Source organism: Halichoeres trimaculatus, unplaced genomic scaffold (genome assembly GCF_033239565.1).
Source record: "Halichoeres trimaculatus isolate MK-OKI-2021-1 unplaced genomic scaffold, fHalTri1.1 fHalTri1_scaffold_42, whole genome shotgun sequence".
NCBI classification, from domain to species: domain Eukaryota; kingdom Metazoa; phylum Chordata; class Actinopteri; order Labriformes; family Labridae; genus Halichoeres; species Halichoeres trimaculatus.
The window spans coordinates 224313-279703 of NW_027437220.1; the positions used below are offsets into that span (position 1 = coordinate 224313).

General features: G+C 40.4%; 1 long non-coding RNA gene across 2 annotated transcripts; it reads left to right on the forward strand.

Annotated features, from left to right (window-relative positions):
- The first annotated feature begins 3316 nt into the window (after positions 1-3316).
- Positions 3317-35065, forward strand: LOC141786548 (uncharacterized). 2 transcript variants are annotated; one of them, XR_012597831.1, is made up of 4 exons: positions 3317-3828; positions 24281-24386; positions 31012-31228; positions 31729-35065. It is a non-coding gene; the product is annotated as an uncharacterized LOC141786548 (long non-coding RNA). The 2 variants fall into 2 exon arrangements; XR_012597832.1 differs by lacking the exon at positions 3317-3828 and adding an exon at positions 23882-24171.
- Positions 35066-55391: the final 20326 nt, after the last annotated feature.

The window sequence follows — 55391 nt, forward strand, 5'->3', positions numbered from 1 at the left end:
CGGACGGTCCCTGAATGTATCACACCTGACGTCAGCAACATGCTTTGCACGGGGGGTTAGAGAGAGCACTGTTAATGGGACTGCCGTCCACATCTTGTTTATATACGTCCTATTTGAAAATCTACAGAAAATCAACCGTTTGGTCTAGCTCAATTCTGTAAAAAACAGGTCATTTTACACTTTTTACTGCACCAAACAAGCCCTGAATGATCGATAAATGTCATGTGTTTAAATCTAAAGAATTCTTTGAAAATTTCCTTCCATCTTCCTTGTGTCGTGTGTTAGCTTGGGGCTGCTCTGCACCAATGAGCAACAGTTTGTGTGTTCAGAGCATGTTAAACTGAGAATACTTCACTTTTCTTTGATCCAAGACTTGAAAAAAGTGTTTTGTATATAGTTCCTCACAGTTTTTAGCCTTTAGCCCTGGTTCTCCTGACCTCATAGAAGTATAGAAGTTCATATTGCAGTGAAAATTGAGTCCACATCGAGTAAAAATGTGAACAGAAGCAAAAAACGTCCTAAAAATCAAATCAGCTTACCTTAGGTGCAGGACTGTGTAGATTTTGTAAAGATAGAACCATACAACTTTTCATAATACGTTCCTTATGCCTCAGGGTACCTAAAAATGTGTTGTATATATTCCCACCTTATTTTTAAATGTCTTTTAATGTAATTTTAATGTCCTGGAATTCAAAGTCTTTATTTTGGGACCTTAAACTGATATGAGATTAAAATGGGATTAATTAGATTAATTAATAACAAATCCTGTAATTAATCAGATTAATATTTTTAATCGCCTGACAACACTTATATAGTATATATATATATATATATATATATATATATATATATATATATATATATATATATATATATATATATATATATTTTTTTTTTCAGTTGCTTTGGTACATTTCTCGAATCATCATTGCCAATTGCAAAACAATAAGAGCATTTTTCAGAACAGTTTGTACAAATAGCAAAACACCATCAATTACCTGCAAAAGCCATTATTGTTCGAAAAATCTTTAGTTCATCCCTCAAAAGTAAATTTCTGTGTCAATGAACATGCCTGTGCATCAGAATGATGAGTCCTTGTGTCTGTGTATTGATAGAGAAGTTAAAGTGCTTAGTCATGTTGTCAGTATAACAGAGTATTCTGGAAGGAAGTTCTGATGTATAACTATGCCTAAAGCTTTGATGACAGTTAATGGAAATTGTAAGTTACATCTAAGTGTATGTGGGAGATTGATGACAAGAGACTGGAAAATATTCATATTTTTACTTTCACTGTTTGTGCTGCACTCTGTTGACCTTCCCCATCATTGTGATGAACATATAAGGACAGTCTCTTTAGGGAACACTGTTCATGCAGTGCTGTGGGAATTACAGAGCAGTGCAGTCTTCCTACACCTCCTTGTGTTTCTGTATGTTGGGCCAGAAATTCTCATCCACATCACAACAAAGATCGTCTCTTTCCACAAAAAGTCTGAATGATTGAGGACACAGTTGTTCTCCCAGCTTTTGGCTGCATCTCTTAACCAACCTTAGCCATTGTAAGGAAGTCAAGATTAACCAGGGAGCAATTTACCAATCCTGACTTCGAAAAAAACAGATTCAGAAAAAAAGTCCAATGGAAAGATGTTTGACATATTACGATAAGTTGTTCAACACTTTTGAATGTAAACTCTTATGTGATGAACTAATGACTACATGTCATGGGAAGTAAGACAATTTATAATTATATATATATATATATATAAAAATGTCAGAGGCGAACCGTGGCCCCAGCCACTTGGCCTTCAGTAGGACCATGGGACCACATGTGGCAATAAACAATCAAAAAAAGAAATAAAAACAATAGCCAGAATCATGTGACATGGAAGTTTAGTATATTGATAGTTTTGTGGGATTAAATATTTATCATGTGCCTGAACACTGCAACACCTAACACAAATTCAAACAATTAAAAAAATTAAGATATAAAATTGAAAAAAAAAACAAAACAAAAAAAAACAAGTTTCAAGTAATCCAGCAACCACACAGTCTTCTCCATTACTTTCTGCCATTTCTCTTCACGTTCTGCCAACTAGATCTTCTCTTTTCTCCTCTCTCACTCACAGCTACAGTTTGGTGTTTATCCATGAAAGTGATACTCCAGGATGGAACAAGTTGGGTCCTATCACAAGGTTTAGGGCAGAAATTACCCCTACAGCAGTGTTTTTGTGCAGCAGAAGCCCAGAGCGCTCGCACCAAACACCCCCTCACTGCTCCTCTGTTGGTTTCCCCTGCACTCAGACGGAGCCATATTTTACTTGATTAAAAACACAAATAAACGGACTCCCACAGAAAAAATCTGATATCGGTCTGCATTCACGCTTTGTGTAGAGCACTTTCAGCGCGTTACTTTCACACAAAAAACACCGCTAAATAAGGCTTTAGTTCTCGCAGTGTCTCTTTGTCCTGACAGACTACCTGCGTTTATTTATATCTGGAACGCCACAGACTGATACACTAAGTGGCGAGAGCCTCGTAGCCAGCTGTGGCTCTGCAGCAGAGGTAGCGCCGTTTTACGACACCATGAGAACTATAGAGCCTTATTTAGCTGTGTTTTTGTGTGAAAGTAACGCGCTGAAAATTCTCTAAATAAAGCGTGAATGCAGACAGATATCAGATTTTTTTGGTGAGAGTCTGTTTATTTGTGTTTTTGGTCAAGTAAAATATTGCCCCGTCAGAGTGCAGAGGGGCAGGGAGGGGGTGTTTGGTAAGTACTCGCGATTCCCCGGAAGATGACAGGTATGAGCCCGCCCACAGTTTATCAAAATATGATTGGCTAAGACAACTGTCATTGTCAAATTGTGTCCACATTCGCTTGAGTTACACAGGCATTCGTTGCCCTACCTGCCAGAATGTGTCGCTGATTTACAAAGATACCATCAAAGGGAAAATTGTGATTGGTCCATTTTCCCTTTCGTTATATTAACCCCATTGTTTGCCAGGACAAGTTTATAAAAATAATATAAAACTCATTGCTATGATTTCATTGAGTAAAATAAATAAATAAAAACAAAAAAAAACAAAATAAAGAAATAAAATAATTATCTAAGAGTACAAATAAATATGGTTAAAATTGTATTTCATGTATGTGTTAAAAAGGTTTAAAATCTGTTCAAAGTAAACGAGTGATGAGTATCAGTTAAAAACGAGTGAAATACAAAATGTTTTCATGTATTATATTTTGTTTTTATTGTGAAAGAGCTAAAAGGAAGTGCTGTGTACACAACCCTTGCCGATCAGTTTCGTATTCGCTTTACTAAGAAACCGGAAGTGGGATACGCTAGCTTGACCTGGAGAGACGCAATTTGAATCTGCCATGTGGCTGCTATTTTTGAGTAATTAGAAGAGTTTTCTGGACTTTTAGCTCAATGGTCGTCAATGAACACTCGTCTATTGCTTGTGGATCAACTATGGATAATTTCTGCCCGAAGTCTGCCCTGCAGTAGGTTGTTTACAGAACTTTTGAAGCAGTTTAGCACCGTAGCATGTAGCATTCGCTAGTCTAGCAGATGTAGCGCCGCCAACGGACTAGTTTTGCTCAGTCAGCTTTCTATGGAGACTTCTTTCTCATCATTCCGGACTGGATATGAAGATTGGTCGTTCTCAAAGTGCTAATAGACTGCTGGAAAAGTTCAAAGTGTGGATTTTATCTTTGCTTTCCTGGACATCGCTTGCTAAAGGCTAACCCTGCATTCGCCAAAGTGGGAGGATGGAGCTGTCATCGTAGGACACTGTTTGGATTTCTCTTCACGTGAACTTGGACTGGAGGCTGTGAGTACTGACTGAACTACAAGCTCAGGGTTTATTTTGGTTTGCTCCTAGAGTGAAGCAGCAATTAAGTTTTGGGCCTCACCGCAGGCCTGCAACTATAGGGTTTTTCTAAACTTAATAACCAGGCAGGTGTGAGTGTGTGTGGCCCCTTACATAGGTTATTATTTTAAGTTAAGAAACATATTATTTCAAGTTAAGAAACTTATTATTTTAAGCCAAGAAACTGAGAAAATACAGATTTCAGGAGCAATTATGATTTATTGTTGGTTTACTTGTTATAATGTTGATTTTAAAAATGTTCAGTAAACTGGAAGTTTGCATTTAACTTAAAAGTTTGATCATTTAATCTGATCTTGGTTTCTCTGTATGAAAGATCGTAATAAGAGTGGGTATCGAATATTAAAGGCACACTTGGGATTTTTTACACAGTAACATAGATGAAGCAGTATCTCTTCATTAGCTCTCAATATAATATTTAAGAACCTAGAGGCCCTTTCCTAATATAGTGGGTAAAGGTGGGCTACAAATATGACTAAAGCACCTGATAATGTAGCAAACAAAAGAGAATTCTACATAATCATTTGCATGCATGTCCAAACAATTGAAATTGATTTACTGCACAAGTGACACAATGATGTGAAGATTGAACAAGTAGTTTTGAGAATTTCAATTCTGATCTGAGAAATGAACCAAAGCAACTGAGAAAAACTGCAATAGTTGCATACGAAAAGGGTCCTAAAACGTGGGACGGCTCGTCTCGGTTATTTGGGGATCTTTCCCGGGATAAGTCAGTGGAAACACCACAAAATCCATGCCTTACCCAGACGAACCGAACTGGTCTGCTTGGTGGAAATGTGGCTTTAGAACCACCCTCTCATATGAATATTATTTTCTGCTGTATTTCATGCTGGCAGTGTCTGCTACTTAAGATAAGACATAAGATAATTAACCGTGAGAGTAGAGGGCTTTTATTTACTTATTTATCAATATTTAATTCTATTTCCACATTTATGTGGGTGCTTGACGTGACGCTACATTTTGTGTCCTTTGTGACAAATATAAATAATAATTTATAATATTTAATTAAAACCCCTATTTTTTCCTTTACAGTATAAACTTCCAGAATAAATACATCTGTAGTTAATGAGCTTTAAAATTCAAATATGAAAATATTTTGTTTTAAACATGACATTTGTCCACCGGTGTGACTAGTGGTGCAGCGGATCATCATTGACCAGATCGACGTAATCGGTTCGGCACACACGTGACCCATGGATTGATTTCTGAAAAAAGCTGTGTTCTCGTCCGCACACATCTTTTGATGAGCGGAGACGGGACGTGTGCAGACGTGGCAAGCAGAGGAGAGGAGGAGCTTGAACGCCCTGCGACACACTGGCCATACACACTGTGCCGTGCCCAAAGCGATTCTCCAGGATGGAAGTTGGGTTCTATCACAAGGGTTAGGGCAGAAATTCCCCCTACAGCAGTGTTTTTTGTGCAGCAGAAGCTCAGGGCACACGCACCAAACACCCCCTCACTGCTCATGTGCCGGTTTCCTATGCACTCATATTTTACTCGACCCAAAACATAAATAAACAGACTCCCACCGAAAAAATCTGATATCTGTCTGCATTCACGCCTTTTTTAGAGAATTTTCAGCGCGTTACTTTCACACAAAAACACCGCTAAATAAGTCTCTTGCTCTCATCGTGTCATAAAACGGCGCTACCTCCGCTGCAGAGCCACAGCTAGCTACGAGGCGCTCGCCACTTAGTGTATCAGTCCGCACACACGGTGTGCCAGATATAAATAAACGCAGGTAGTCTGCCAGGACGAATCATGCAATAACAACGTGAAGATGAGTGATTATGAGAGCGAGGATGACCTGCCGTTCACTTTGCATTCCATTATTATTGTTTATATCTGTTTGTTTATATCTGGCGTGTCTTTTTGAAAAAAAAATCTGAAATTATAAGCTCAGGTTCTTTCATTCTCCTTATTTCAAGGAAGATGTCTTTTAATGTTTCTTTGAGTTCTATTTTATTAATGGTCGTTCAACCAATATTAAAAGGAGATATGCCTTTTTATGTTGCTGTTGCACTTTAAGTTGATTTTTGGTTCATTGTTAAATTTTAAAGGAAGGAGATATGCCTATATAGGATGCGCATCATTTTAATTATATTTGCCTTACCCCACATGGAGAGATAAAGTGGGGACCACTGTGTCACATCAGCTCGCAAGCTCTCTGTTAAAGGGTCAAAATTTCTTTTAATCAAATCAGCTAGCACAGGTGGAAATGTTATACCTAGATACTCAATGCCTTTCTTGGGCCAGGCAAAGTTACCAAATTGGAAGAGAGATTTAGGGCAGTATGGTGTAAGAGGAAGAGCCTCAGACTTTGACCAATTCACTTTAAAACCTGAAACGGAAGAAAACCTATCTTTAATTTTAAACAGGGAGAGGAGAGAGGATCTGAAACAAATAAGAGAATGTATATAGCATTAATTTATGGCGATGCTCTCCAACTAAAATGCCTGGAAATGTAGGCTCACTGCGGATAGCCACTGCTAATGGCTCCAGCGCAACAGCAAAGAGCCGGGGAGAAAGAGGATCCCCCTGTCTAGTGCCTCTACCTAGGTCAAATGGAGAGGATATGACACCATTAGTGAGAACAGAAGCTGTGGGATGAGTGTAAATAAGGCTGACCCAATCTATGAACCTCTGGCCAAAACCAAAAGACTCCAGGGCAGAGAGCAGGGGTGCTTCCCAATGTGCCAAAATGCAGTCTCCTATCTCCTCTCTCCTCCGCGACACCGGAAGTATGTTGTGATCAGCCATGCTGGAGGACATTTCAAAGCGCCAAATGTGCTCGGAGGAGAGAGGAGAGAGGAGACTGAGCTGGAGGAGGCATAATCGAGGAAACACAAGAGCAGGCTTCGCGGAAGTCTTTTCACTGACAGACACGTCCCCTTGTGACGTATCAGAGCCGGCTATAAAGCGTCAGCTGTCCACATGTGTGAAACGTGAGCTCCATGGAGCAAGATAAGCTGTCTAAGCATAAAGTCTGGCTCACACTACAGGATTCTTGCCCCGATTTAACCCAGATTCGGTCCTCCCGACAATCGGGGAAGAAATCTGGTCGTGGACTAAAATCGGCCGACGTTCAGGCAAGATTATCTTCTCGTGTGAGCGGTTGACAGATGAATCTTTAGCCCCACCATCGTCTCACAGACTCGTCGGAGCCGCCCCGAGAATTTTCATGTTTGATATTTATCTGGATGATTACAACATTCATTCTCACTGAGGATGACAACAGACAATTAGAAAGAGCCCCAGAGACCGGACAACAGACAACACATGCAGGCTGAAAGTGAAACTCAAAGGCTCCGGGTCAGCTGACTGCGCACTCCACTGGCCCACTCGAGCCAGTTCAATAATACCTTTAAAAATAACACATAACCACGCCATTTTCATACAGTAGCAAACTGTTGTTTTATCAGTGATGGGTGTGAGATCATGCCATTATTGGCTGATACAGCAACAGTTTCACCTCTGTCCCTCTGCGTGCGCGTAATGGATGAAAGGCACCGCTGCAGACAGCTCCACTTCTCTCTCCTCCTGTCCCACCAGTGCTTATAGCAGTGCTTATAGCAGAATAAACACATTATTTATGAACACAAAGTGGCCCCAATATAAGACTTAAAAACTATCAATCTGGGCCTAGGAAAACGTGACATTTTTCTTTTTCATTCATGAACATATTCATGTTAAACTGATCTGAAAGTGAATATGAATTTTCTGCGGTTGAGCGCCCTGTTGTTTACATTATTTTCCTTAGTTTAGTTTGTCTCGTGCGCTCAGACCGGTTTATCCAGCTGTGACGCCGTCATCACTAAAATACGTCGCTTCATGTGACGCTCCGGAGGAGAGGACATCTCAATGCTCATAAAATTAACCTCCTTCTCTTCTCTCTTTGTTTCCTCGCGTCTCTGGCATGCATCTCTGGTGGGCGGGACTAAGACGCAAGTGGAGGAGGCGAGGATGGAACTTTGGAGCTTTGAGAAGCACCCCAGAAACTGCCACTCAACCCTGTCAAAAGCCTTCTCGGCGTCCAAGGAGATGGCTGCCAGAGGGGAGGTGTATATGTAGATAATTTTGTTTCTGTATTATTCAGTCAAAAATAATAGATTTGAAACCAAAAAAAGAGATTTGTAATCAAAAGACAATAAGTAGGAAATGAAAAAAAAAAGTTGAGAATAAAACAAAGCAGGTTTCAATTGAAAAAAAAAAAAAGTTGAGATCAAAATACAACAGGTTGCATTTGAAAAAAAAAAAGTTGAGATCAAAACACAACAGGTTGCGGTTGAAAAATTAAACTGAGAACCTAGTTCTTTCCATTTTGCTTATAAATCAGCCCTCTTTGCTTTCAAGTTGAAAACCTTCTCTTGCAAATCATTCCTTTTTGTGTGCAAACTCCAAAGTTTTGCTTGCGAATTCTACTGCACTTACTGGGCGGGGCCTACGCTGGTGGATGACAGAATAGTTTCTATTGGTTGGTTTGACCTGGCTTTACCGAGTGCGAGCGCCAGCTACCACTTCCTTACACAACGCCTGGAGGTAAGTTGATAGCCTCTGGCTAGAGTCCGCTGTACACTCACAAAAACAACAACACAGTATAATGAATTATAATGCCCTACTGCTGCAAGCACGCTAATTAGCATGGTTGTCTCTGCTAGTCACGGCCTGAGCATAGTTACATTAGCTAAGATAGTTAGTGATTAAAACACTGTTCCACGGTACACGCGGGGGCATGGTTCCTACACAACAGTACAGGGTTTCTCCCAGTGTATTGTAAGCCTGGCGGGCCCGCCAGGCTTTACCTGCCCCCCCACGCCAGGCTAAGCTTTTTAATTCACTTTTAGCACTCCATTAACACATGATCAGGTGTCTTTTTCATCACCTGACAACGTTACAACTTCGTTGAGCAGAGTCGCGCCTAACGGGACATGTCACGGACGTATAACATTTATGTATAACATTTTAACACCAGTCAAAGCAGAGTGAGAATGCTCAAGACACTCTTGGAATGTTGTTCAACCAATCACATAAATAAATAATTATAATACTGTTTGCACTAAAAACTTCAGGACAACTGTCTGGTGTAGCATTATTTCGTCTCTCTCTGTCTCTCTCTGACACACAGTGACATACGCCTTCCTCCGGTCAGTTGCCATGACAACGTGACGCTCACTGATCAATTGTTTGGACCTGAGTGAAAACAAACGCGAGCCCTACGAGCTGAAAAATCAAACGATGGATCATTTTCACATGTGGTGAAAGCATCTAAGCTCACAGAAGCTTTAAACTGTGCGCTAACAGCTAGCAGCCATGCTACAGCGGCCAGCTGAGCCTTGCCGAGCCGCATCTCGGTTCTCGTTAACGGCACCGCGGTCCGCTCTGTGCAGACCTCTCGGCCAGCCGGTGAAGCAGCGGTCTGCTGAGCATGACGTCCGTCAAATGCAACCTGTTGTATTTTGATCTCAACTTTTTTTTTTTCAAATGCAAACTGTTATATTTTGATCTCAACTTTTTTTTTTCAATTGCAACCTGCTCTGTTTTGATCTCAACTTTTTTTTTTCATTTCCTACTTATTGTCTTTTGATTACAAATCTCTTTTTTGGTTTCAAATCTATTCTTTTTGATTGAATAATAAAGAAACAAAATTATCTCCATAGGTGTAGTCCTGACAGACCCACATTATATCAATAAACCTTCTGATGTTGTCTGCAGAACAGGGAGGATGTATAAAGCCAACCTGGTCAGGATGGATCAGGGAAGTTATAACTTTGCATAGTCGGTTGGCTAAGATTTTGGATAATATATACTTATCGTAGGACGTCAGACTTATTGGTCTATAGCTTTTGAAATCCAAGGGATCTTTACCAGCTTTTAAAATAAGAGTAATAGCAGCCTCTGTCAAAGAGGGAGGAAGTCTGCCCTTGTCATATGCTTCATTATAAGTTTCTAAAAGCAAAGGTGCTAGCTCTGCAGAATATGCTTTATAAAACTCTGCTGTAAAGCCATCTAAGCCTGGAGCTTTACTTGAAAGTAGATTTTTGATGACATTCATTATTTCTTCAATAGTGATGGGTGAATCCAGTTGCTCAAGTTGGTCCTCTGATAATCGAGGAAGATTGAGAGTTGAGAGAAAGGATATAATATCTATTTTACTCACTGTTAGCTCGGCGGTATATAGTTTAACATAGAAGTCTCTAAAAGTCCCACTTATTTCTTTAGGATCACACAGAAGTCTGCTATCAGCCCCCTGAATGGCTGGAATGGCACTTAATGTTTCTTTTTGTTGAATGTATCTAGCTAGTAGCCGACCAGCCAAAAATTTGTGATAATGATATTCATGACGTTATGGGAAAAAAACAAACAACTCATTATTAGTGATTGCTGCTTCTGAACAACAGCATTTTTATTGCACACACAGTATGGATGCCACTTCTCCAATCATTTACTACTACTACACAAGCTTGAAATGTAAGCAAAGTAAGTAGGTCAGATCCAGAGGAAAGTTAATCTAGAGGGTGCCCACTCTCCCCCCCATTATTTACTATCTTTATTGAACCCCTAGCAGCAGCCATTCGCCAGAATAGTAACATTATAGGTATCGAGACTCCAACATCTCATCACAAAATCAGTTTATATGCAGATGACATATTGTTACATCAGAAATCCAAATCTAAATCATTAAAAGAAACTATTAATTCAATCCGATCATTCTCCCATCCATCAGATTATTTAATAAACTGGTCTAAATCAAGTATTCTTCCCATTAAAGGGATAGTTCAGTTTTTTTGAAGTGGGGTTGTATGAGCTCTATGTGACCACTAAGGACATTAGATACAGTAGAAAGTTGTCTCCTCTCCCTCAGTAAGACACAAACTTTAATCGATGGTGACGAGGAAATCGACGCTAACAGGGACAGACGGTACCAAATTCAAAGGCTATTTTCTCTGCCTACAAGAACTAAAATCAAAAAGTAATACCACAGTTTAAGAGTGCCATACATAAAATATTTTTTAAGTGCATTAAGTCTTCGGAAATATAAACATTTATCTTGACCTAACTAACTCATGTGTCCTTACGCGCAGCGCTAGTGCGCTCCGTCCCCCCTCCTCCTTCCAGCTGCAGGGAATGTAAACAAGCTATGCTTCGAGCGCTGGTTTTAGCCTCGTGTAAGTTTGATCAAGTATCGTAATTCTTTATAAAGTGGGAACAAGACCTGGCCCTCACCCCCAATGCTGACTTCTGGAACCAAATCTGTGAAAACACCTTCTCCATAAGAGCAACAGTAATATCCAACTAATCCAGTACAAAATCATCCACAGGGTCCACTTTACAGGGCATAGGATGTTTAAAATGGGTTTAGCACAATCTGACACTTGCACCCACTGCTCCCAACACACTCCAGACACTTACCTTCATGCCACCTGGAACTGCACACCTGTTCAACAATTTTGGGTTGATATTATCACATCTCTCTCAAATATTTTGGGCTGCCCCATCCCTCTGTCCCCTTCACTGTGTCTGCTAGGCCTCTCATGGCCTCAGATTTTCTGGGGGATGGGCCTGGACCTCCATCCCACCGCTACATGCCAACATCTTGCCCCACCTGGCCTGGCTGTGGTTCGTGGCCTCCCCTCTGGGGAGGGGGCTGGTCCTGGGGGGGCTGGCTCTTGTGTGGCTTGGGGCCTCCGGCCTGCCGCGGGGGGCGTGGGGGTGGCTGGGTGCTGGGGGTGGGGGTGGCTTAGGGCCGGGCGGACGGGTGGTCGGGGAGGGCGGGTGCGATCTGCAGGGGGGGCCGCTGCTCTGGGCCCTGGGTGCTGTCTTTGGTATCGGCGGGGAGGCAGGTCTGTGCCCCCTTGAGTCCTAGGGTTGTCCCTGGGCCCGGTTTGGGGACTGTGTGGGGGGGCCCGGATGCCCTGGTGGCCCCCGGGGGGCGCCCCTGGCTGTGTTTTACTTACTTGGATATTCGGTGACCACCTCACATGCGTGCAGATACTCAAGCTTCTGTCGAGACTAACTAAGAGTTATGATAGATCCCGTCAGAGCATGCTGAGTCGGGTACTATTACACATCTTCTCACATCCTGTGATGCATGCCACTTCTTCTCCTATCCACGTAGGCCCAAGCTCCCCACGCTTTCAAGACCCCATTTCTGGTGTCCCTGGTTTCGTACAACCTTTACTTCCTGTATTGCATTAGCCCAGCACTTGAATTGCTATCTTAAATCAAAAGTAGTAGACGTTTGTCCTTCCTTCTGTTTGTCTTGTCTTGTCCTGCCTGTCATTATTTCCCCTTCTTTCACACTGTGGTGTGGCACGGCCCTCCCCTATAGCTCACATCAGGGGTTAAATAAAGTTTAGAATGATGGAGTAGCCTACAGGGAGGGCTGGTGATGGTCACTATAGCAGTTAATCTGACTGCTAGAAAAAAAAATGCATTGGTCTTTTCAACGCTGTCATATGACACAGTGCTCAGCAGAAAAGATAATGCAGACAAGGGGAAAAGAAGGAAAAAATAAAAAAAAGGAAAAGTTAATCTAGCAGGCGAAAAACTTCATTATTCTAACAACACATTCTTTCTATAAGGACACCAACACAAAGGAGAAGGCATGGACTAAAGGCGCTTAAGTTTGGAGAGGGCAAGATGAGCTTAACATTAGAGGTGTCCCAGTCCGATATTAATATCGGTCCGATATTAGCAAAAAAAACAAATATCGGTATCGTATCGAAATGCATCGAAAATGTCCAATATCAGCACTCCGATATAAGCAGTCTATTCCAGACTCCGCTCCTGCTGTTTTTATTTGATTTACTTAGGTTATTTTCTGGGTCTTCTAATTTATTCTTTATTTTATTCAACTACGAGTATTTTTTATGTTTAATGTTAAAATTTCTGTTTCCCGTTGGTTAATAATAAATGGGTCAGTTTTTCCTCATACCTACTTTTGCTGACTACTGTTCTTTGTTTGAATAATATCACTTAATCAAGCCTTTTCTAACATGTCAGACATACTACAAAATAAGTAATCAAAGTAGGCATGTTTAATGCTGATATCATATCGGATAAATATTGGTATCGTATCGGAAATGAAAATGTAATATCGGGACATCCCTACTTAACATACTAATTAATTACCATGAAGGTGTGTCGTCATGGGTGGGATTCCTGCTGAAACGTGGTTTTCCTGTGATCTTGTAATCTCGGGTATCCAGCTGCTATGGGCACTGCGCTGCTCTGCGCTGCTCTGCTGTGCGCTGCTCTGCTGTGCGCTGCTCTGCTGTGCGCTGCTCTGCTGTGCGCTGCTCTGCGCTGCTCTGCTGTGCGCTGCTCTGCTGTGCGCTGCTCTGCGCTGCTCTGCGCTGCTCTGCTCTGCGCTGCTCTGCTCTGCTCTGCGCTGAGCTGCGCTGCGCTGCTCTGCGCTGCTCTGCGCTGCTCTGCGCTGCTCTGCGCTGCTCTGCGCTGCTCTGCGCTGCTCTGCTCCTCTTTTAGGCACTAAATCCTTATGTGAGGACGATGATGCTGTAGTGCTACTTTCGCTCTCGCCATTGTTGTTTCGTACACAGCAGGAAGCGTCATATGTCATTGTGTCTCTGCACTGTAAATACCGTGAAATGACAAATTTATATTGTCAAAAAAATTATACCAGTATTGTTGTAAATGGTATGATATAGCACACCCCTGATGCTGCTACTGTTAATTTAACAAAGTGCACTTTGTGAAAAGTTTTATATATTTCACCATGATCTTATGTTCTCTTCTACAGTTTTTCACACTTGTGTTTGGTGTTAGTAGTATTGGTGTTTGGTCATCTACTTCATGCAAAACAAATCTGTTGTATAAACACACTGGAAACAAATCTTTTATTTATGTATTTGTGTATTTTTTTTATTTAAATTTCAGAACATTGTCACATTCAAACGCTTATATTTCCACAGGTATCATGCTGGTGTTGGTCATGAAAGATGTTTGACAATAGTAAGGAGAATATGGCCTGAAAGGGAGTGAGTGACCCAAATAAATAAACATAATTATATATTTATTAGTGCTGTCAGGCAATTAAAAAAATTAATCTAATTAATTACAGGATTTGTAATTAAATAATCTAATTAATCGCATTTTAATCTCACATCTGCTTAAGGCCCCAAAATAAAGAATCTGAATTCCAGGACATTAAAATTACATTAAAAGACATTTAAAAATAAGGTGGGAATATATAAAACACATTTTTAGGTACCCTGAGTGTTATGGTTCTATCTTTACAAAATCTACACAGTCCTGCACCTGAGGTAAGCTGATTTGATTTTTAGGACATTTTTTGCTTCTGTTCACATTTTTACTCGATGCAATATGAACTTCTATACTTCTATGAGGTCAGGAGAACCAGGGCTAAAGGCTAAAAACTGTAAGGAACTATGTACAAAACACTTTTTTCAAGTCTTGGATCAAAGAAAAGTGAAGTATTCTCAGTTTAACCTGCTTTTGAAAATACATTTGAAAATAAGTGCGTCTTTGAACCCCTCGCGGGTTTGGGATCCAGATCAATCTGCGTTAATTTTTATGACGCGTTACTTTGCGGTGTAATTAATTAATCTAATTAACGCGTTAAAATGACAGCCCTAATATTCATATATAAATAGAAAATAGAATAGAATAGAAAATACTTTATTTATTCCCTAGGGGAAATTCAGGAGTCACAGCAGCAATCAAGAAAACGAAAGTAGGAAAGTGTATAGAAAGTGCAAAAAGGTCCACAAGAAAATAGATGACGACAGCCCGTCCACCATTCTCCAGCCCAGCCAGTCTCCACAGGATCCAGGACTGAGCCCCCCCAGCAGTCTGTTCAGTCTCTGTCTCCTGGATCCTGTCTGCCCACAGCAGGCGAAGCTCCTCCAATGTGTCACCGGCGTCCGATGTCAGCTCAGTCAGCCACGTCTGTGAACAGCATGATGCCACACTGCCCCCCAGCAGCCCCTCTGCTGCTGGGCTAGCACGGCTAGCTCGTCCATCCCACCGGAGTTAGATCCCAAGATCCCAAGTTCCCAACAACGATGGATGGAAGGACAGGTCCACGTCTTCACCTCCTGGCTCACACCCCAGAACCAGCACGTCGTCCTCACCTCATCCTCCTCACCTTGAGGGAAATCATCAAGCCCTACTCCAGTTAGCATTGACATGCTACAGGCTGCTAACAGCTAATTTCACATGTAAACAATGCAGCCATGGTTAGATGTAGGATCTCCAGACGAACACAGGCGAAAAGTAGTAAAAACATCGCTGAAGCCACAAAAAGTTTGGTGTCCATGACCATCAATGAACCATACAAAGTAATGATCCACTTCAAATACAAAGATGACGAAAAAGAGACGAAAAGAATTACAAGAAACGGACAAAGAAGAGAGAGCTGCTTCAACAGGCAGCTACTTGGGCAGCGCCGAGTGTAGTGTAGTGTTGTTCTTGGTGTTGTAAATGATATAGATTGTAAGTATAATGTTGGGCTTTCCAAGAAATGTGTTTTAGGTGTTTGATCAGTTAGTGAGAAAAGGCGCAAATGTTCACAAGCTGGTCCATGCTGGTCCAGGCGATGCTACCCTCACAGCTCAGTCAGCTCTGGAGGTCCTGTAAAAACAGAAACAAAAGGTCACAACAAATGATTTCACTTGTAGTCCAGTTTGGATGGGGGTCAAAGGGGCAGGGGAAACACAGGGTCTTGGAGCTTATGGAAAGAGGAAAGCAACAATTTAGGCTCAAAGTTACTACTGGTATCGAAAGACTATGCAAATATACAGCTACAGCACAAATTCACCCTTCAAGCTGTGAGGACAACCTCACCACAAAGACCATCTCTGTGTAGACCAGCTTGTGAACACTTGCATAATTTCAAACTTACAGATGAAACACCTAATACACATTTCTGGAAAGCCTGACATGATGTTTACACTTAACACCATTCATAGCCACCCACTACAACACCATGGTTATATTTTATCAATAGTTGGGTTTATAATCTACTGGAGTCCCCCTTTTTAGGCTCCGTACAGTTAACTTATCCCGTTTATGAGCAACACCGGCATTATACCTGTGGAAATATAAATGTTTGAGTATGACAATGTTTTGAAGAAAAAAAAAAGTAATCATCAGTGGCTGGATCTGTTTCTAGGGAAGCAGATTAGGGCCATTTTGGACGGAGAAAACAATTTTGCGCAAATCGAGGTTAAAGTCATAATGATGAGAATAAAGTCGAAAAGATTGAAATCAAAATGACGCAAACCAAGTTGAAATGTCAAGATTAAAGTTGAAATGACTGGAATAAAGTCGAAAAACAATTTCGAGATGAAGAGGTAATGACGAGAATAAAGTTAAAATGTCCAGATTAAAGAAGAAAGGACAAGGATAAAGTAAAAAAAATTGAGATAAAAGTCAAAACGACGAGAATAGAGTTGAAGAAAAGGTTGAAATGAAGAAGAATGAAGTCGAAAAACGATTTTGAGATTAAAGCCGAAATGATGACAATAAATTGGAATTTCAAATTTAAAGTCAAAATTGGGAGACTTAAGTCAAAATGAGGGGAAGAAGTCTCAACAACCTGCCCTGATGTTTAGCGGTAGTACACTGAGTACACCCAGCTCCTCAACAGCCACAGGCAAAATTGACAGTAGTGGCAGCTGCCATACAGGACAAACGGCTGTCTTCAGGATCCGTGTATGTTCTGAAAATTGTTAGATGTTCTGTTCAGGATATAAAGGATTTTAAAAAACAAAGAAAGAGTGAGCTTTTTGACTTTAATTTTAAAAATCAAAACTGAACTTGAAATTGGTGCTTAGGTTGTGCGCGCTGACGCACAGCCAAGCACTTAAGAGCGCGCAGGAAAAATCCAGTGGAAATTCATGCAGTAGGGCTGGGTGATATGGCCTTAAAATAAAATCTTTGATTTTTTCAGAAAAATTTCAAGTTACGATTTTTTGATGTTTTTTTTTTTCCTTTTAAAGAAAACGATAAGTACAAATGACAGAGACAACTCAAAACCAGTTTTGTTTTAATTTTGTCAAAAACTTAAAATAATAAAAGTAACCTCTATTTGACTCTTGGAATTAAAGTTTCAGCTCTTCTTCTGTTTCAAAAACTTCACTTTGTAGTTATAAGGGAGGCACATTCACATTGAAAGCTGCACTATTTTGTACATTTTGAATTTAAAAATCCTGCTAGGAAAAGCGTGTACAGTACTGTTTCAGTGCACTACAGCACTGTTCTGTTATATTCTGCTTTTAAACGATTTAAAAAACCCACTTTGTTTCTGTCTAGTTTTATTTTTTAAGGCTGTAGCCTGTTTATCCTGTATTTTAATACAGACAAATAAGTAAAAATAAATGCTATTTATTCAAGTGTGGGCTCACAAATGTCATGCCTTACTGCTGAATGGAGGATTGAGTTGGTGGAACAGAGGGAGTTGCAGGGAAAGACGGAACTCAGCTTTCCCCAGGTAAAAGCCAAACAACTTCTCAGTCATGTCTGTCCAGGCAGCACTGCTCAGTTCGATCGCCCATTGTCGTTCCGATATCAGCTATTCCCCGCAGTCTACTTTCACAAATCATGATCCGTCCATGTCACCATAAGAGGGGATTTTCTTCAGTAGAGTGGGGATGTTCTGAGAAAAACTAATGTATATTTCTTTACTATCTAATTTTCAAAATGATCAGAGTATTAACTTTGAAGAGCAGCAGGTTTGACGCGCCTCAGTCACATTATTAATTATCTGCAGGTGAACATGAAAGGGTCCCAGCTTTGGAAATGTTTGAGTTAAAGATCTTAATCAAACTCCTGAAAGGTGACTGATAGAAAACAGAGGATTGGAGGAAAGGGATTTGAACGTTTACTGACGAGAGGTCTAGTTTATATTAACCTCTTAGGGCTGTTGATACAGACCATAAGGAACACGTGTCTGTCAAGGTGCTGGGTGTCAAAGATATTTAAGAACATTTTATGACACTTAGGTTTCTGTTGTTTCGTTAGTGAACTGTTAAAGCATGCTGCACACACGTGGAGTCAGCGCTTGCTGCAGTATAAAAGGTGCACAATAGCGGGGGAGAAAAATTCAAATTCAAATTTTTTAAATCGTCCACAAGAAAAAGTTCGAACTAGAAAAGCAATTTCTGAAGAAATTGCGCTGTGAATGCAGAATGCTGAAGCAGCTTGCGCTGAACTGCTAATGCAGAATGCTGAACATGGATGACTGAAGATATGTCTGAAAATGGCTGAATGAAGTCTTAAATAACTCGCGCTGAAATGCTAAAGCAGAAGCTGAACATGAATGACTGAAGATGTGTCTGAAAATGGTTGAATAAAGTCAGGCAAGGCTTGCACTGAAATGCTAATGCAGAACGCTGAACATGAATGATTGAAGATGTGTCTTAAAATGGTTGAATGAAGTCTTGAAAAGCTTGTGCTCAACTGCTGATGCAGAATGCTGATCATAAATGACTGAGGATATGTCTGAAAATTGTTTAAAGAAGTCCTGTAAAAGCTTGCGCTCAAATGCTAATGCAGAATGCTAAATTAACCTGCCATGAACTCTTGGATGAAAGGAAATAAATGGACAATAAATTGAATGGATGAAGGAATTTAAAGTTGAAATGGTTGCGTCTATTCAAAAATTAAAGGAATGAATTAAATTTTAAAGAACATTGATGGAAATAATGACCTGACTGAGGGTAAATGTAAGTCTGCTATCTTAAACCCTGTTAAAATGTAATCCAGTGTGTACTGTGTGTGAGTTTTTTAACCATGTAAGCCTGTAGGCTGAGGCCCATCTGAAGCCAGATGTTGCCATGGTGATTATTGTTTACCAACTGCCATCAGAGAGCTGGTGGAGTCTGTTGATTCCCAACACCCCTTTTTGAAATCAGGCTGTAAAGGTGCTTGCAATTCTGACAAAAAGAATGATGATGAAGCATGAATCAGTGTAATCTAAAATTGGATTTAAAAGTTTGAATGGCTGAATCAATTCAGAAATTAAAGGAAGGAATTTAAATTTAAAGAAAAAAATCTAGGAAAATAAGGAGCTGACTCAGGGAAATGGAAGTCAAATGCTGTTAAAGTGTGATACTTTCTGCCCTGTGTGTGTGAGTGTGTGTGTGTGTGTGTGTGTGTGTGTGTGTGTGTGTGTGTTCAATCATGTAAACCTGTCTGCTGAGGCTTATCTGAAGCCAGATTTTACATTGGTTATTACTGATAAATTACCAGACACATGCTTGTCTTTGTTCCTGGATGTTTTGATGAGTTACTATAAACAGCTGCATGAGATCAAAGGTTTCCACGGTGACCAGCTCGTCAAGGGCAGCAGGTGCAGGTGCACAACTTTGCCCTTGTTACTGTAATCTTATGAAGATTTTGTGGCAAAGCAAGAGTCCGAATCTCCTGTCACCTTGCCAAAACCGTGAGGGCTAGAATAAAAATGAACACACCGTAGGAATCCTGAGACCCAGAGGAAGCTGTCCGTCTAAATTTCATGCATGAAGGTCAAGAAACGAACCCACGAGAGCGATAGATAGATGAGGGAAAATTTACTGATCTCTGAGAAAACCCCTCAGGAATTAACATGGAGGTATATGGGGATTTTTTTTAACTTCTCATGACAGTTGGCCATTTTGTGAAAAAGTGCTCCATCCTTTTGCTTTAAAAACCACTTTGTCAGAAGCAGGACAAGACTACTTACATGCTGAGGGCTTATTTGTGTTGATAGCTCAAAAAATGTGGCCAAGAGAGCAGTTGACCCAGAAGTTTCTCAGGTCTTGTTTCCCCCTCTCCGTGCTCTGTCGTTTGAATCTCCCACTCTGAGCCAAAACATTCCGTCCAATACACACCAATGTTAAACGGCTCGAAGAGCTGAAATGCATCATGACCTTTGAAGGGTCATTGTGAAGAAACTATGAATGCTAGGAAACATTTGAAACCCACTGAATGAAGCCAAAAGATAGCTGAATATTTTGAAGTTTGAATGGAGTTTGTAGCTGAATGTATGACTGAATGAGGAGGGTTTGAAGCAGGCTGAGAAAATGTCCTGAAGGGAGAAAATTTTGAAAATTCCCCATTCATCTCTATGTGACCAAAATTTCGTAAATTGTCGAATATCTCGGAAATTATTCGTGAAAAGTTTCTGAAAAGTCATAGCCCCCTTGTCCCCACTGAAACACACGTTTTGAAGTTTGAACGGTGAAAATCGGTTGAAGTTTGCTGGAGTTTTAGCGGTCCAAAAAAGCGGGCGGAAGAATGAAGAAGAAGAATAAATTTTTTTGTCACAGAAGAACATATACTGTGAATGCATTGCTGCATTCACAGCAATTAATCAGTATAATCGATATATCGCCCAGGCCTATCATGCAGACTGTTTTGAACTCTTTAAGATCTGTTTTTTGCTATGATTCATACCATGTGTGAAAGACAATGCTGTGTTCTAATAAAGTTTTGATCTTTCAGGTGGCTTGATATATTGCAGAGGTCAAATCATTCACTGAGTAACATTGAAGAAAATGCCACACCTCAGATATGACAGTAGTTCAATTAAGAGAGACTTATACAACAGAAAAAGTTATGAACAGATTTAATGAATAAATGCATGCAAATGAAGTTTGGCGGTTAGAACCCATCAAGCGTTGAGCAAAATAATCAATGTAGGGGGTACAATGGCATGAATTATGATTATCACCCGTAAGAATACGTACCTTAGGGGGAGTCTGATGATTCTAGATAAAAGCAAAGAGAAGGCATAGAAATAATGTTAAATAACACAAATAATTGGGGTAAGTGAAGATAGAAAGGAAATATGATGATTGCAACTCAACCCATGATGTGAGCAATGACAGAGGTGAGAAGTCCGACATCCTTGGAACTGAGCAATGACAGTGTGCAGAGGTCCGACAACCTTTTGTCAGCAATGACAGTAAGCAGAGGTTCCACGACCTTTTGTCAGCAATGACAGTAAGCAGAGGTTCCACGACCTTTTGTCAGCAGTGACAGTGAGCAGAGGTCCGATGACCATTGGTGACAGAAGTGACAGTGTGCGGAGGTCCGACGACCTTTGTGTCAGCAACGACAGTGTGCAGAGCCCCCACAACCATATGAAAGGCAGCAATGACCTGAATTATGCAGCTGTGCATTAGTAGTGATAAATGAGATAACTTAGTGACCCAATGTGAATCCGACCACCACCAGTTATATGCTTTGAATATTTTAACATTTAATACTCACATACTGGAAACTTTAGTGCTTTAGGTGCTGCTCTATTTTGCATAATCTGTTGAGCAGTTGCCATTCCTTGTTTTAGGGGTTAATTCTCTTCATGTATGTTTTCTTGTTTTGTAATGGGAGCAGGGGTAAGATGGAGTTGTAGGAATAGAAAGTCTTGTATCTTGTATGATACAGAAGTTTAGTTTTCCCAAGGGATTCTTTTGTTTTGTTTTGAGTGCATGAGAAGCAGAGGGGAACCCTCTGGGCCTTTCAAGGTATTCAGTGGAGGCCTAATAAAAATATTAAAAGAATTCCTTAATAGTTATTTTATTTCTTTATTTATTTTTTATTTATTTATTTTACTCAATGAAATCATAGTAATGAGTTTTATATTATTTTTATAAACTTGTCCTGGCAAACAATGGGTTTATATAACTAAATGAAAAATGGACCAATCACAATTTTCCTTTTGATGGTATCTGGGTAAATCAGCGACACATTCTGGCAGGCAGGGCCTTCAGTAACTGCAACGAATGCCTGTGTAACTCAAGGGAATGTGGACACAATTTTACAATGACAGCTGTCTTAGCCAATCATATTTATTTCAGGTGTGGGTGGGATCATTTCCTGTCATCTTCCGTCCATTCGCGAATACTTACCAAACACCCCCCCCCCCCCCCCCCCCCCCCCCTGCTCCTCTGCACTCAGAGGGGGCCATATTTTACTTGACCAAAAACACAAATAAACAGGCTCCCACCAAAAAAAATCTGATATCGGTCTGCATTCACGCTTTATTTAGAGAATTTTCAATGCGTTACTTTCACACAAAAACACCGCTAAATAAGGCTCTAGTTCTCATCGTGTCGTAAAACGGCGCTACCTCTGCTGCAGAGCCACAGCTGGCTACGAGGCTCTCGCCGCTTAGTTTATCAGTCCGCGCGCACGGCGTGCCAGATATAAACAAACGCAGGTAGTCTGCCAGGACGAAGAGACACGATGAGAACTAGAGCCTTATTTAATGGTGTTTTTATGTGAAAGTAACGAGCTGAAAATTCTCTAAATAAAGCGTGAATTCAGACCGATATCAGATTTTTTCGGTTGGAGTCCGTTTATTTGTGTTTTTGGTCAAGTAAAAGATGGCCCCGTCTGAGTGCAGAGGAAACCGGTGGTGATGGTGAGATGAAGCCTCATGAAGCATCGAACCACTTAAGCCCAAGTGGTTTGAGAAAGGGTTCATCTCGCGAAGCTTCATGTGCTCACGAAACCACCTGCTGATCAGGCACACAATCACAGGCAGTTATAGCTTAACCACATAATGTGTGATTGAACTTCTGTGCCTATTTTTGCTCTTGGGAACGACTGTTAATTACAAAAATGAAAATAAAAAAATGTTCAACAAAATAAATTCTCTACATAAATGAACACATGTTCATATAAAACAGCATTTTTTAATATTCTGTGTGTAAATTCCCCATAAATGGTAGTATCAATGATATGGCAGGTTGTGTAATAATGCTTTTCTGTTGCTTTAGGAAAATTGCATGAGCTCAAACAGGCAGAGCACAGTGAAAGTGTGGAACTAGGGAGCACTGAATATGCTTATATATGGGCAATATAATATAATATACAGTACAGGGGAGATTTTACTCTTTTTTATTTTGAAAACTAAAACTGCTTTCCCAACTCTAGTATCAACACTATAAGTGACTGATCAACTCTATCAAAAGCCTACATTTTGAATAGAATAGAATAGAATAGAATAGAAAATACTTTCTTTATCCCCGAGGGGAAATTCAGGAGTCACCGCAGCATCTAAGAAAACAAAAGTAAGAAAGAGCATGGAAAGTGCAACAATGTCCATAAGAAATTAGATGATGACAGCCCGTCCACCACTCTCCAGCCCAGCCAATCTCCACCTCCACAGGGTCCAGGACTGAGCCTCCCCAGCAGTCTGTTCAGTCTCTGTCTCCTGGATCCTGTCTGCTCACAGCAGGCGAAGCTCCTCCAATGTGGCATCCGATGTCAGCTCCGTCAGCCACGTCTGTGAACAGCACGATGCCGCTGGGTTAGCATAGCTAGCTCGTCCATCCCCCGGAGCTAGATCCCACGTTCCCAACAACGATGGATGGAAGGACAGGTCCACGTCGTCACCTCCCAGCTCACATCCGAGAACCAGCACGTCGTCCTCACCTCCTCCTCAGCTCGAGGGAAATCATCAAGCCTTACACCAGTTAGCATTTACATGCTACAGGCTGCTAACAGCTAATTTCGCATGTAAACAATGCAGCCATGGTTACATGTAGGATCTCCAGACAAACACAGGAGAAAGTAGTAAAAAATATCACCTGGAATGGAGCCTGATGGGCTTATGCTGCTGTCAAACCTCTCGGTAAGCTCTGAACCACTTTCCGAAGCAGTCACGTGGTACAGTCGGGCAACGAGGCTTTGGACGTCATCATTTTTGGCTCCTCCTCCTAATGAAGCAAGCCTCGATGCGCGCTTCGAAGCCTCGGCACATCTTGTAGCATCACTAGAAACCGGCACACGAGCAGGGAGGAGGTGTTTGGTGTGAGTGCTCTGGGCTTCTGCTGCACAAAAACACTGCTGTAGGGGTAATTTCTGCCCTAAACCTTGTGATAGGACCCAACTTGTTTCATCCCAGAGTATCACTTTGATGGATAAACGCCTAACTGTAGCTGTGAATGAGTGAGGAGAAAAGAGAAGATCTAGTTGGCAGAACGTGAATAGAAATGGCGGAAAGTAATGGAGAAGACTGTGTGGTTGCTGGATTACTTGAAACCCTGTTTTTGTTTTTTGTACAATTTTATATCTTAATTTTTTTAATTGTTTGAAGTTGTGTTAAGTGTTGCAGTGTTCAGGCACATGATAAATTTGTAATCCCACAAAACTATCAATATACTAAACTTCCATGTCACATGATTCTGGCTATTGTTTTTATTTCTTTGTTTTATTGTTTATTGCCACGTGTGGTCCCATGGTCCTACTGGAGGCCCAGTGGCTGGGGCCACGATTCGCCACTGATGACAAGTATGTGTGTGTGTTTTGTCTCTCCTTGTATCTTGTTATCCCTCCTCCTTGTTTTTCTTTTTTCTGCTCTCTTTCTCTGTTTCATTTTCTCTCTCTGCTCTTTTCACAGCTCAGTCAGCCAGTTCTGCGAATAATCCATCTTGATGTCTGGTAGAAATCTTCGTTTCGTCTCATGGAATGTCAAAGGAATGAATGATGTCGTCAAAGTCAACAAGGTAATATCACACGTGCAACACCTGAAGGGGAGATCTGTGCTTCTTACAAGAAACTCACCTTCGCAATTCTGAAATATCTTGTGTAAAAAGGGCTTGGATGGGTCACTTATTCCACTCTGGGTTTACTGAGAGGGTAAGGGGTGCTTGCAATTGTTATACAACTCCTTCGAAACCTCTGTTACTATATCTGATCCTAACGGACGTGTTGTTATAGTCTCTGACAAACCACCCCTGTAGTCCTGGCTTCAGTGTATGCTCCCACTTGGAATGATGAAAAATTTGTATCTTTTTTTTTTTTTCTTCTTCACTTAATCTTTAAGACCACCTTATCATTGTTTGGGGCGATTTTAATCTGGTATAGGACACCACACTTGATAGATCATCTGCTAAACATATCGCTCAAACAAAATCAGCAACCACCTTAAAATTTCATACAGACCATTTGGGATTGTCTGACCCTTGGAGAACTAGGTTTCCTTACAACAAAGAATTTTCCTTCTTTTCTCATGTGCACCATAGCTTCTCACAAATAGATTTCTTCCTACTGGATAATAAACTGTTGCACAGTACTGTTGCCTGTGAATATCATAGTATAGTCATCTCTGTTCATGCCCTTGCATCAGTAGACATTACTTTCTCCCTCTGCAGACCTGCTCACAAATTCTGGAAATTTAAGTCACAGTTGCTCTCTGAAGCTAAATTTAAAGAATTTCTCATTGAGGAAATCAATTTCTTCTTTAACAATTACAATAATTGACATGCCTGATATCAGCAGTGATATACTGTGGGATTCTTTTAAAACATATTTACGCGGGCAGATCATCTTATTTGTTTCCCATTCTAAAAAATCATAGCTTTCTAAGTTGACAGAACTATCCGATAAAATCCGTATTTTAGATGCCTAATACGCCTCCAATCCCTCAGCTGCATTATACAAAAAGAGATTACAGCTACAGTCTCAATATGAATTGCTATCAACCAGCAAAGTTGAAATTCAGCTTTTACAAACAAAGCAACGCTTCTTTGAACAAGTTGATAAACCTGGCAAACTATTAGCATATCAAGCCCGCTCTGCAACTGCCTCTAAACTCATACCTAACATAGCATCCCCAGCTGGGTTAGTTACAACAGATCCTAGGGAAATTTTTAATACTTTCTCTAATTGTTATTTAACACTCTACTCGTCCGAAATCTCCTTCCACAACTGGTCAGAGCCAAACCCCCTAGACTACTTTACATTCCCTCAAGTAGACAACAATGTGTTTAGTAATCTAGGAGCCTCCATAACATTTGCTGAGGTCCAAGAAGCTATCGGGTCTTTACAAAGCTCCAAATCCCCTGGACGGATACTCCACAGAATTTTTCAAAACCTTTTCTAGCAAACTAGCTCCCATCCTAGCAAGGGTATTTAATGATGCGTTTGCAAGAGGGAAACTTCCTTCTACATTCTCAGAAGTGTCAATAACCTTGTTACTTAAGAAAGATAAAAATCCTCTCCACTGCAGCAGCTATAGGCCCATCTCCCTCTTAAATGTTGACTCTAAAAATTGTCCAAAGTGCTCGCCACTCGTCTCCTGAAGGTCACCCCTACGCTAACGAACCCGCACCAGACCAGTTTCATCTCTGGTCGACAATCTTTTTCAGTAATACTAGAAGGTTATTCAACATCATCTGCTCTTCTTCAGACTCCATCCCGGCTGAAATCATCCTATCTCTAGACGCCGAAAAGGCTTTTAATCGGGTCGAGTGGAGCTACTTGTTCCATATTCTAAGTAAATTCAGTTTTGACTCCAACTTCATATCATGGATTAAGCTTCTTTACATTTCCCCCTGTGGCTAAGATTAATATTAACGGTATAAAATCTAATTCATTTCCTTTATCCTGGGGCACTCGTCAGAGATGCCTGCTTTCCCCATCTCTGCTTGCTCTAGCCGTCAAGCCCTTAGCTGTATGGCTTCGTTATGAAGATAAATTTGAAGGGATTTTCTCGATTTGGCTTATTTCTTTATGCAGATGACCTTCTGCTTTACATCACCGATCCAACTTCATCACTTCCTGTTATCTTGGATATTCTAGAACAATTTATGAAATTATCTGACTATAGAATTAATAGGGATGTCCCGATATTACATTTTCACTTCCGATACGATACCGATACTGCAGCATTGAGTATTGGCCGATACCGATATTAATCCGATACAATGTCAGCATTAAACATGCATACTTTTATTACTTATTTTGTAGTATGTCTGTCATGTTAGAAAAGACTTGATTCAGTGATTTTATTCAAACAAAGAACAGCAGTCAGCAACAGTAGGTATGAGGAAAAACTGACCCATCTATTATTAACCAACGGGTAACAGAAATTTTAACATTAAACATGAAAAAATACTAGTAATTGAATAAAATAAAGAATAAATTAGAAAATCCAGAAAATAACCTAAATAAATCAAATAAAAACAGCAGGAGCGGAGTCTGGAATGGACTGCTTATATCAGAGTGCTTATATCGGAGATTTTAGATGCATTCCGATACGATACCGATATTTGTTTTTTTTTGCTGATATCGGACCGATATCCGATATTAATATCGGACTGGGACACCTCTAAAAATTAACCTACATAAAAGCGAGTACCTTCCAATTAACTCCACTGCAGAGAACCTCCCTCTCGCTCTCTTTCCTTTTAGGAAAACGACCCAAGGATTAAAATATCTTGGTGTTCTTGTAACAAAACCATTCTCTGAGTATTTTTGCAAAAAACTTTCAACCTTTACTTGAGCACTGCAGATCAGATCTGACCAGGTGGTCCACTATCCCTTTACCTTTACCAGGTCGTATCAACCTGATCATAATGACGGTACTTTTCCCTGCTTTCTTTATATCTTTCAACATGTTCCAGTGCTCATCTGCAAATCTTTTTTTTCTTCACTTGGCCAGCTGATTAATTCCTTTTTTTACGGTGCAATAAATAAGCTAGAATAAAGATCAACTCTCCAACTTCCTAAATCTCTCTGGGGTCTGGCCTCACCTGATTTTTACTGATACTACTGGGCTAGCAATATTAGCAAATCCTTTATTGGAATGTTAAGATGGCTCCTAATAATCACCCTCTATGGGCCTGCATGGAACTAGCCTCCTCACCCGTTGCGTTATGGTCAGTGATTTGTTCACAGTTACCTTCACCAATCAAGCGAATAGCACAGAACGCCATTATTTCTGAGACCTTGAAAATTTGGAGTCAATTAAGGAAACAATTTGGCCTACATTCCTCATCGAAACTTGCTCCAGTTTATCAAAACCTTTTATTTCTTCCATCCTGCTCCGACTCAGCTTTTGAATCCTGGTCAAATAAAGAGACCAGAGACCTTGATGGATTCCCTTCTTTTGACCAAAGTAAACCATAAATCCCAGACCTCAGTCTTGTAAAACTCAATGTTCAGAATAAACCCCACCTCCCTCCACTCCCTCGGGGCTATTTGGGACCAGGACCCCAGAATCACAATCTCCGACAAACAAAGGAACCGCATACTTAACCTTGCTCATACTTCTTCTATATGCGCCAGACAACAACTTCTACAATGTAAGATTTTACGCAGGAGACACTTCACTAATGTGAGACTAGCCAAAATCTATCCAGATAGAGACGACTCCTGTAACAGGTGTAAACTGTCTCCAGCTGAGCACATGCATATGTTTTGGTCATGCACTAAACTGACTGATTTTTGGGGCACCATTTTTGATACATTAGGGAAAGTCCTTGGCTGCACTGTGAACGCCGACCCTCTTATTGCTCTTTTTGGACTGTTTCCATCCTCTGGCTGGTCAAAATTTTCATATTGTATTTTTGACTTTTCTACCTTGCTAGCAAGTAGGCTCATTCTTCTTAAATGGACTCATTTATCCCCACCTACACATAACAGATGTATTCAAGAAATTTTACATTGCATGAGACTTGAGAAAATCAGATTCTCCCTGAAAGGTTCCCTTAAGACCTCCCATGAAATCTGGCAACCCTTTTTACTTCATATAGATACCCTGTCATTGAGGCTGAAAACCTATGAACTACTGACTTGCTGATTTTCTTTCTTTCTTTATTTATTAATTTTCTTATTTATTTATTTATTTATTTATTTTCATTATTTGAATATTATTACATACTTAAATGCATGTTTCTCCTTTCCTCTTTTTCTTTCTTTTTCTCTTGTCTTTCCCTTCCCCTTCATTTCTGCGATACCACTTGTCCACTTGTTGATACCCCATGTCGATTGAGTGTGTTGTCTTGTCTCTTAGTTCTTGTAGTGTGAATAAGTGTGATTGAATATAATGTTTTTGTTCCGAAATTGTTCTGCTTTGTGTACCTGAAATGTCTTTTTCTTTCCTGTACACATAACAGAAAATATAACGAAAATCTTTGACAAAAACACACACACACACATTATGGCTCTGTGACAGGTTGCAGGTCTAGAAAGAAGTGTCTGAGTAAAATCCTAAAAAAGAACTAGCATAAAAGAATAGCTCCCTAAAGGATCTTAAACCCCTTAAAACACTTAAAACCCACAAAGAGAAAAGAATGAAACTGGTGTTTTGTGTTTAAAAAGTTCCTTGACCCAATTATAACCGTGTCCAAGGTTCAATATAAAAAGGTCCTGTGAGGGTACTTAACTCAGAGAGGGGTGCATCCAACGTTGCTTCTCCTCAAAGCTAATGCCAGTGCCTCACAGCAACGGTCCCCTTGGCAACTCCACGGTGACTCCCCAACATCAGCCTCCTTCTCTTCACAGGAAACCGTAAAGGCCCACAACTGGCTGCTGCTTCTTCTTCCTAGAGCAATCGGGTCTTTTCAGGGTTGCTTCTCGTGCTTTGCTTGCGGTCCTACTGTCGTCCCTCTCTGCTATCTGCTGCTCTTTTTAGGTGTCTGTCCTGAAGTCCTGCCCGCCGGTCTCCAATGAGCTGGTTTTAGGGGGGGGTACTTCAGGGCCAGTCAGAAAAGTCATTACCTACCCACACACTTCATATAACACCACATGCAATAAAAATATAAAAGACCAACCCTGTCACACAAACACAGATTCCGAAGATTGTCATTTAGGCTCCTGTATGGCAGCTGTTACTACTGTAAGTTGTGTCTGTGACTGTTGAGGACCTGACTGTAACCGGCGTACTGCCGGTAAACATCAGAGCAGGTTATTTTGACTTTTTTTCTCGTCCTTTCGACTTTGATCTCAAATTATTTTTTGACTGTATTCTTGTCATTTCAACTTTATTCCCGTCATTTTGACTTTGATCTTGAATTTGTTTTTCAGCTTTATTCTAGTCATTTCCACTTTGATCTTGAAATTTCAATTTTATTCACATCATTTCGACTTTATGCTGCATTCCATTTGTATTCGGAAGTCAGAATTTGCGAGTTCCCGGTGGGAACGGCCAACAGGAACAGCTCCCGAAGTCGGAATTTCCGACTTGTAAGTTAGAGCACCCACACCAACCCCGAGTTCCCAGTAGGAGATTCTGAGTTCAGTTGTACAATGTAAATAAGCTTCTATTATATTATATATATACATATTCTTTTCTAACAATTTCTGACTAGTGTTTGTTGCAATTAAGCAGCTTTGTATACATAGTATAATTCGATGTTTATTGTCCGAATTCTGAGTAAGCACAGTCATTCAATATATAGTCCACTCAATGTATCCCACAATGCATTTTGTAAAGTAGTGTATTAGAGATGCTCACTATAATAGCAATATATACCATCATGAGTTCAAACTGAAGGAATGGCTGATTACATGATTAGTGATTACTGATAACATGAAAAATCTTTAAAAACTGTCAGAGAATGACTCTAAGCTCTCTGCTAAACTTTCAGACAAACGTGTCTCACAACTTCGAGTAGAGAAACAAACAACACAGACGTTAGCCGCTAAATTTTTCATTGCGGATGATGCATTCACCGGACTTTGTAATTCTCAAATATAGCATAAGTTGCTGTGCAAATATATGGTTTATGAATTTTATAAATAATGTGTAATAAGTTATTCTATTTGGCTGTTGCGGAAAATACGCCAAGTATAACATTAGTTATCACTGAAATAAAAAACGTTTTGCAGTGTTTGAGAGTAATAATTACTGTAAATCCCTAGCCGTCCATGAGCGATGCGAGTGTAATTACGTCACTGTTAGCGGCTGGCGAGTGAGTGAGTAGTGTTGGAAATGTTGTTTTAATTTAGCTGATGTAGTCCACTACATCTAATTCACTATATAGTGAGGAGTGAGTAGAGAATGAGTGAATGATTTCGGACACAACCTAAGATAAAAGTTTCTGTCTCCTCCTTGCTCAGAGTTGCTCTTACAACCTTCCTGAATCACTCTTAAGCTAAGACTCCTTGCTAGGAATTTTTAGTTAGGAGCTCTCTGAGAGGACTCTGAGAACCTTTGTGAATATGGGCCCAGGTTATCTCTGTGTGTGTGTGTGTGTGTGTGTGTGTGTGTGTGTGTGTGTGTGTGTGTGTGTGTCATGTTTTAATTCTTTTTTGTATTTTTAGTATAGTATGGTAACAGTATTTTTATATTTCAAATTCGGACTTTATATTTCAAAATCAGATCTCTCCCATTTTTTTTCACAGGAAATCTTGTTCTGGAAAGCAAAAGATACAGAGTTTGAAAACCCATGGCACAGCATCTAAAAATTCGGAGGCCTTTTAGCTATGGATACCATCTATGGATAACTGTTAAACCTGAATCCGGAGACAACCCCAACCTCTTTCTGAAGAGTTTGACCTTGCCCAGGCTGGTCTTGGAAAAAGGCATGCCGACATGTCCAGGGATATGGGCCATGAAGAGGTGATATATTAAGAAAATGCAACCGTAACATACAAGTGACTTGTTATGCAAATTAGTTGATTACTGATTTAGTGTTGTAGATAATCTACAAAACACAGCACTGAAGAGTGAAGAAGATTAAAAAACAAGTTGCTGTGATAGAAAACCTGTTGTAAGTCCCCCCCCCCCCCCCCCCCAAGTTAAAAGCTAAGTCGAATAATAAGTAAATGCGTGCTTCTCTTCATAAATATCTGAAGATACTACATGTATTATATGGGATTATTTTACTTGAAGATGCAACTTACATTACCCGTTTTTGCTATTCTTTTCAACCAAGATTCTTATTGTACTTTTGTAGAGGAATAGACCATTTTGAGACGGGTAAGGCAAATGCCTTGAGCCAGGAAAATGGAGAAGTCATCAAAACGTAAATCTAGTGTGTAAATACATGAAGTTATCCTTGTGCATTTGTTTTCAACACAAGTAGTTTACATCTACTGATTATGCTTACTGTTTGACAGTGTTGATGATATCTTGGAAACCATGTGTCGAGGAGTTGATGTTGAAAAGCAGTTCCATATCCAGATCTCAACAAACATCCTTGAGAGAGGCCTTCTGCAGTGGTAACGCCAGCAGAAAAATTCCCCCACTGCTACACTGGCAGTCACCTTCTTTGGAGTCACCCACCTGTGTCCACAGGGGTGGACACAGGTGGCGTCCGAAAAAAAATTGTCACTGGTAAATCACCAGCAACACTTTTTCAGTCTTACACAGAGTCTTACAGAGCAAGCAGAAAATTAGATCAAGACTTAGATATTGATTTAATTATTTAGTCATATTGTTCTGGCTTTTCTAACAAAACTGTGTCCCTGACCCCTGTCCATGATTCTCCTAAGAACCATGTGTCTTAAAGGGGTTCAATTTTATGATCTTTAAGCTACTGAATGAGAGTTTGTAAAAAAATGAAAATAAAAAAGAGGCCATCCTATGTTAAACTTTCATCTGTTAAAAAAGATATGCACTTACTGAAGGATTTCTATTCTTGAGAAGTGTGTTATGCTGCAAACTTTGTTTCTCTTCTCTTCCTGTCTTTTCCTGTCTAAAGTCTTATTTACTGCTGGTACAAATTAGAAGAATTATAAAAACATGCAAATTATTTTGTTTGAGCACCACAGTAAATGCTTTGTTTTGTTTTGTTTTGTTTTGTTTTTATGTTGAAATGGTGACTGGAACTGAAGGTCGATTCTTTGAGGGACCTCAACATAACAAAAGCCCACAATATTCTCTGACTGATTTTGATTGTGGTCTCTTCAGCGAGGTAGCTCCAAGGCTATCTCGCTAGGCTAAACTTGCTTCGTAGAACAGGGCCCAGGTCCCTTTGCAGATGCGGAAGGAAAACATGCTGGACAAAGAAGAGGTGGATGCTATCAGAGGGATCTAGAAGACCTTCATCTTCAAGGCTGTGAAGACTCTCATAGTGCACATTTGTTACAGCCATCCTTGCGTCTCGCCACAGGCGTTCTAGTACAAGTTCTAGTACAAGTACAATTAACTTCAAATTCTCACAGTGCATTTGTTTTGTTTTTTTACCATAGATGATTTTTTTTGCTGAAAATTATAAATAAATGCATAAATACCATTGATTGTGCACCCTCTTTCCTGACGGGAAACTGCCCCTGCCACACCCCCTGAAAGTGAACATGCACCGTGCTATGTCAGCATTTTCAACTCCTTGGTCTCATTGATCAGACTTTGTGCAGCGCTAACAGCTCAGTAAAAGCATGGGTGATGTTCTCCGGCATCTCAACCTGGCTGGAAAATGTTCTAAAAAGTTGCATCTCCTGGTTGACAACAAACTGGAAATAGTCCACATCTAGGGGCAATTTTTGTGTGAATTGAGAAAGTTTGATTAGAAGCCACTGAAGAAATTCCCGTTTTTAGTTCCTCCTAGAAAAAAATAGCTCCATGCTTCTTTTTCTTTCATCAAATTAACTCTAGAACTTAAAAGGAGCAAAAAGAGGACAACTTTATGTCGAAACGAAACATGCGCACTGCAGTTAATCTGTAATCTATCCCGGTAGTTTACCTTCATTTAAACTTGCAAACACTTGCCACAAGGGATGAATGGAGCAATAAAATGTTTTCAGGGTCTGTGAAACGTGCGATGATTGGCACATGGAGGGAGAGCTGACATATTCACAATTCTTCCAGTATTTATTCAGTGTAAGAAGACAGTAAAACACATGAATTGTCTTCTAAAATTTCCCTTGTACCTCTGTTCCTTTAGCGGTGCTACACGGCACAACTGTGACATCTAGTGGACGAAATAAATAATTGCATGCAGCTAGATGTCTGAACGGTGCTGCACTGAAACCTGTGACCATCGGAATATGTGACCGCAGGGGGCGATGGCGGGCATTGACTATGTGTGCATTGTCCAAAAAAGAGGAGGAGAAGTTGAGTTACATAAATGGCGTACTCAAAGATACATCTGGGGTAAATGTTTGCAAAATCTGAAGAAATTGTGTGTAATTTATACAAAGCAGTCGATTGATGTTGCTTTATCTGCTACCCACGAGTAAGCACCGCTTGTGATGGCTTCCTACTGATAAAGGAGAAACCATCGTATATACAGCTACATAACCCAGGAACTAAAAACCCTACATTAGATCAGGCGACTTTTAAAGGAAATGTATACTATAATCTACGTTTGCTAAGAGCTACATTTTATGTAAAAGTCTATATGAACTGTTTCAAATATGTAGTTCGCTGTGCCTGCTCTCTCATGAGATACATGTACAAATCCTTTTAAATTTACGTTTTAGTTCATCTATACTTATCTTCACGATCGTCATATAATGTAATCCCTCTAAACATGTTCAATAAATGAGTAAAAATTTAAAATGAGTGTTGTGGCTATAATTTAAAAAAACAACTATTTAAGAACATGCTGTAAGGAGACAACAGCGTAGCCATCAGATAATGTGACCCTGCTTTACTCACATAATAACTGATTAAATCACCCACATAACTTTTAATGTGGGCATTTGTCATCCTCTCACATTGATCTGGACTCAAGTATTCCTATTATGGATCATCATACAGTCAGAAACACAGAGCTAGGCGCCGCCCTGTTGGCTATGGCTGCCTTTTGCAGCAGCTCTCTCTTTTTTTGTCCATTTTTTGTCTTTTTTTTTTTTGTCTCTTTTTCGTAATTTTTGTATTTGGAGTAGATCATTTCTTTGTTTGGCTCATTTGTTGGTCATGGACACAAAACTTTTTGTGGCTTCAGTGATATTTTTACTATTTTTGCTCCTGTGTTTGTCTGGAGATCCTACATGTAACCATGGCCACGTTGTTTACATGTGAACTCAGCTGTTAGCAGTCTGTAGCATGTCAATGCTAACTGGTGTAAGGCCTGATGTCTTCCCACAAGGTGAGGAGAAGGAGGTGAGGACGACATGCTGGTCCTCAGGTGTGAGCTAAGAAGTGACGATTTGGACCTGTCTTTCCATCCATTGTTATTGGGGACGTAGGATCTATCTCCAATAAGATGGACGAGCTAGCTATGCTAACCCAGCAATAGAGGGAAAACCAGAGGGCAGAGTCACATCATGCTATTCACAAACATGGCTAACGAAGCTAACATCAGACACCAACGCCATGTTGGAAGAGCTTCACCTGCTGTGAGCAGACAGGATACAGGAGACAGAGATGGAGCATGACTGAAGAAGCTCAGTCCTGGACCCTGTGGAGGTGGAGTCTGGTTGAACTGGTTGAACTGGAGAATGATGGACAAGCTGTCATCATCTATTATGGACCTTTTTGCACTTTCTTACTTTTGTTTTCTTGATTGCTGCCGTGATTTCAATTTCGTTGTACATGTTACAATGACAATAAAGTTCTATTCTATTATTTTCTGTTCTATTCTCTCCCACACAATCAACACAATCCCCCAAACTTGTATACAGGCACAGCACAGATGAACATGACAAAACTTACACACAATAAACATAGATAAATATGGGGAATGAACTGATACAGACAACAGAACCTCTCCTTCTCTTTTAGCGAACCCCCTTCAGTCTAGGATGCATCTGCCAGAATACCATACACATTCTCGGTCCCACATAATCAAGAAAGGGAGTCCATGTATGATGAAATGTTCCAATTTTCCTTTTTGGTGCGATATGTCAAATAATCTATGGGAAGCAGTGCAAATGTAACTTTGTGCCATTCTTGAGAGGGTTGGTGTCTTTTCTGAAATCCATTTAAGTTACAAACTTTCTTGCAGCATAGGTCAACATTCCACAGTTTTTCATTATAGGTGTTCTTGATTTTAACCCCAACAGAAGGCATACAAGGGTCCATTCTCCAATCCTTGTTAAAAAGCACACTTTGAAACAATTTTCCCAAAAAATTCCTGTATATACACACAAGACTACATAGTGTGTATATAGCTACTGATCTGTGTTACACTTGGTACTCTTTTAGACTTCTGAAGGTCCATTCTATTTCTAAGATGAGGCGATATCTTTATTCCTGTTTGAAATGCTTTTTTCTTCCCTAACATTTATCTGAATCACCCCTTTAGCTAAGCATGAGTAGTAGATCTGCACAATATTGGAGCCATATTTTTGGTTCCATGATATCAGTTTCCCTTTGCAACCAAATAATACAACAGGGCCCAAGTGAGTATGAGGCCCTAGGCAAATTTCATTTGGGGGCCCCCTTACTCTGAAGCACTGACTTCTGTAAATGAATGCTGTATCATTCACACATGGTTATCGTTCACCAACACTTAATCTCTCACGTCCACTATAAAGTACACTATATCTCTTCAACATAATGCAAAGCACTCATAATTTTGATGTCTTTGTTAGAGATGTGGTCTTGTATTAATTTACTCTTTAGGATTAGATACTCTGCATGCAGTCACTGCTGTTTACTGAACAAGTATCATTGAATTGCTTTTGGTTTGCAAACTGAAAATTTCAACACACACTCACTGCGCTCAGGAGTTTCATAAGAGACAGGATGCTCTAACTCAGTGGTTCCCAACCTTTTCCAACTCAGGGCCCACTTTTAAGTCTCAGACATTTTCGCGGCCCACCCCCGACTGCTAAATACATAAAAACATACTACATCTTAAAACCTTTATAGATTAATTATCAATTTAACACAAACATAGTTTAGCCTTATCTAATGGCACAGTTTACAGTCAGCTCTATCTTTTTATCTGGGCTTGAAAAAAAGTCTTTTTTAATTTATTAGACAGGCTGATGCACAGTACATTTTATTCTAAAATCATACACTGGGTTATAATAGTTATACAACCATAGTTACTCATAGTTAAAGTAGTGAGTCAAGACAAATGGTAATAATTTATATGTTTGCGCCCCCCAGTCTGAAAGTCTGGACACGCCCCTGCACAGAGGTACAGAGTGGCATGAAGGCTTTCAGGTTTGATCTCTGAAAGCTGGAGGAAAACTCCTCTGCTGATTTTTAAAGAATGAGAGGAAAACAGCAAAACTATAACTTCCATCCCAAAGAGAGCAGAAAGGTGACTCCTGGGGGAGCGGGAGAAGGAACAGCGATCAGCTGCAGTGTAATATGCACGAGTGAACTCAGCGTAAGCACCGCACTGATCATCATATCAGACTCCGCAAACTGATCAGGATGAAATTTAAAGCAAATGTAAACCACAGAGTGACAGGGGCACTTCTGCTTGCGCTGACTTTATATACAGAAAACGTGCATCTGTAAACACTGATGAATGATCAGGGTGGGAATTGTTTTTCTTTTGTATTTCTATAGCAGCCAAAGGTGAAGAGGATTTAAATGACATGGAGCTCAAGAAAACGGGTCAGTCATGTCCAGCAAGGAAGGATGAGTGATGTGGAGTTACAATGGAGACAAGGCCTCCTGCAGGTAAATGAGAGATAGGAAACTCAGAAAATCTTCAGAAAAGGTTTGAGAGGCTTGAAGAGAAAACCAAAGGCTGCTGCTGTGCCACCGTTGGAACAATAAAGCAGAGGTGAACACATGAGATCCTGTGCAGCGCGCACATCAAGACAGAACATACTAAAATTACGCCTGTACCATTAATTTCATAACTGGGTTTGGTGGGTGGGTGGTGTATCTTTAATTCAATATTGTTCAGCCTGAATACTGAAGATGAAGACATGTTTTTGCAGTGATTTCACTTGTAGTCACATGCTGCCATCTTGTGGTCACAATGTAGGGTGACATCAGCTAAATTGGGCCACTTCTTGGTAAATAGCTTCAGGCATTTACAAAAAACAATGCATTCTATTAAAATGTGGTTTTATGGCTAATAATAATGGTTGTTTTCTTTACATTTTGTGTTGGAATTATGCAGTATTTTTTTTTAGGCCCTACAGGTCTTGATTGGTCAGCTGTGCCAACTTTTTTACACAAGCAGAGTTCAGGTAAAATGGGTCAGCTGATCAGGTAAAATGGGACGCTTATCGGGTAAGTTGGGCCAGTCCAGCTGCAAAGGGATAGTCATTAATTTTTATTGTTAAACAACTATCGATGTGGCAACATAATTTATTTCATATTATCAGGACAATTAATTACATAGTAAATGATGAATAAATGAATGAATAAATAGACACCAACTGATATGCTCATCGCAAATTGCAATGTGAACTTTGGCATAAAACACATTGATAAAAACAATAAAAACTGCAACCTACTAGGCCTTAAAATGGGATTTATGCAAAAACTGTTACTTAAAATACGAATTTAGACACATTCCTAACAGGTGAAGCCGTCATCGCCACAGATGCCGTTCTTTTCGCCATAGCTCTCATGGCACCTGACCGAGCAGTTAGAGACTTGATGATCCATTCCTCTGTTGCCTTTGGATCACCAGGTACCATGGCGAGCCATACAGAAGTGACATGGCTGGTTGTCTTGCTGTGTTTTCCTGTTGACCTTTTTACCCTTTTGTATTTTATTTATTTTTTTAATTGCTTTGGTTTGGTTTTATCTTTTGTGGCAATGTAGCTAAGGTGTTCCTCACTTGTGAGGTTGTAGCTTGGTGGTTTAGATCTTTTTCTTGTGGCCCTCTCTTGTGAATGGATGGGGATCAGGTCACTGAATAGCTCCAACAGACTAAAATGAGACAATAATAGACTACACGTGAATATACACATAAACTCAACTTTCGTTTGTGTGTGTGTGTGTGTGTGTGTGTGTGTGTGTGTGTGTGTGTGTGTGTGTGTGTGTGTGTGTGTGTGTGTGTGTGTGTGCATCATGCATGCATCTGTGTGTATGTTTTTCATTTAGGCTTTACATGATGAAGTATCACTTACTGTGGAAGTGGTTGGTTCTACTTCCCAGAAAGTAGTTTATTCCTGGGGTGTAAAGACAATGATCTTCACTGTCTTTCCACAGGCAAATGTTTTCGCAGCTCTGTGCAATATTATTTCACATTTTGTCATTCATTGCTTTGTACCACAACTTTATGTAGTTTTTATTTTACATGTTTTGCATTTTCAGTTGTCATGCACTGCTTTTGTGCAATTAATTTCACAGTTTTGCATTGCAGTATTTGGTGTCAGCCTTTCAACGCATTTTCTGCAAGGCACCTTTCCAGTTCAATATTGTTCAGCCTGAATACTGAAGATGAAATTGTTTTGCGGTGATTTCACTTGTAGTCACATGCTGCCATCTTGTGGTCACAATGTACAGCTTTGCACGTTTTAGTTCCAAGTACCATAAAGGCAGTAAAACTTGCTGATAACGCATTCTGAAGCACATAAAAATATTGAGTGATAATATTGTAATTTTTTCACTAAAAAGCAACAACCGCTCATGTTTTTAGAAGCCATAGCTGAGTTTCTACCTTTGCAGAGTGAAATAGCACGTCGTTACAACTCATTCAAAAAGTATTACCTAAAGTTATGTGACATGAGCTTAAAAGCAATTATGTGTTAATTAAATACTGATCCAAATAAAAAGCACATCACAGTTTTATGCATATAAGGCTTTGCAGAGCAAAAAAGACCATGTCATGATTCAATTTATGATTTGAGATGCTGAAGACATCTTTATTGCGTCTGTCAGCTTTTTGTAAGTAACTCAAAGCGTTTGATGTTTGATTTTGAAAGCTTTTTGTTCATCATTCAAAATCACTCTTGAACACACATTTTCCGATTGTTTTCTCCTGGATATGAATGCAACACAGGAAAAGTCTACGGAGGGCAGAGATAGCAGAAATATGATATGATGACAATAATCACAACAGTACTATGCCGGATGCCAAAACAGCACTGAAAACGCACAACAGTGAATAAGATGGATTTTTGTACAACACAGATCACACAGAAGTGATTAAGTGACAAAGTAGTGAGGACGGCAATACCCATGGACCTGTTTAGTGAAAGAAAAATGGTTTGCAGAGCGATAAAGGAAAATGAAAAAATATTTTAAATCGTGCTTTAAGTTCTCATGAAAACATGTTGGGCTGTTTCCGAAGTCATTTTGATGTAACTCGTAACTATGTCAAATATGAAAAGCTAAAAAGGAGAGAGAAAGCAGAGGTATTGATGTGTAATGACAAAAGCGCAACAACACCATGCTGTATGACGAAACAGCAACAAAGAGGCTCAGGACACTGGACTCTGGTTTACTCATTTCAGTAGTAGTGTCAAAAGCTTTATTTTGTCACAGTTCCCATTAATCTGCATCATAGAGTCGTTGTAAAGGACCAAAAACGCTTGACTTTAGCCATAAAAGCACATAAAAGGCTCATGACACGAAATTACATGGATTTGTACTCTGATTTGCTCATTTCAGTTCTTATGTCATAAAAGCATAATCATGCGTTGCGGAGCAAGAAACGCCAAAAAGACAGGACAACATGCTGTATGACAAAACAATCGCGAAAAGGCTCAGGACACGGATAATGTACTCTGAACTACTCGTTTCAGTGAGTGTGTCACAAAAGCATAATGATTCCACAGTTCTCTTTGACCTGCATCGCAGAGTCGTGGTAATGAGCCAAAACGCTTTGCAGAGCGAGAAACACCAAAAAAACCCAACAACATACCGTAAGACAAAACAACACCGAAAAGGCTCGGGACACGGGAGGTGAACTCTGATTTTCTCATTTCGGTGAGTGTGTCTCAAAAGCATTATTGATTTGCACAGTTCTCATGCACATGCATCATAGAATCCTGGTTAAGCACCAAAACGCTTTGCCTTAGCGAGAAAAACCTTTTAATGACATGTTATTCAAAATCATACTTTAAGCTTGAAGAACATTTATGCGCGATTTTTTTCCCTTGAATTTGAAAGTTTCTCACGTTGTGAGAGTTAAATAGAACAGCTTTTGCAGGAAAAAGCTAAAGAAGACAGGGAATGCAGAAAGGTGCAATGATCATAGAAAGCACTACAATATCATGCTGGATGCCATAAAAGCATATAAAAGGCTCATGACACCGAATTACATGGATTTTCAGCTCATTTCAGAAACAGTGTCACCAAAGCATAATGATTCAACAGTTTCTTGAATCTGCATCGCAGAGTCGCTGAAATGAACCAAAACGCTTTGCGGGCGAGAAACACCAAAAAGACACAACAACATGCTGCATGGCAAACAACATCGAAAAAGCTCAGGACACGGAATTACATGTATCGGTACTTTGAATTGCTCATTTCAGTAAAAGTGTCTTAAACGTATAATGATTCCACAGTTTTTCTTGAACCTGCATCAGAGAGTCGTTGTAATGAACCAAAACGCTTTGCGGGGCGAGAAACACCAAAAAGCCATGACAACATGGTGTATGACGAAACAACACCGAAAAGGCTCAGGACACGGGAAAAAGTACCTACTTTGGTTTACTCATTTCAGTCATAGTGTCACAAAAGCATTATTATGTTACAGTTCCTATGTACCTGCATCACAGAGTCGTGGTTAAGCACCAAAACGCTTTGCTTTAGCGAGAAAAACCTATTTATGACATATAATTTAAATCAAACTTTAAACTCTAGGTACACTCATTCGCGGATTATCTTCCCTTGAATCTGAAAGTTTCTCAGGTTTGGTGGTCAAATACCAGCGCTTTTGCAGGAAAAAGCTGAAGAGGATAGAGACAACACAGTAGTGCAATTGATCACAGAAAGAACAACAATGACGTGCTGGATGTCGAAATAAGGCTCAGGACACGGAATAACACGTGTTTGTACTCTGAATTGCTCATTTCAGTAATAGTGTCTCAAAAGCATCATGATTCCACAGTTTCCTTGTACCTGCAACAAAGAGTCAGTGTAATGACCCTAAACGCTTTGCAGGGCATGTGCAGGGCATTTGCAATAACATGCTGTATGACAAAACAACACCGAAAAGAGTCAGTACATAGGAGAAATTCTCGGAACAAGTAATTTTCGTGATTGTGTCACAAATGGACTACTGATTTGTACAGTTCTAATGCACCTGCATATAAGAGTCGTGGTTAAGCACCAAAACACCTTGCCTTTGCGAGAAAAACCTATTAATGACATATTATTCAAAATCATACTTTAAGCTTTAAAACACTTATTCGCGATTGTTTTCCCTTGCATTTGAAAGATTCTCACGTTTTGGATGTTAAATATCACAGCTTTTGCAGGAAAAAGAAAGCTAAAGAGGACAGAAAATGCATAAAGGTGCAAGAATCATAGAAAGCACTACAATACCCTGCTGGATGCCATAAAAGGCTCATGACACGGAAGAACATGGATTTGTACTCTGATTTGCTCATTTTGGTTATTTTTCCATAATGAAAAACTATTCATTTGCACAGTTCTCATGCATCTGCATCAAAGAATCCTGGCTAAGCCCCAAAACGCTTTGTTTATGCAAGAAAAACCTATGAATGACTTATTATTCAAAATAATACTTTAAGCCCAAAGTACAATTATTCGCCATTGTTTTCACTTTGTTTTGAAAGTTTCTCACGTTCTGGGGGTCAAATATGACAGCATTTGCAGTAAAAAAAAAAGAGGACAGTGAATGAAGAATAAATATATACAAAGAAAACATAACAATACAATGCTGGATGCCAAAACAGCACAGAAAAGGCTCAGGACACCGAATTACATGTATTTGAACTGTGTTTTGCTCATTTCAGGATTAGTGCCACAAAAGCATAATAATCCCTCGGTCTTTCTTGAATCTGCATCAGAGAGTCGCTGTAATGAACCAAAACGCTTTGCGGGGCGAGAAACACCAAAAAGACTAGAAAACACGCTGAATAAGACAAATCAGCACAAAAAAGGCTCAGGAAACGGAGTGTACTCTGATTTATCATTTCAGTCATAGTGTCACAAAAGCACAATTGTTTTACAGTTCCCATCTACCTGCATAGAGTCGTGGTTTAGCACCAAAAAGCGCTTTGCTTTATCGAGAAAAACATGAAAATGACCTATTATTTTAATCAAACTGTTAACTCTTATTCGCATTTGTCTTCCCTTGAATTTGAAAGTTTCTCGCGTTTTGGGGGTCAAATATCACAGTATTTGCAGGAAAAAGCGTAAGAGGACAGAGAATGCAGAAATTTGCAATGATCATAGAAAGCACTTCAATCGCATGCTGGATGCCAAAACAGCAAAGAAAAAGGCTCAGGACACCGAATTACATGTATTTGCACTGTGTTTTGCTCATTTCAGGATTAGTGCCACAAAAGCATGATAATTCCTCGGTCTTTCTTGAATCTGCATCAGAGAGTCGCTGTAATGAACCAAAACGCTTTGCGGGGCGAGAAACACCAAAAAGACTAGAAAACACGCTGAATAAGACAAATCAGCACAAAAAAGGCTCAGGAAACGGAGTGTACTCTGATTTATCATTTCAGTCATAGTGTCACAAAAGCACAATTGTTTTACAGTTCCCATGTATCTACCTGCACAGAGTCGTGGTTTAGCACCAAAAGCGCTTTGCTTCAGCGAGGAAAACATGAAAATGACCTATTATTTTAATCAAACTGTTAACTCTTATTCGCATTTGTCTTCCCTTGAATTTGAAAGTTTCTCGCGTTTTGGGGGTCAAATATCACAGTATTTGCAGGAAAAAGCGTAAGAGGACAGAGAATGCAGAAATTTGCAATGATCATAGAAAGCACTTCAATCGCATGCTGGATGCCAAAACAGCAAAGAAAAAGGCTCAGGACACCGAATTACATGTATTTGCACTGTGTTTTGCTCATTTCAGGATTAGTGCCACAAAAGCATAATAATTCCTCGGTCTTTCTTGAATCTGCATCAGAGAGTCACTGTAATGAACCAAAACGCTTTGCGGGGAGAGAAACACCAAAAAGACTAGAAAACATGCTAAATAAGACAAATCAGCACAAAAAAGGCTCAGGAAACGGAGTGTACTCTGATTTATCATTTCTGTCAAAGTGTCACAAAAGCACAATTGTTTTACAGTTCCCATGTATCTACCTGCACAGAGTCGTGGTTTAGCACCAAAAGCGCTTTGCTTCAGCGAGGAAAACATGAAAATGACCTATTATTTTAATCAAACTGTTAACTCTTATTCGCATTTGTCTTCCCTTGAATTTGAAAGTTTCTCGCGTTTTGGGGGTCAAATATCACAGTATTTGCAGGAAAAAGCGTAAGAGGACAGAGAATGCAGAAATTTGCAATGATCATAGAAAGCACTTCAATCGCATGCTGGATGCCAAAACAGCAAAGAAAAAGGCTCAGGACACCGAATTACATGTATTTGCACTGTGTTTTGCTCATTTCAGGATTAGTGCCACAAAAGCATAATAATTCCTCGGTCTTTCTTGAATCTGCATCAGAGAGTCACTGTAATGAACCAAAACGCTTTGCGGGGAGAGAAACACCAAAAAGACTAGAAAACATGCTAAATAAGACAAATCAGCACAAAAAAGGCTCAGGAAACGGAGTGTACTCTGATTTATCATTTCTGTCATAGTGTCACAAAAGCACAATTGTTTTACAGTTCCCATCTACCTGCATAGAGTCGTGGTTTAGCACCAAAAGCGCTTTGCTTTATCGAGAAAAACATGAAAATGACCTATTATTTTAATCAAACTGTTAACTCTTATTCGCATTTGTCTTCCCTTGAATTTGAAAGTTTCTCGCGTTTTGGGGGTCAAATATCACAGTATTTGCAGGAAAAAGCGTAAGAGGACAGAGAATGCAGAAATTTGCAATGATCATAGAAAGCACTTCAATCGCATGCTGGATGCCAAAACAGCAAAGAAAAAGGCTCAGGACACCGAATTACATGTATTTGCACTGTGTTTTGCTCATTTCAGGATTAGTGCCACAAAAGCATAATAATTCCTCGGTCTTTCTTGAATCTGCATCAGAGAGTCGCTGTAATGAACCAAAACGCTTTGCGGGGAGAGAAACACCAAAAAGACTAGAAAACATGCTAAATAAGACAAATCAGCACAAAAAAGGCTCAGGAAACGGAGTGTACTCTGATTTATCATTTCTGTCATAGTGTCACAAAAGCACAATTGTTTTACAGTTCCCATCTACCTGCATAGAGTCGTGGTTTAGCACCAAAAGCGCTTTGCTTTAGCGAGGAAAACATGAAAATGACCTATTATTTTAATCAAACTGTTAACTCTTATTCGCATTTGTCTTCCCTTGAATTTGAAAGTTTCTCGCGTTTTGGGGGTCAAATATCACAGTATTTGCAGGAAAAAGCGTAAGAGGACAGAGAATGCAGAAATTTGCAATGATCATAGAAAGCACTTCAATCGCATGCTGGATGCCAAAACAGCAAAGAAAAAGGCTCAGGACACCGAATTACATGTATTTGCACTGTGTTTTGCTCATTTCAGGATTAGTGCCACAAAAGCATGATAATTCCTCGGTCTTTCTTGAATCTGCATCAGAGAGTCACTGTAATGAACCAAAACGCTTTGCGGGGAGAGAAACACCAAAAAGACTAGAAAACATGCTAAATAAGACAAATCAGCACAAAAAAGGCTCAGGAAACGGAGTGTACTCTGATTTATCATTTCTGTCAAAGTGTCACAAAAGCACAATTGTTTTACAGTTCCCATCTACCTGCATAGAGTCGTGGTTTAGCACCAAAAGCGCTTTGCTTTATCGAGAAAAACATGAAAATGACCTATTATTTTAATCAAACTGTTAACTCTTATTCGCATTTGTCTTCCCTTGAATTTGAAAGTTTCTCGCGTTTTGGGGGTCAAATATCACAGTATTTGCAGGAAAAAGCGTAAGAGGACAGAGAATGCAGAAATTTGCAATGATCATAGAAAGCACTTCAATCGCATGCTGGATGCCAAAACAGCAAAGAAAAAGGCTCAGGACACCGAATTACATGTATTTGCACTGTGTTTTGCTCATTTCAGGATTAGTGCCACAAAAGCATGATAATTCCTCGGTCTTTCTTGAATCTGCATCAGAGAGTCGCTGTAATGAACCAAAACGCTTTGCGGGGCGAGAAACACCAAAAAGACTAGAAAACACGCTGAATAAGACAAATCAGCACAAAAAAGGCTCAGGAAACGGAGTGTACTCTGATTTATCATTTCAGTCATAGTGTCACAAAAGCACAATTGTTTTACAGTTCCCATCTACCTGCATAGAGTCGTGGTTTAGCACCAAAAGCGCTTTGCTTCAGCGAGGAAAACATGAAAATGACCTATTATTTTTAATCAAACTGTTAACTCTTATTCGCATTTGTCTTCCCTTGAATTTGAAAGTTTCTCGCGTTTTGGGGGTCAAATATCACAGTATTTGCAGGAAAAAGCGTAAGAGCACAGAGAATGCAGAAATTTGCAATGATCATAGAAAGCACTTCAATCGCATGCTGGATGCCAAAACAGCAAAGAAAAAGGCTCAGGACACCGAATTACATGTATTTGCACTGTGTTTTGCTCATTTCAGGATTAGTGCCACAAAAGCATAATAATTCCTCGGTCTTTCTTGAATCTGCATCAGAGAGTCACTGTAATGAACCAAAACGCTTTGCGGGGAGAGAAACACCAAAAAGACTAGAAAACATGCTAAATATGACAAATCAGTACAAAAAAGGCTCAGGAAACGGGAGAAGTACTCTGATTTATCATTTCAGTAGGTGTGTGACAAAAGCACAATTGTTTTACAGTTCCCATGTATCATAGAGTCGTGGTTTAGCACCAAAAGCGCTTTGCTTTATCGAGAAAAACATAAAAATGTTATTATTTAAATCAAACTGTAAACTCTTATTCATACTTTTCTTCCCTTGAATTGGAAAGTTCCTCGCGTTTCTGGGGTCAAATATCACAGTATTTGCAGGAAAAAGCCTAAGCGGAAAGAGAACGCAGAAAGGTGCAATGATCGTAGAAAGCACTACAATAACATGCTGGATGCCAAAACAGCACAGAAAATGCTCAGGACACGGAATTACATGTTTTTGTACTCTGTTTTTATAATTTCAGTATTAGTGTCACAAAAGCATAATGATTCCACAGTTGTTCTTGTACCTGCATCAAAGAGTCATTATAATGACCCCAAACGCTCTGTAGAGCGACAAACACCCCGAAAAACACAATAACATGCTGCATTCAAAAACAAACCCGAAAAGGCTCACGACACTCGAAGTGTATTCGGAATTATTCATTTCAGTGATTGTGTCACAAAAGCACGATTGATTTGCACAGTTCTCGTGTACCTGCATCATAGAATCCCGGTTAAGCACTAAAACACTTTGCCTTAGCCAGAAAAACCTATTAATGACATATAATTTAAATCAAACTTTAAACTGCAGGTACACTCATTCGCGATTGTCTTCCCCTTAACTTTGAAAGTTTCTCATGTCTTGGGGGTCAAATATCACAGCTTTTGCAGGAAAAAGCTAAAGAGGACAGAGAATGCAGAAAGGTGCAATGATCGTAGAAAGCACAACAATAATATGCTGGATGCCAAAACAGCACCGAACAGGTTATTATTTCATAGACGCATAATGATTCCACAGTTCTCTTGTACCTGCATCGCAGAGTCGTGGTAATGTACCAACATGCTTTGCAGAGCCAGAAACACCCAGAAATGACCTATAATTTAAACACAGTTGCTTTTGTTTTTTTCATGTGTTGGTTGTCGAGTGTGACAGCTACTGCAGGAAAAAGCGAAGGAGAACAATGATAGGTGATCTGAATTTCTGCACAGTGATCCTCCTAATAGTGATGACATTAAAACAAATTTTAGATTTTTCAAATTAACCTGAATCACATTGTTTGTTTGAACCAAAATAATTTTTGGAGCGAAACGAACTTGTGTATGACAAAATATTAAAAGCATTATAAGATGACACTGATTTGTATCTTTTCCTGTGTTTGCTGTTAGATAAGTGTATGAGTTAAATATGGTCGCTAGATGGCGCCCTTGATCAATTAACAAATTGAGTACTGTTCTGAGAAAAGGTTGCACTGTGCGTGCTGTACTGATTCAGAATCAGAATCAGAATCTGTTTTTATTGCCAAGTATGCAACACATACAAGGAATTTGACTCCGGCAGTTGTTGTCTCGAGCACAAGAGGTACACAAACATGACACATAAACATGACAATAAACAATAGATAAATAAAAAGATGTGGGTGTAGAAAAGGGCTGGGATAAAATGTGCATCAGAAATATTTACAGAATACTGGGATATTTACAATTGAAGTTGGAAAAGTGCAACTGTGCGGTCCGTAGTGCAGCTATAAACTGTTCTAAAAAGGTGCCAGTGTTAGTAACAGCTTTTATTATTTAATATGGAGACTGCAGACGGATAGAAACTACTCCTGTGCCGGCTTGTCCTGGTCCGCAGAGCTCTGAGGCGCTTGCCGGAGCAGTTCAAAGAGTCCGTAAGCAGGGTGAGTGGAGTCCCTCACAATGTTTCCTGCTCTCCTCTGAGTCCTAGAGCAGTAGAGGTCCTGGATGGAGGGCAGGGGGACACCAATGATGCGCTCAGCAGTCCTCACAGTGCGCTGCAGTCTGAATCGGTCCTGCCTGGTGGCAGCTCCAAACCACACAGTGATGGAGGAGCACAGAACGGACTCGATGACTGCAGTGTAGAACTGCAGCAGCAGCTCAGGGGGCAGTCCATGTCTCCTCAGGAGGCGCAGGAAGTACATCCGCTGCTGAGCCTTCTTGAGGATGGAGCTGATGTTCTGCTCCCACTTCAGATCCTGCGTGATGATCGTGCCCAGGAATGTGAAGTGCTCCACAATGGACACCGGGCTGTTGAGGACCGGGCGGGGGGATGTCTCCTAAAGTCCACTATCATCTCCACCGCCTTGAGCGAGTTCAGCTCCAGGTTATTCTGACTACACCAGAGCACCAGCTGATCCACTTGCTGTCTGTAAGCAGTCTCATCACCGTCCTGGATGAGACCGATGATGGTGGTGTCGTCTGCAAATTTCAGCAGCTTCACAGAGGCGTCTGTGGAGGTGCACTCATTGGTGTAGAGGGAGAAGAGTAGTGGAGACAGGACACATCCTTGGGGAGTCCCTGTGCTGGTGGTCCAAATGTCCGAAATGGCCTGCCCCAGCCTCACCTGCTGACTTCTGTCAGTCAGAAAGCTGTAGATCCACTGACAGAGTGCAGGAGGCACAGTGAGCTGGGCCAGTTTGGAGCAGAGGGAGGGGGGGACCACAGTGTTGAAGGCCGAGCTGAAGTCCACAAAAAGGACACGGCATAGGTCCCAGGATGATCCAGGTGCTGCAGGATGTAATGCAGCCCCAAGTTGACAGCGTCGTCCACTGATCTGTTTGCCCCGTAGGCAAACTGCAGGGGGTCCAGCAGGTCCTTTGTGAGGGTCTTCAGGTGGGCCAACACCAGCCGCTCAAAGGTCTTCATGACCACAGATGTCAGCACGACAGGCCTGTAGTCATTTAGTCCTGAGATGTAGGGTTTCTTGGGGACAGGGATGATGGTGGAGCGCTTGAAGCAGGAGGGGACCACCCCAGCTCCAGGGACCGGTTGAAGAGCTGGGTGAAGACAGGAGCTAGCTGGTCTGCACAGGCTCGCAGACAGGAGTGGGAAACCCCGTCAGGGCCTGGAGCTTTCCTGTTTTTTTGTCCCTGCAGCAGCCGGGTCACTTCCTCCTCGCTCACTTGGAGGGTTTGGGGGGTGGGTGTGCTGGAGCCCCGGGGGTGAGATGGAGTTGAGATGAGGGGCTCAGTGTCAGTGGGTGGTGGCAGGGGGGGCAGAGTGACTGCAGAGAGGAGAGGGGCAGGTGTGAAGTGGTCCCTTTCGAATCTGCAGTAGAAGGTGTTGAGGTCGTCAGCCATGATACACTGATATACACCCTGTTTGAGCAGTGTTCATGGAGTGCAAGAGCAGGGCGGCAAGACACCTGCAGTTCACATGTCAGACTAAAGTCTTAAAAGTCTAATCATAAAGATTAAGCTTGTAGTAACACTGAATAGGGTTTTATGGAGCACCCGGAGCAGCAATGAAGAAATATATTATTGTACAGGTAGGAATATGTTTCAGTTAACACAAATAAGATAAATATAGATAACAAAATACAACCTATTGCTAGGCGCCGCTCTGTTGGTTATGGCTGCCTTTGCAGAAGCTCTCTCTTTCCTGTCCGTTTCTAGTAATTTTTTCGTCTCTTATTTTGTAATCTTTGTATTTGGAGTGGATCATTACTTTGTGTGACTCATTTGTTGGTCATGGACACCAAACTTTTTGTGGCTTAGTGATATTTTTACAACTTTTGCTCCTGTGTTTGTCTGGGGATCCTACATGTAACCATGGCTGCATTGTTTACATGTGAACTCAGCTGTTTGCAGCCTGTAGCATGTCAACGCTAACTGGTGTAAGGCCCGATGTCTTCCTACAAGGTGAGGAGTAGGAGGTGAGGACGACGTGATGGTTCTCAGGTGTGAACTAAGAAGTGACGACATGGACCTGTTTGAGACATAGACCTGTTGGATCCATCGTTATTGGATATGTAAGATCTATCTCCAATAAGATGGACAAACTATCCATGCTAACCCAGCAATAGAGGGAATTCCAGAGGGCAGAGTAGCATCATGCTATTCACAGACATGGCTAACGAAGCTAACATCAGACACCAACGCCATGTTGGAAGAGCTTCACCTGAGTAGACAGGATACAGAAGACAGAGATGGAGCATGACTGAAAGAAGCTCAGTCCGGACCGTGTGGAGGTGGAGGCTGGCTGAACTGGAGAATGATAGACAAGCTATCATAATCTTTTTTCTTATGGACCTTTTTGCACTTTCTTACTTTTGTTTTCTTGATTGCTGCTGCGACTTCAATTTCGTTGTACTTGTTACATTGACAATAAGTTCCATTCTATGGTGAGAAGTCAGAGTGGCTCTGAAAACATACAGACCAAGAATTGTAGGAACTTATGGATAACAAAAAAAAAGAAAAAAATAATAATAATAAAAATTAAAAGCCAACCCAAACACCAGAGATATTACTCCATTTTAAAATGTAAGACTTTAAACTTTAAAAAATCTCTGTCTTTCTTCAGTAAAATTGATTGAGTCTATGAGAAGTCAGAGTGGTACTGAAAACGTACAGACCAAGAATTGTCAGAACTATGGATAACAAAAAAATTGAAAGCCACCAAATCAGAGGTGGGGTAGGGAGCTCTTCTCACACCCCTGTTTCTACAGTGCCCCCTGGGGCATGGGGTAAAAAAGGGATCTGCTGCCTTGGGTTCTGGGCAAGTGGCACAGCGGGGATCCTGCGGCGCCCCGGGGGATGCCCATGGCTTTATATTTACATATTTACTTATTCATTTATTTATTTATTTATTTAATCCTTTTTAAAAAAAAATTTTAATTTTTTTTTTTTTTTTTTGGTGAGTGAGGAGGAAAAGGAGGGGTATTTCACCACCTGAGTGGCTGGAGGCTCCAAAGGTGTGTTGTGATATGGTGCTGCCGTGTTGTGATGTTGTTGTGTGGTCGTTTTGTGGTGCTGTGGTGTCGTTGTGCTGTTGTGTCAACGTATGGGTATGGATGGACAGAATGTTTATGTGCGGGTGTCAGGGTCCCAGTGGAGGGCTGGTGAGCTGGGGTACAGATGAGAGGGGGATAGGGGTGGGTTGGGACAGGGGGTTGTGTAAGGGGGACACTGGGTTTTTGGGGAGAGGACTTCTGTGGTCTCCGGTGTCTGGCCGGGTGCGCTGGGGGCTGGCACCGACTCGTGATGGGTGGTGGCCTGGGCTGGGTCCCTCCTCCCGGGTACCTGGCCGAACCCTCCCTCCTCGGGGGTGAGTGGCCCTTGGGCACAGGTGACCCTGGGTCCTACCCCCTGCACTCGATCGGGGGCCCTGCGTCTAGCGGGGCCTGTAGGCCTCAGTCCCTGGCCCCCTGGGGTCCTCCCTCCGCAGTGTCGGGGGACGCCCCCTCCTTGCCTCCTCCTGGGTTGGCGTGCTGCTGTCTCCGTGGTGGTCTGTCTGGGCCCTGTGCTCTGTTGTGGCTGCTAGATGCCCGGATATGAGGGCTGTCTCAGTGCGTGTTTGGCCTCTGGGAACAGCGGGGCCACATCTGCATGATCACACCTTGGCATGATCACCTGACCTAAATCAAACCCAATATTCTGTACTGCCACCTGTACCCCTATATGTGTAGGTGAGTATATGCTTCTGTGTATATTTCTATATACGTATATGTACCTTTTTACAATTGTCGTTGTTGTGCTCACTGCTACTCATGATTTCTCCAGTTCATTTCTCCACAGGTGCTTCTTGTGATTATGATGTCAAAGACCTCAGGATACTGCCTCTTTTCAGGCTCAGTAGCTGGTTGTTTATTTCTCCTGTCTGTAGTCATTTGTTCAGTTGTTGTGGTTGCTCTCTACTGTTGTTTTGTTGTCTCTCTCTCCCCCTCTGTCTAGTCTCTTCTCTACACTCTTTCCCTTTATCACTGTTTCTTTCCTGATATCACCTTGTTCTGGTTAAGCAGTAATCTTCAAACTTGGCAATATACGGGAGGGAAACTGTATGGATACATGTATGCGTATGTGTGTATATATATATATATATATATATATATATATATATATATATATATATATGTGTGTGTGTGTGTGTGTGTGTGTGTGTGTGTGTGTGTGTGTGTGTGTGTGTGCATATATACGTATGTGTGTGTATGTATATATATGTATAAAATATATATCCAAAAACAGTAATAAAGAGTACAATTTTAACACTCAAAGGGAGCCTTATACACTAACGGCTCCCTTTTGGAAAAAGCAAATGTGTTCTGCACAATACGGTAGCCAGACCATAATTCTGTTGTTGTGACAATGAACAGGACAAGGGGGAAAAAGAAAAAAAAAAAAAAGAAAAAAAAAGAAAGCCACCAAATCATCAGAGATATTACTCCTTCAATTCTATAGTGTAAGACTTTAAACTTTGAAAATCTCTTCTTTCTAAAATAAAATTTCTTGAATTTTTTTGTAAGTAGTCAGACAGGTACCAAAAACATACGGAACAAAATTTGTGGGAACTCATGGATAACAAAAAAAATTAATGTTATTCCACATTAATCGCTTGGTTTCTCGTTTGTGAGAAGTCAGAGTAGTAGTGAAAACATCCAGACCAAGAATTGTCAGAACTTATGGCTAACATAAAAATTTAAAGCCACCAAAACATCACAGCTATTACTCCTTTATTTTAGGATCTAAAATTTTTACTTTGAAAATCTGTTATTTTACAGTAAAATTGATTGCTGGTCAAGTCAAGGAGGGGAAGCTCATTTTTTCCAGCCTTCATCATAAATTGGATTATATATTTAAACGTAAATTCTACCCTCCATTCTTCTCAAGAAAATGATCTGTGACCCTGTCGTATCAACCAGGTGTTTTTTCCAGGGATTTTACCAGTGTTCTCTCAATGGCCAGCAGAGCTAGACTGCTAAAAGGGTCTTGGCCCATTGTGTTGTGGGTGTTAGACTTGAGCCGCTTTAAACAGAAGCTCCTCTCTACACCTGCAGGCTGTAAGTGTGAGTGACGGGGGAGAAACTCGGCAGCTATAGCTGTAGCTGTAGCTGTATTGGTGAAAAGAGAGAGAATCTTTAAACACAACGCTCGTCGTTTTTAAGAAAGGTAAACTCGCTTGGGATCGCTAAAGCCACCGAATCAGTCCAGAACAACTGAATGTACAACTGAGAAGATGCTCCCGTGGAGGGTTATACTTCAAGATCGCTGACTGGCTCATTTCACTGTCAATCAAAAAGGGATTCGGCCTCTGACAGATCATCCAATCACCATGCAGAAGCCCAGCGTCCAGGCCAGCCCACTGTCTCATAGACCCCCAGAGACGCTTCGTGTCCGAGGACGAGACAAAGCCCAGCGTTTATCCAATAACCGTCCAGTTTCCACAGTGGAACAACCCGCTTCTCCGTGAAGTCAGAAGACGCCCAGCGTCTGACTGTGTTTAAGCGCTTGAGATGCTGCGGGGATGAACGAGGAGGAGGTTAAGCCTGTTACCTGTGATAGGTAGCTGATTCTGAACAAAAGATGAAGGAATTCATTTTGTCAATGAAATGTACACACAGCAGTACATAGCACCACTTTTTGGGGGACATTTGTAGGGGAAGCTGAGCTTCCCTTGCAGTCTTAGAGCAATCGCCACTGATATACACACACACACACACACACACACACACACACACACACATATATATATATATTTATATATATATATATACACACATATTAGGGCTGTCATTTTAACCAGTTAATTAGATTAATTAATGACACCGCAAATTAACGCGTTCTAAAAATGAACGCAGATTAATCTGGATCCCAAACATGCGAGGCTTTCAAAGACGCACTTATTTTCAAATGCCTAGCATTTACAAACCGTTTGTCCTACATGGAAGAAGTGGTGTTCTCGTCAGATTTTCAAATTTCGGACGGTCCCTGAATGTATCACACCTGACGTCAGCAACATGCTTTGCACGGGGGGTTAGAGAGAGCACTGTTAATGGGACTGCCGTCCACATCTTGTTTATATACGTCCTATTTGAAAATCTACAGAAAATCAACCGTTTGGTCTAGCTCAATTCTGTAAAAAACAGGTCATTTTACACTTTTTACTGCACCAAACAAGCCCTGAATGATCGATAAATGTCATGTGTTTAAATCTAAAGAATTCTTTGAAAATTTCCTTCCATCTTCCTTGTGTCGTGTGTTAGCTTGGGGCTGCTCTGCACCAATGAGCAACAGTTTGTGTGTTCAGAGCATGTTAAACTGAGAATACTTCACTTTTCTTTGATCCAAGACTTGAAAAAAGTGTTTTGTATATAGTTCCTCACAGTTTTTAGCCTTTAGCCCTGGTTCTCCTGACCTCATAGAAGTATAGAAGTTCATATTGCAGTGAAAATTGAGTCCACATCGAGTAAAAATGTGAACAGAAGCAAAAAACGTCCTAAAAATCAAATCAGCTTACCTTAGGTGCAGGACTGTGTAGATTTTGTAAAGATAGAACCATACAACTTTTCATAATACGTTCCTTATGCCTCAGGGTACCTAAAAATGTGTTGTATATATTCCCACCTTATTTTTAAATGTCTTTTAATGTAATTTTAATGTCCTGGAATTCAAAGTCTTTATTTTGGGACCTTAAACTGATATGAGATTAAAATGGGATTAATTAGATTAATTAATAACAAATCCTGTAATTAATCAGATTAATATTTTTAATCGCCTGACAACACTTATATAGTATATATATATATATATATATATATATATATATATATATATATATATATATATTTTTTTTTTTTTCAGTTGCTTTGGTACATTTCTCGAATCATCATTGCCAATTGCAAAACAATAAGAGCATTTTTCAGAACAGTTTGTACAAATAGCAAAACACCATCAATTACCTGCAAAAGCCATTATTGTTCGAAAAATCTTTAGTTCATCCCTCAAAAGTAAATTTCTGTGTCAATGAACATGCCTGTGCATCAGAATGATGAGTCCTTGTGTCTGTGTATTGATAGAGAAGTTAAAGTGCTTAGTCATGTTGTCAGTATAACAGAGTATTCTGGAAGGAAGTTCTGATGTATAACTATGCCTAAAGCTTTGATGACAGTTAATGGAAATTGTAAGTTACATCTAAGTGTATGTGGGAGATTGATGACAAGAGACTGGAAAATATTCATATTTTTACTTTCACTGTTTGTGCTGCACTC